General features: G+C 42.1%; 1 protein-coding gene across 2 annotated transcripts; it reads left to right on the top strand.

The window, feature by feature from the left end:
- Nucleotides 1–24,357: 24,357 nt before the first annotated feature.
- On the top strand, nt 24,358–39,128 carry dnajc24 (DnaJ (Hsp40) homolog, subfamily C, member 24). 2 transcript variants are annotated; one of them, XM_034534093.1, is made up of 5 exons: nt 24,358–24,471; nt 25,199–25,300; nt 33,674–33,809; nt 37,453–37,521; nt 38,217–39,128. In XM_034534093.1, the coding sequence occupies exons 2-5, from the start codon at nt 25,199–25,201 to the stop codon at nt 38,432–38,434; spliced, it is 525 nt and encodes a 174-aa protein (XP_034389984.1). In that variant the 5' UTR covers nt 24,358–24,471; the 3' UTR covers nt 38,435–39,128. The 2 variants fall into 2 exon arrangements, with proteins under 2 accessions (XP_034389984.1, XP_034389985.1); XM_034534094.1 differs by having other exon boundaries at nt 24,366–24,471; nt 25,183–25,300.
- Nucleotides 39,129–72,089: the final 32,961 nt, after the last annotated feature.

Here is a 72,089-nt window from a genome sequence, read left to right as displayed (position 1 = left end):
GTCCACCGACCCCCCGACAGACCCTGGCTCGGCTTCTTCTTGTGGCCGACCCGGCATCCAAGAAGAAGAGAGACAATGTCCTGCTTTAATCCAGGTTCTCACAGGCACTGGATCAAAATTGTCCAAAGAGCATCCAATTGGGTCCAAAAACAAGACTTAAAAACAGGCTCGCTTTGTGCAACCTGTTGAGGCTCTGGCTGGATGCGCCATCTATGGCGGAACATAGTTTCTCGCGCTCACCACACTGCTCCTTTAAAAGTTCATTGAACTTTTAAAATGATTTAAATTACAATCGGGACACAAATATCATAATCAAAATGCCAGAGTGCCTTAAAATGTGCTGTAATCCTTAATGTTTTAGATACCTTTCTTCAAGCACCATGTCCAGTCCAAAATGTCTTCATGGACTATCGAAATGTAATGACGTGATCGACATTCAATTTGTAACATTTTCGTTCTCCAGAGGATGAACCCTTTCCATTGGACCACTCCACCGGCGTTCAGCATCACTAACAGGAAAACACAAGGTATCTCATAATAGAACTTGGAAGTTAACCAGGAACCATGTCTTTGTATATTCATGCTCCCATCCTCCCCGGAGTCGTTGTGACTTCACGTCTCATAGGGTCCATTGGACCTGGAGGTGTCTGATGCCTGGTGAGCCGGCCTCCCGCGTTGGCCCTGCTGATGCCCCGCCCCCCCTCCTCTCTACCTCCTTCTGTTTCATGGATTGGAATTCCATTCATACATTGTCATATTCATGTAATGTGTTTATGTAACTTTGTAAATGCTGTTCATTCTGTACACATGACATCTATTGCTTCTGTCCATCCGGGGAGAGGGATCCTCCTCTGTTGCTCTCCTGAAGCTTTCTTCCCTTTTTTCCCTGTGAAAGGTTATTTTTGGGGAGTTTTTCCTGATTCGATGTGAGGTCAAAGGTCAGGGATGTCGTATGTGTACAGATTGTAAAGCCCTCTGAGGCAAATTCGTAATTTGTGATATTGGGCTATATAAAATAAACTGAATTGAATTGAATAACTCATGTGATTTAAATCAGCCCAATACATTTTTTCTAGAGCTCAAAGAACAATAACACACCCAGTATGTTGGATTGCTGGTTGTAATGGCACTGGATTCTGTGGGAGTCTTTGGACTTTTGTTCTTGTTTGATTATCACAGAGCCTGACTGCACACCACTGGTTTTACACTCACTGTCGCTAAAACTTTCTCATCTCCCAAGCTCATCGTGTCCGTGTCAACAGACATGGATTCACAGGTCATCTAATATCAGATATTTACGATGTGGCTTGTCACACAGATGACCAGTCATTACAGAGAAGGTCACAGACACAGCTCATGTTCGATACAGAGTCTGTTGTTCAGCGTGTGCTCATTAAACTTAAACATAAGTGTGCTGTAAAACACTTCAAGCTTCTCAAAAGAGGGGCCGAGCAGAGCTCTGCCGGGGGGCGGAGCCACCTCGAGGATGGAAGTCATGTGACCTGGCCTGTAATGTTACCTTTTCAGATCATCGAGAGCTGTCTAGACCCGGATCTTACTGGGACAGTGCCGACAGCCATATGCTTGTAGCTATACTAACATGCTATGCTCCATTCACTACATTGGAAACTACTGACGTATGTTTTAATCACCAACGCTCATTGAGGTCCAGCAAATATGTGCTGAGTGCATCTTTCTTCTAAAAGTTTGCACATCTTTTGCAATCTTCAAACTTCTTGGTGCATTACTGCATCAACCTAGCCTACCTAGCCAACGTTAGCTTATCATCTTGCTGCTGCTTTTTAAATATGACTGTCATATACTTTCAGTTCATTCATGTTGCTGTTTCACACTCCTCCATCTCCACCCAGTCTTCATCAGATCCATCAGCTCCATCATCCTATCAGCCTCATCAGCACCACCACCAGGTCTGGACTCCACGGGGGGATCCTTCTGGTTGCTCCTCAGGGCAGACGGCCCTCGATTACAAATCTCCCTGTAGAGTCCAAGCGCCAAAGACTCGGTCAAGACTTCCTCATCACAACTAACGTGTTAATAAGAAACAATGAATTGAACTGATAAAATGATGTCAGTTCGGACACACGTGGATGTCAAATGAAACTGGTTACATACAACCATGAGGCGGTAATTCTAGTTCTTGTCAACAAATCAGAGCCAAGTACATTGATTACCTTATCAAAATTCAATAAATCATTTAACATATCAGACTTTTTGACTGAGTTTGCTGACTAACCAACTACAAGACAAATATATACACACTGACTGTATCACAACCCCGTTGAGGCTTCATTCTGACTAAGCAATATGAAAGTTATTTATCTTCATATTTATGCTTTGTGTTTTGTGTGGGCTGATGGTGCTTGACTGGAGTGCCTGGATCTGAATAGTATATATAAATGAAGAATGAAAAAAGCTCATTAGCTAAAAGGCTCCTCTCTCACCCCCCGCTGTGACATGTCGACGCATGTGTGTGTGTGTGCATGAGTGTGTGTGTCCACAGGCTTTCATTCAAAAGGACAAAGAGCCTTGTAAGTCAACATGCAGCCAGTCAAGCAAACAGTATAGGTCACTCAAACACGCACACACACACACATACGCACACACACACACACACACACACACACACACACACACACACGCACACACGCACACACACACACAGGCTGCACTATATGTTTGGACGTGTTTATTGTGTGAGGGCGCCAATGCCGTTTCCAAGTCATTTAACTTCAGAAGGTGTTAGGCCGTCCAGTGATTATTCTGTCTGAAATACAAACAGACACAGACACAGAGATGTGTGTGTGTGTGTGTGTGTGTGTGTGTGTGTGTGTGTGTGGGGGGGGGGGGGAATAGCAAGTAAATCACAGTTACAGTTGACTGCCACCAGAGGCAGTAAACTGGACCAGAACAGGACAGTTATATAGTTATATCAGTAGAGTTTTAAAGCGGGATGTTTCACATTTTTAAGGAGAAAAGACATTGAATGTTTTCAGTGTGACTTTTGTGATGGGATGTGCCGGATGTCCACATGTGTGTCCAAACTTCAGGGCACCGTGGGGGATTGGATAGTGGTCGGATATATTTTGGGGTCTAAGGATGAACACATTTAATCTCCGATAAATTCTTCACAATAAAAGTTGTGTTTTGCTCACTCTGCCTTCCTGCAATTTTGAGTAACCATCCATTCCCTGTTGTATTAGTAAACTTATCTCACTTCTCACATTTTGGTGATAAACACATCACATTTTCTTTAAATTCTTCACAATAAAAGTCACCCCATAATTGTGCTACTTACTCTTCTTCAATGCAGTATTAGTAGACTTGTTTGATAAACAAATTGCCACTAACAAACCTCTGCTAATTTGGCGATAAACATGTTTTTTAAATAAACTCTTCACAATAAAGGTTTGCATTTATTCAAAAGCTTTTATTTTGAAGCAGCAAATTCAGGAAATGGAGGATACTGTGGTGGTAATTTATCATAGTGTTCTTCTCATTGTAACTTTTGATCATCTTGACCTCGCCTTAACAGCATCAGCGAAGAGGGACAATAACAGATCTTATTATTGTCTAGTCGTCTTTATTTTGTCTCTCTCTCTCTCTCTCTCTCTCTCACCTCTCAGGGATGCAGCCAAACAACATCTGTCAGGCAGACAGAACCTGTTTGCAGGACGCCACTTCAGTGGCTGAATCACTCTACTTCCACAGCTTTTCATAAAAACACTTGAGTAATTTCAATCTGCTTTAGGATAAAGTTAAGAGGACATAACCAGTGTTTCCTTTGCAGCTATAAATTAAAACAGTTAAATACATTCTCCCACATTGTATTGAGGTACAAAACTAAAATATTATTTATTTATACTTATTTATTTAATATTTTTGTAGGTTAGGGGAACCGGCCCTTTAATCAAGTTCATGTGTTCAACACCCTCATGCTCATTAGAATCAGTGTGTGTTATTTGTCCATTTTTGTCAGATGAATAGAGGACAAATATCTGCGTGAGAAAACACAAACACACACACCGCTATGATAATACACTTACAGATTTGGATGTGAAAATGAGAGCATCTCGTACCAGTTCTCACACGCACACACACGCACACACACGCACACACACGCACACACACGCACACACACGCACACACACGCACACACACGCACACACACACACACACACAGGCCTGCTGTTCCTGAAATGACCAGGAGGTGATGGTATGAGTCCAGCTATCCTCCACTCTCTTCTTCTCCAGAGTGGCCAATACGGAAGTAAATAAAATATATAAATAAAATAGCTTTAGCATATTTCTAATAAATTGCTCTGCATGTGTATTGCACTTTTTAGTGTGAACTATTTGACTTACATCTCAACTATTGATGAAAGGATTTACCTTATGAGTGCCAAACTTTTACAAAACCTATTGAAAATGAGTTTGTTTTTCTACAAAAGTCATGACTGAGATTAATGTTGGAAGACACTATAACACTAAACATCAGTCTTACACTTTGCACCCTGGCACATGTGGGTTTCTGATCTTGAAACACTGTTTTTCTTTTCGAGTAAATAGTTGACAACGACACATTTGATATTGTTGTGTAAAAAAAGTTTGCCCACTTTGAGCTAAAATAAAAATGCTGTTCTTTTTTTCTTTCTTTCTTTGCTGACAATGGCTCCTCTCTGCCCCGTCTCTTTCCTGGGAGCTGTCAGGTGGAATATTAACCTTGGTTACTGAAGCGGACAAATGACACCTTTTAAAGCTGTGAAGTGTGTGTGTGTGTGTGTGTTAAATGTATGTGCGGCAATGGTTTCATAAAGTGCAAATTCCATTTTTGTAGCGGTGGTCTGGAGAGAATATCATTTTCACTTCATTAGCTCTGTATGTGTTTGTGTGTGTTAAAAAAAAAGAGGAGACAATGCGTTTTGCAATTGGTGTGTGTGTGTGTCTGTGTGTCGGAGCACTTAGAGCTGTCAGAAAGTTTGTGTGCGTGATGGAAAGCAATGCTTTTGCTGGTTTGGTCCCTTCTTTTCTCTTCGCTAACATAATTGCAAAAACTAAACAACACTACAAACTGTGTGATGGCAACGTGGTTTCTCACCTTTTAGAATACATCAGGTCCACTGAGGTACGGCATTGGTATGGGATTTCAATTTAATTTACATATTTTTTAAATTATACTTCAAAGTAATTGCATATTAATTATTACCTACCTACCAAAAACTGCAGCCCTGGAAATAAAGCGTTTGTAATCATGCCGATCAATTGAGTTTGAATTATTTCCCCGTAAATATATTAAATAAATTACCAGTTATTTTGTACCCGCTTAATGAGAATCAGTGGAGTATAATTATCATATAATGTTGGGGTAATTATTATAAATGTTTGGGTAATTTAAAAAGAAAAGAAAGAAATTTAAAATAAGTTACTTGCTAATAATCACATACTCAAAATGTAAAATGTGTGTTACCTATTCAAGTTATTACTACACACCAAACTATTCTGTTTTAACAAGAAACGTTGTGTTATTACAACATATCACTTCATCACAATGTTAAAAACTACGCCTAGCATGAGATAAACTGTTTGATAGTTGGAAGGAGACATTAAGGTAACATTATAATTATAGTGTAAAAGCTTCATGTATTTGTCTGAAATATATTCATAACAACCAGTACAATCTCACGTTGTTACTGATTTGTTCTGTAAAGCGCATGCAGTTATTACAGAGATGTATTTCTTCATGTGTGGATGACACACTCATCCAGGACCGGGCTCCGTATCAAAGAGGCTTTCTCCACTGAGGGTTATATTCACTGCTCACTTGTTGTAATTTAACACTAAAAAATATGATTTTTCTACACAACAAACCAAGTCAAACAAGTGGGACATTTGGGCAGTGGGCCTCGGCGTCTTGATATCAACGTTCATGTCCTCCTTTAGCAACTTTAAGAGACACACCAGGCTTTTAATTCACAGCATTGTAAACCCATCCACATCAGTGATGTTACAGACATAGTCTACGTCACCGCCTCATACCTGCTTCTATTGTAATTAAGAATGGAGCTCCATGGTACGTGGGCTGGACTTGCGGGTCACATGTCAGCTGATTGAGGAATGTAAAATGAAAATTAGAAAGAAAAAATGAACTGGGTTTGTGAGAATTCAGATTCATGTCAGTGTGTCTTCACCAAATAAAAGTTGTTCCACAACATGTTGGGCTCTTTTAGGGTACGCAGTGCACTCAGTCAACCTTCATGAGCAGGCGGGTAGTGGACCTCGCCAGACGCACTCATTGGGGGCACCAGGATCGCAGTGCTCCTCTGCAAACATGTCAATGCATGGCCAAGGCCTTTATTAAGTAGACTTTAGACAGTTTAACTGTGGACAGCTCCTGGTGCTGAAACCAAGTTGTCCTTATACGTAGATCTTATTGACCGTTTTATGGTTCTAGGTGCTGGATGAGCCCTCATGGCAGACCTACTGTCAGTCACAGAGCTAATATATTATTTGAGTAGCTACATGTCAGTTCTGGGCTAACACAGGCTATTACTGCATTTATAAATTCCCAGTTCTATAAATCCAAAATGTTAATAACTGGAGCCTAGTACAAACATTCCTCAATACTTTATATTCACATATCATATAACAAATGCAATTGTGCAAACAGCATGTTTTATGAATATATTTTATTCCCAAATAAAAAATGGTAAAGGTAATAGTTTAGACACTCCAGGTAAAGGTTCCCTGGGATTCAGACCTCTCGTGGCACTGTGGCGCTCTGTTTGAGATACCATGATGTGCCTCTGCGATGCAGTGCACAAACAAAGGCAGGGAAGAAGAAGACTTCCTGCTCGTGAACATGTTTTTCATCATGTTTTCTCCACTGGAAGGCATCCTAAACAACACAGTATCATGTTTTCTCCATATTTTTCATCATGTTTTCTCCACTGGAAAGCATCCTAAACAACACAGTATCATGTTTTCTCCATGTTTTTCATCATGTTTTCTCCACTGGAAGGCATGTTAAACAACACAGTATCATGTTTTCTCCATGTTTTTCATCATGTTTTCTCCACTGGAAGGCATCTTAAACAACACAGTATCATGTTTTCTCCATGTTTTTCATCATGTTTTCTCCACTGGAAGGCATCCTAAACAACACAGTATCATGTTTTCTCCACTGGAATGGCATCCTAAACAACACAGTATCATGCTTTCTCCACTGGAAGGGCATCCTAAACAACACAGTATCATGTTTTCTCCATGTTTTTCATCATGTTTTCTCCACTGGAAGGCATCCTAAACAACACAGTATCATGCTTTCTCCACTGGAAGGGCATCCTAAACAACACAGTATCATGTTTTCTCCATGTTTTTCATCATGTTTTCTCCACTGGAAGGGAATCCTAAACAACACAGTATCATGTTTTCTCCATGTTTTTCATCATGTTTTCTCCACTGGAAGGGCATCTTAAACAACACAGTATAATGTTTTCTCCACTGGAAGGGCATCCTAAACAACACAGTATCATGCTTTCTCCACTGGAAGGGCATCCTAAACAACACAGTATCATGTTTTCTCCATGTTTTTCATCATGTTTTCTCCACTGGAATGGCATCTTAAACAACACAGTATCATGTTTTCTCCATGTTTTTCATCATGTTTTCTCCACTGGAAGGGCATCTTAAACAACACAGTATCATGTTTTCTCCATATTTTTCATCATGTTTTCTCCACTGGAAGGCATCCTAAACAACACAGTATCATGTTTTCTCCATGTTTTTCATCATGTTTTCTCCACTGGAAGGGCATCCTAAACAACACAGTATCATGTTTTCTCCATGTTTTTCATCATGTTTTCTCCACTGGAATGGCATCCTAAACAACACAGTATCATGTTTTCTCCACTGGAATGGCATCCTAAACAACACAGTATCATGTTTTCTCCACTGGAATGGCATCCTAAACAACACAGTATCATGCTTTCTCCACTGGAAGGGCATCCTAAACAACACAGTATCATGTTTTCTCCACTGGAATGGCATCCTAAACAACACAGTATCATGCTTTCTCCACTGGAAGGGCATCCTAAACAACACAGTATCATGTTTTCTCCATGTTTTTCATCATGTTTTCTCCACTGGAAGGGCATCCTAAACAACACAGTATCATGTTTTCTCCATGTTTTTCATCATGTTTTCTCCACTGGAAGGGCATCCTAAACAACACAGTATCATGTTTTCTCCATGTTTTTCATCATGTTTTCTCCACTGGAATGGCATCCTAAACAACACAGTATCATGTTTTCTCCACTGGAAGGCATCCTAAACAACACAGTATCATGTTTTCTCCATGTTTTTCATCATGTTTTCTCCACTGGAAGGGCATCCTAAACAACACAGTATCATGTTTTCTCCATGTTTTTCATCATGTTTTCTCCACTGGAATGGCATCCTAAACAACACAGTATCATGTTTTCTCCACTGGAATGGCATCCTAAACAACACAGTATCATGTTTTCTCCACTGGAATGGCATCCTAAACAACACAGTATCATGCTTTCTCCACTGGAAGGGCATCCTAAACAACACAGTATCATGTTTTCTCCACTGGAATGGCATCCTAAACAACACAGTATCATGCTTTCTCCACTGGAAGGGCATCCTAAACAACACAGTATCATGTTTTCTCCATGTTTTTCATCATGTTTTCTCCACTGGAAGGGCATCCTAAACAACACAGTATCATGTTTTCTCCATGTTTTTCATCATGTTTTCTCCACTGGAAGGGCATCCTAAACAACACAGTATCATGTTTTCTCCATGTTTTTCATCATGTTTTCTCCACTGGAATGGCATCCTAAACAACACAGTATCATGTTTTCTCCACTGGAAGGGCATCCTAAACAACACAGTATCATGTTTTCTCCACTGGAATGGCATCCTAAACAACACAGTATCATGCTTTCTCCACTGGAAGGGCATCCTAAACAACACAGTATCATGTTTTCTCCATGTTTTTCATCATGTTTTCTCCACTGGAAGGCATCCTAAACAGCACAGTATAATGTTTTCTCCATATTTTTAATCATGTTTGCTCCAATGGAAAGGAATCCTAGATGGCACTCAATCATGTTGTATCTATAGGGGCATCCAAGAGGGCATTGCATCATGTTTTCTCCACTGGAAAGGTATCCAAGTAAATATTTAATTCAATTCAATTCAGTTTATTTTGTATAGCTTTAATCATGTTCTCCATGCTTTAAATTGATCCCAGAGGGCATTTCATCAACACGTTATCATGTTTTATCTACCGTAGGGGCACCCAAGACGGCTCTCTTGCTGCATTTCTGAGTCCACCAGAAAAACCCCGCAAACTTACAATTTGAGATTAATGGGTTAGTTGAAGAATGGAAAGCATTTTTGCTTGATAGCTTTCAGTTAAGTAGGACATTAAGTCAAATAGGTAAGCTAAAATGAAGTTATTGGAGAATGGAGTTATTCTCTGATTCTCCATTTGCTCCTTTGTAATCTTTCTGAATCTTCTTTAAAAAAAAAATATATATATATATATATATATATACTGTATATATAAGTGTGTTTTTTTATTCTTAAGGCAACTTAAAAAAGAAGTAATGAATAGACACTGGAGGGCTTCTGATCCGCTTCACAGCACAAATTGATTAAACGTCAAATCGTCATTTTCCACGGCTCTGCACTCTGTGTTATTATGATGTGAAGGCAGGTCATTCACTCACAGTAACAATATTGAAGTCAGATAAATAATTAGAAAGTTGGACACAAACTTTGATTTACTGCAGCTTCTATCAGAGACAGATTCGTAATTAGAGAGAGACTCTGTAAAGCCACCTCAGTGAACACAGTGATGAGACAACCGAGCAGAAAATTGCCGGTCGCAGGAGCAAGACGCAATAATCTGCTGGTTGACAAGTGCTTCATTAGTCGGTTTGTAATCCAACAGACATTTTGAGTGGCTGCTGGATTTCAACGCTTGGAAGACTGGGCCTCATAACCATAATCAGTGTACAAGTGTGATAATTTGTTGTTTGGTTTGGGGGGGGAAATGTATTGGTGAGTTTTTTTTAGGTTGAGAGGAAATATAAATGCCACTACTTAATTTATTTAAAGCTGCAATAAGCAGTATTTCTATAATAAATCAAAGGAAGGAAACCAAAGTTTAATATCAAAAGGATGTCAAAAGGGAGGAATTTTATTGTATATATATTTGAAACCAAACTTTTTTGTTTTTGTTTTTCATGCTTTAAAATAATATAAAGGATAACATGCTCCATAATATTGTTGGGATTAGGAGTAGTTCATGTTATATGATATATGATATACCTTTAATGAGTGTCCTGTCAAGCACAGATGAATTGATTAGCTGAGCTCATTAAAGCATTAGTCTTTAGTCAAACCATCCTGAATACAAAGGTGGATTTCACTTGCTCTGGTTTCTTGGGCTTGAACATCTCAGCAGTGTGAGTAAGTGTGTGTTCACTGATGTTCACATAGTCACATTTATCACAGCTCATTTGGAGTTAATCTAGTCTGGCACCCTTAGATTTGCTCTGTTTTTGAGATGTTTACCCTGCTTGTAAAGTCATTGTTTCCTTTTATCACTATGACATATGTACAACTACACAACATTTAAAAATGACAAATAGGACTTTTCTTATGTGTCTTTTTTTACGTTTCAATATGTAGATCTATCTGTGTGTCTCTGTTTCTTTATCTCTCACAAAAACACAATTGGATTTCTGCCACACTTGTTAGTGATAATAGGATAATATATTACCTTGCATGGCGGCTGGATTCTCGCAATATTACGAGACCACATGAGAACCGCGGAATCGCATATTACACGAAAACAATACGGTCAGGCGTTAGTGTCTGGCCAGCCTGTTGCTGGACCATTCACGTGCTGTGAGGAGCTTCTGGCAGCTACCAGCGAGGTTTAGGTGACGCAACGACTTGGAGAGGCTTGTTCTAAACAAGAATAATGGCTTCTGATGGCACCACTGAGCTCCGAGACCCACTATTTCCAATGGATCCCTTCCCAACCAAATCAGATTAAAAATCATTTGAATATCATTTGGCCTAATTCAAGTCCCAGGTAGTATTAATTTGTGCCGCTACAGTTTCTTTGGGTTTAGTAGTGCTTTGACACGCTGCCATCCAAGTAGGTATAATGCAGCCAGTGGCCCATTTTTTTTCTGACAGCTTATTATTCCAAAACCCATTTCGCGATTTCTTTTCCTACTAAAGAAATGACCCACATTCTGCCACTTATTACTCAATGCCTTCATTGGTTGGGTTGGTTAGTTTGGTGAGGTTTGGGCACGAGGGGTGAGATTAGTTTAGTGTTAGAATATCAGGGTAAACAAACCAGAGACAGAGTAAAGCGGTCCTATGATGTCATTCTGTATAACGATTAGCCATTTGTGGAGAGTTTGTAATTTATGAACAATCGACCTTTTGAACAGTGGGAATTTGTTTTTTACAAAGATGGCGCTCCATCCACCAGGTGGGTGTTGCCATGACCACAAGAAACCATCCTCTGAGGAACATTCACGTCCACAGTTCATGTTGTGGTCGTCTGTCCAGGAGATGTCAAGGTCTCTTGCTCTGGACAAGTGTTATTCAGACAGACGATGTGACATCACCAGGCTGTGGATTCGAAGGAGAGGTTCATCAAATATTGGATTTTACCTTATCAAAGTGCTTTTGAAAACTACTCCCATTCATGCACATCTTTTAATTGTCATGCAGTAGTTGGACATGAAGAGTTGAGTCTCAAAGTTGTTCCTACTTGTTTGAGTTTGTATGAACTTCTGCTCCATTCGAATTCTCACACACGTACGATTAATGCAGGGAATACGCTTCAACACACACACACTCTGAATTAATTCCCTGCATGCATGAACACATACACATGCTCCACACTTATGCTTCAGCACACCCACTGACACATCCATAACACCGAAATCCTCTGTGAAAGAACGCACGCATGCCGGCACACACAAAAGGACAAGCACACACACTTAAGTACGCACACACAGTGACATAAATATCCTCGCCAACGATACAGGGCCAAAAATACAGCAGGGCCTCATTTGCAGAGGAAAAGATATACCAGCAGAGTTCAAGCCATGATGGTTGGGGTTGTTTTTTCATTAATTCATTTTGCATACAATTAGACTCCATATTACACATCCAAGACATACTTGATCTTACTGAAAGCACTACAGTTTACAGCAGTGATTCTCAAAATGAGGTCCGGGGATTCCTGGGGATCCGTGACAGATGGAGGCCGTTTACACCAATAAAACAGGCATATTGTGCCATTAATTATACCCACACTAGCTTGTGGCCCAAATAAATTCTGATACGATTGTGACACGCAACAATAAGTTAATTCTTTTACAGCTGAAGCACTTTCATACATTAGAATGTATTACAGTATTCTTTTCTTGCATTTTCTGAAAGCTTTGAAGATCAATTACAAATGTTGTAATTTGTAATTGATCTTCAACCTATTACTCATCAGTAATAGAGAAAAATAAGAACAACCCCAGTGTTCTCTTTAGCACTGTAGCCAGGCTGACAGAGAGTCACAGCTCTGTGGAGCTGTGTATTCCTATAGACCTCAGTAGTAATGACTTCATGAACTTCTTCAATGAAAAGATTTGAACTATTAGAGGCAAGATTGACGATCTCTTGCCCTCAACTACTGCCGATCTGTCCTCAAGAGGAGTGGCCTTGGAAACGGCTGTATGCCCTGGTGTATATTTGGATGGCTTTTCTCCCATTAACCTAGACCAATTGTCCTCAACGGTTTCTACTTCTAAACCGTCTACCTGTCTCTTAGACCCCATCCCAACGAGGCTGCTTAAAGAAGTTTTACCTTTAACTGGCACCTCTCTGGGCTGCACGGTGGTGTAGTGGCTAGCACTGTCGCCTCACAGCAAGAGGGCCGCGGGTTCAATTCCCGGTCGGAGCGGTCCTTCTGTGTGGAGTTTGCATGTTCTCCCTGTGGCAGCGTGGGTTCTCTCCGGGCTCTCCGGCTTCCTCCCACAGTCCAAAGACATGCTGCAGGTTAATTGATCTCTAAATTGCCCATAGGTGTGAATGTGAGAGTGAATGGTTGTATGTCCCTACATGTGCCCTCGATGGACTGGCGGCCTGTCCAGGGTGTCCCCTGCCTTCGCCCTATGTCAGCTGGGATAGGCTCCACCGCCCCCGCGACCCTAATGAGGATAAGCGGTATTGAAAATGGATGGATGGATGGATGGCACCTCTCTGTTAGATATTGTTAATGTGTCTTTGCTAACAGGCCATGTACCACATTCCTTCAAAGTAGCTGTAATTAAACCTCTCCTGAAAAAGCCCACTCTTAATCCAGAGGTGTTGGCTAACTACAGACCAATCTCTAACCTTCCCTTCCTCTCTAAGATCCTTGAGAAAGTAGTCGCAAATCATCTCTGTACTTGTTTTGTTAGACCTTAGTGCTGATAAAGGACTCATCTCTGTACTTGTTTTGTTAGACCTTAGTGCTGATAAAGGACTCATCTCTGTACTGGTCTTGTTAGACCTTAGTGCTGATAAAGGACTCATCTTTGTACTTGTTTTGTTAGACCTTAGAGCTGCGTTCGACACCATTGATCATGACATCCTATCAATCAGTTGATTGGCATTTCAGGTACCGCACTAAGTTGGTTTGAATCCTATTCATCAGATCGATCTATTTGTAAATGATGAAGCCTCGATGACCACCAACGTTAATCACAGAGTTCCACAAGGTTCTGTGCTTGGACAAATTGATATGCTTCCAGCTGCAATAATATCAGGAAACACTCCATAAACTGTTATGTTATGCAGATGATACTCAATTATATCTATCAATCAAGCCTGAAGAGACCAACCAGCTCGCTAAACTTCAAGCATGTCTTAAAGACATAAAAACTTGGATGGCCTTCAGCTCCTCTTTTATGGAACCACCTCCCACTTTCAGTCCGGGAGGCAGACACAGTCACCTCATTTAAGAATAGACTTAAGACTTTCCTCTTTAATAGCGCTTATAGATAGGGCTGAATCAGGTTTGCCCCTATTGATGACAGAGTAGAAAGTGGACTAATATTGATATCAGTCAGTCCATCAGCCAGTCAGATGGTCACTCAGCAGACCTGTAGGCAGCAAGGTGGGTGAGTCAACTGTCAAGCACCTCCACAGGTCTCCCCTCTCCTGACTCCTTCAGCAATTTATCAACTAATGTCATTTTTTTAATTGAGTTTATTATTATGAACTAGACGCTGATGTAACAATGAACCTCTAAAATTACAGGCTGAGGAAACACATCGTAAACGTTCTAATCAGTACACACACAGCAGCTTGGGGAATGACAACTCTAACAGTTTTTTCCAGAGGACTTACATTCATACACTGTAGACAGGGGAGAAAATCGGGGTTAAGTGTCTTGCTCAAGGACTCATCGACTAGGGTGGGGATCGAACCACTGATTTGCTGATTGAAAGACAGACCTGCTAACCACCGACCTACAGTCGACCCCGCGAGTGGTTGGTTGCTAGTTAATGAGGGAGACTCCTTCCAGATTCCACTGATCCCCCCCACATACAGTTGAGGCTCAAACGAGCTGATTGAATCCACCAGCACAGCATGAAATGGCAAAGAGCCAAAGTGAAGGAATGGAGCCAGTTGGGGCGTTTCTTCTCAGGACGAGGTGGATCAAACTAGAGTAATTAATCAATTCCTGAATCCTCTATTCATTGTAAATGTCGTACAATAGATTCTAGATGTCATTATCACCAGCTTCACAAGACAGCAGCACGAGATGGAGTGTGCACAACGAGAAGAATAAGTGTAAATAGTTGGGCGGGCTTTTGAACTGTACCGAGGCTTTTTATTTGGGAAGCAGCTGCTTGGGAACTTGTGTTGACCAGCTGTGTTTCTCTGGCTCAGACTGTGACACACACGCGCACGCAAGCACACACACACACACGCACACACGCACACACACACACACACAAATGCACAGACAGACTCTTGCTGGTCCAGCAGTTTAAGTCATTGAAGTGTTTCAGAGCACAGCAAGATGCGACCCGTCATCAATCACACACACACACGCACACACGCACACACACACACACGCACACACACACACACACACACACACACACACACACACACGCACACACACACACACACACACACTCCTTGACAACTGAGTGTGTCACTAGGCCAAGAGAGGAAAGCAGGTGGTGGGCAGACAGGCTGTGTGTGTGTAGGGTGGGTGGGGGGGAGTGGGAACAGAGCTGTGGTGAGGATGAGGTGGGGTCTTTTTACACCCCAGTGTGTTTACATGCACGAGTAGTTTTCAGTGGCCTGTATTTACAGTAGGTGTGTGTGTGTGTGTGTGTGTGAGACGGGTTGTGTGAGGCATGGTGGGGCCGGCGATGGAAGGCATGGTTAGCAGCCGATGTGAGCTTGGAGATGAGAGAATATTAAAGTGTGACAGTAAGATCAGAACAAGGGTGTAAGTTTGGCCTCAGCATTGGTAGGGACACTGCCATCCAGCCCCCCTCCACCCCCCTGCCATATAAAAAAAACATAGTTGATATTATGTTGAACAGGCAAACTTTATTAAAATATATTAACATTTGTGTAACGTGTAACTGATTTAAACATAATAGCAGGAATACAACCTTCTGCACCAAACAAATAATAATAATAAATAATTAAATAAATGAATAAGAATGCCAATATACAGTAACACTATATTCTATATCCAATATATATAAACAACTTTTACCAGTTGTATAGTGAAAAAAGACAAAAGAAATTAGAAAACAGTGCCTTGCCTCCTGCTGTGTTTTAGCCATTGCACGTCGTAGTTTGGTGTGAACTGGTGTTTTCTCCAATGCATTTGTTGTTTAGTATTTGCTTTACTCGCTTGATGGCCATTAAAGCTTTCAATGGCATTTTCCCAATTACTAAAACCATTTAATCAGAAGGCTGGATCATTCTTTTCTTCCAGAGTTGTCTTTTTGATGGTTATGCTTTGACACACTCAAAACAAAGTACCTTTTTCAATGTAGGGCTACAATGCAGCCACAGACACTGACTCTACCACTTTGCCTGAAACCGTAACTTTATGTGCTGAAGTTGCTGGACTCTGATGAGTTTAAGATCAGGATGATACGGTTCACTCCTCATGTCCTGGACTCTGCTACACTCACTTCATCACGGTCACTGTCTAAAGAGCAACGAGAACTTAGCCTATAGTCTGCACATGTTTTAACATAATAATAATTCACATAAAACAGTCAGCCATGATAATACACCTCAACACAGAATCAATGTAAGACCTCACCTGAAGCCCTGATGGTCCAGCTGCTGCTTACTCAACCTGATTTGTGAGTTTCCTGAATGCATTTCAAAATAATGCTTTAATGAATAAATGTAGACCTTATATGAATGGTATATGTATTTTTTAAATTTTTTTTAAAGCAACTTTAGGTAATAGGTTCAGGTTTTATGGAACAGCATTGTTTTTGTTTTTTTTATTCAACATCACATAATTCACAATCCAAAAGTGCTGACATGAGGTCAGATTCCCCAAACGTCCTTCAGTTTCCTTGCTAATGCATGATAAAATGGTAATTCTTAACAAAATGGCATGTGTAAGACCTCACCTGGAGCCCTGGTGGTCCAGCTGCTGCTTCCTCAACCTGCACTACATCTGCACTGAGTTTCCTGAATGCATTTCAAAATGATGCAGGTTTGCACTGTGTGGGGAGTTAGCCTGCTACTAGCTAACTAACAACGACCCTCTGGGTGGTGAACAAACTTTGGATATCTCTTTTCTTTTTTGGTGTCATTTTCCTAACTACAAAGCACAGCAGGGTCAACAATATCAATGCTGAGACCAAAGGAAATACTGATATGAGGCTTTATTATTTCCTGGCGTATTTAGTAGCTTAACGTCACTACTGCCAGCTCTCTTTCTGCAAGTTACGATTCACGGAGTGTTTCTGACTCTTCAACCAATTAAATGACAGCATCTTGTCTTGAGGGCGCATTGGAAAACTTGGAAATCTTCTGGACAATGAACATAGTATAGAATCTAAATTATATTAGTATCTATACTATAGATAATAATACGAATGAGTTTGCAAATATATTGTGCACAATTATTTTTTCTAACAGGCAATTCAAATTAACAAAATATTGGTGGGGACAATTGTGTCTTTCCCAAAACTTTGGTTGTGACTAGTCCCTATGGACCATATGCAAACCTACGCCCTTGGATCAGAAGCTTCCCGAAAAGCATCCAGCTGGAACAACTGGGATTGTAAGAGAGGATTCGGATTGTATCGATACTAGAGAGACAGAGACACAAAGAGACAAATAGACAGAGAGAGGAGGTCTGAGACGAGGAAGTAACTCTAAAGTACTGATAGCAGAACCGGTAACAGACCTCATTAATATTCTGGGTTTTACTCATTTAGAACCGGTTCCTGTTTAGAAGCAGGTTTTTGGAGGGCCTCCTCTGAGAGGATCATTTAGTTTAGGTTACAATTGACCCTAAGTATATTGACATTAGTTCCCACCGCTCATATGCAGACTGGCCAATCAGAGCGTAGCTTTGGGCAGCACAGTGATGCGTTGGACCTGTTGAGTGACTCCCACTAATTTAATGTTTGACAGGCAGAGATATTCCCCTGCCTCTAGTTTTTGTGCTAAGCTAGGCTACACACCTCCTGAAAACTGATATGCAGGTGAGTGAATTGACCCTTTGCTATGTCCCACCCCTCACACGCAGAGTGGCCAATCATAGCTCAGCATCTACCTGCTCCAACCAGGGTCTGACGACTCTCCAGCTCTGCTCCACAGACTCTCATGTCATGGCTTCAGATGTTCTTCATGTTCAGGCTGCTTTAGTGGATTTGGAGCTAGTCATGGTGAAACGTTTATCCAATTCCATTCAATTCAGTTTATTTTGTATAGCCCAAAAATCACAAATTCCAAATTTGCCTCAGAGGGCTTTACAATCTGTACATATACGACATCCCTGACCTTTGACCTCACATCGGATCAGGAAAAACTCCCCCAAAAAAACATTTAAAACCCTTTCACGGGGGAAAAAAGGGAAGAAACTTTCAGGAGAGCAACAGAGGAGGATCCCTCTCCCCGGATGGACAGAAGAATAGATGTCAGATGAACAGCATTACAGAGTTACAACACATTCAATGAATTATGAATATTTAGTAGGCATGGACCACGATCCAGATTTCCACAATCCATGAAACAGAAGGAGAAAGAGAGGAGAGGGGGGGCGGGGCCACGGAGGCAGGAGGCATCATGGAAGAGGCCGGACCAATGAGGCACAGAGAAGGATTCAGGGCCATTGGGAAGGAGGCCAGGTCCAGGCCAGGGGCTGGATGCAGGAAGCAGGGCCAAGGGGTCAGGAGCCAGGACCAGCTTCAGACACAGACAGGTCCAAAGGACCCTATGAGACGAGAAGGCACAAAGACTCCGGGGAGGAAGGAGAGTTTCCATAATGTAATCAGACTCTTTTAGTGACTCAACATTTACATTTACGCTTTTTCAATTGCCGTCATTTTGTTGTAGCGTTCTTCCTCAATACTGGACCAAAAACATGGTGAAACAGGGTCCTGGTTGAAAGAGACCAACGTTACCATTTAAAGTCTAGTTTCAGCTATGAATGTTTCTGCTACTTTCACATCATTGGTTACATTACATTACCCAGAGAGGTTGGAAGGAGATATACAGTGTTTTACAATTGCTCCTGCAAATACTTAATACGCAATCAACAGCTGTACACCCTTTGCACACACATCAATGAGGCTATATTATAAACAATAAGGTCACTCATACAACTTCACTACGCAGTAACTACACTCTGCAACAGAACACGCACAGCACACTCGCCTTCTCGCTAACCGACACACATGCCCGCGCTTCAACCCGACACACAGACTTCCTCTCATTGCCGTCCTGGTGTCCAAGAAGAGGAGAGATGATGTGCTGCTTTCATCCAGCTTTTCACGAAAGGCACTTGATCAAATTTGCCCAAAGGGGGTCTATTTAGGTCCACTGACAGACGTGAAGACAGGCTTGCTCCAGTGCAACGTGACTCTCATTTACAGTGGAAAATCCCTTCTTTCTATCACTATTTGTTCATACAATGTTGTGCAATATGGTCATTTGCAAGCTTTATTCTGTCTAAAATGAACTTCTTCTTTTCAGACTTTTTCCTCCAAGACTAAAATGCAGGGGCAGAGAAGTTCTTTTTGTTTTTCTTTTTGGATGTGGGCGTTAGGTGTGAGGTTTGACTATTAGAGACAATAACAGCAACAGAGGATTCAGATAATGAGAGAGCTCTTTATGTAGTTGTTGTTTTTTCATTGTTGATGATTATTATTTTAGTTAACACATTTCTAATTAACATCTGTTCTCCATTTGCTTTGCTTGTGTGTGTGTTTGTGTGTGTGTGTGTGTGTGTGTGTGGAGTGTGTGTCTGTGCCTATTTGTGTAATCAGATGCAGAGGAGGAATGTGACGCGTGGGTCACTGATTCTGTCTGAATGACATGTTGTAGCTGCTTGTATCATTCTGCATGTTTATCATGTTTTTTATTGTCTTTTGTAATCAACAACAGCTTTACGATCACAGGCAGGTAGACGGGCCTGTGTGTGTGTTTTTTAAGTGTGTGTGTGTGTGTGTGTGTGTGTGTGTGTGTGTGTGTGTGTGTGTGTGTGTGTGTAAGTGTGTGTGCATCGTCTCTGGCTGGTTGTCCTTTTCTGTCTTTAATGAGCCGGAGATTGCTGTTTTTGTCTTCTGTGTTGTTTCTTCAGCTCACACATTTCTAATGAACAGCTGCTCTATGTCTGAGAGTGCTAGCCAGCACACACACACACACACTCACACACACACACACACACACACACACACACACACACACACACACACACACACACACACACCATACACATTTGACTAGGCTTTGTGTGCCCTGGGGCAGTGGTGGGGGCCTTTTCGGACTTAAATGACCCTTACAGTTTTTAGGTGTGTTATTTACTACAAAACACATAATTGCCATGGTCTTAACTATTTTTCAAACTAAAACTAAAATGATAGCCTCCTTTTTAATTGTTGCCACTCTCCCCCCTCTTTCTGTAATACATCCATCCTCACCATGAAGACGAATCAACAAGACCTGAAGACAAATAGTCAGAAATGAGCACAGGATTGACATTTGAATGTTGAGCAATGATGACATTTTCTTTTTATCCATCTCAACAGTTGTGTTCAGCTGTTCCCGAAATCCACTTACAAAGTTGATCTGATTTTCACCTCTGTCAAATAATCCTGCAGAACCGCTGACGGGTCGGACTGATAACAAGACCTGCTTTCTTGCATGACCTCCTGATAACTCTCCAGAGGCTTTGGAGGGAGGCCAGAAGGGATGCAGACTTATGCTGCTATAACACTTTCATTGGGGAGAGTTGGCAACATTGGACAGTTTTTTTCGGTTGGATAAATTGTTAAGTGTACCAACCCTGCCTTTAAGTGAATAACAGTTCTTCAAAAACAGGCATAGTTACAAGGTTGCTATCTGATTTTCTGAAGTCTGGGTTTGTTTTACCCCACTAATATATGTATTTGTGGGAGGACTATGGATGGATTCCTGAACAGGTGGCGCGACTTCAACATCAAAGAGACACATACCAAAAAGAGTAAAAATGTAAAAATGATCAGAAACATAAAATGACTAAAAAGACACAAAACTATAACAAATATACCATTTCTTTCCATAGAATAGGTAATGTATGTCACGTATGTGTAGAACCTATTTAGTCTTGCTGATTGACATAACACCGCAGTGAAAAAGCAGAGGGGAGGCCAACAGTACCTCTGCCTCAAGGAAGGGGACGTGCGAGAGCCCGCGGGTTTATGCTTTATTGCTCTTCTTCTACACTTTTAAAACTAGAAGAAGATAAGGAGGACTTTTACAACAGTCACATAGATTTTTGTCCAGAAGGATAGACAAATGGACTTCATTTACAAGTAAAGGTAAGACCATGCATACACTGCAGTATGCAGTCTAGTACAAAGAGAAACAAAGCAACTACAAAGAGACTCAACGTGACTATAAGGAGACACAAAACAACTATAAAGAGACTCAACGTGACTATAAGGAGACACAAAACAACTACAAAGAGACTCAACGTGACTATAAGGAGACACAAAACAACTATAAAGAGACTCAACGTGACTATAAGGAGACACAAAACAACTTCAAAGAGACTCTAAATGACTACAATATGGGGCAAAATAACCACAGACAAAAAACTACAAAAAGAAAAAAACTAGGGCTGGGCACGTTAACGCGTTATAAATACGTTAACGTAGCAAACATTAACTGCGACAATGATTTTATCATAACAGCATTTTTTATTTATTTTTCGCATTGGGAGTCACTGCTGCACACATTGACCGAGAACATGGAGAAAGGTACTTTTAAAATGGACATTTTAATTTTAAATCTCTACCAGACGGCCTAGTTGATAAAAGCAAAGCTATTTGTAACCACTCAAACTGGAGTTATCTCATCACCGGAGGACCACGAGCATGTCTTAAAGGCGTCACACAGCATTGATGCCAGCCAATAGCTACCCAAACAAATGCCTCGGCCAAGTGGATAGCAACGGACTGCAGGCCGATTCCTGTCGTGGAAGATGTCGGTCTGAGGAGCGTCCTTAGAACTGCAACAAATGATGGCACGTATCAAGACGCACCGCCGTAAGGAGAACACACAACTTGTATGAAATGGAGCGGACTACACATGTGACGGCATGTTGCAACTCATTGGAGACTACTGGACATCGCTGGGTACCCACAGTGGGTATCTTGGAGTTACAGTTCATTATATTGATGATATGTGGGTGCTGCATTCCAATAAAGTCAGCACACCGAGCACAGTGCATGAAATATGATGCTGCTGCGAGACATCTGCCGTGTGAACACGTGCCCTGCGTCGCGCACACCTCCTGCAGGAGGCTGACCGCTCTCTGGTCCAGCGCTCGGTCACAGTGTCTGCACAACAGAAGGTTTGACAAAGTCCTGAACAAATGCAGAAACGTTGTTCACACTTCAAACACAGTCCAGCAAGTGCACATTGAACATGGACAAAGGAATGGATAAAAAAGTGGATGTTAAAAGTTAATGTTGTCATTGTGTAACTGCTCAACCTGCATCACTGAAAGGGTTTCTTTCTTTGACTGAGATTCTCAAAGGAAATCCAGAGGCTTTACACACTAAAACGTCCCCTGCACAGTAAATTCCAGTTGTGTACTTTCTTTTATGCTATACCACTTTAGCTCACTAACAGGGACCCTTACTACTGAACAGGGACTATTAATGCTGTTCCCTCATAAAAGACAAATGTTCCTTCTGGTACCTGTTCAGAAAAAAAGGAAAAGGAACCAGATTTATATACTGTATGTTAACTTGCTGTTACTCTGAGAGTGCCTGTTATACTGTTCTAATAACATTACTTTAAAATAAAAGCGTGTAATACACTAGTTTTTAATTCATTGTTGAATTATGCGCGTAATGCGATTAATCTCTGTTAATCACAGAAAAATCATGCAATTAATCGATTAAATTTGTTCATCTTTTCCCGGCATTAAAAAAACAATTACAAATTGACAAAAAAAACTACAAAGACACACAAAGATATACCCAAACAAGAGGCTACACAACTATAAAGTCTGTGTGTCTTGCTTCTGTGTAGGAAAAGTGGTGGGGCCTTTGTATGTCTGTGCCGGGGGCCGATGTGTCATAAACCGCCCATGGGGAGGACAACGCATGGGAAACATCTGTTAGTGTGATACCAAACCGCCAGCCAAGCTCCACAAAGAGCGGGTTTATAGCAGGCCAGTTGTGTTGGACTGCATGAGACGATACAGTCCTGTGCATGTAATAAAGTGGTAACCACAGCTCCCACTTTGACGGTGAATATTTTGCCACTTGACTAATTGACCCTTAATCTGCCCAAAATGAAGAAATAATTAACTGCACAGCAATGTCCGTTAATTGAGTCTCTGCTCCCCCCCTCTGTGGTCTCGTTAAAGAGCCATAAATGAGTGACAGACAGGAAGTCAGATTGTTAAGGTGTCATTGTGTCACCTCATCTCCTCTGATCCCATTTCAATTAACAGATTGCTTCTGATCTGTATTTTCGGGACATATCTCCCTGCATGTGGTCTCGTGCTGCTCTTTCCTGGCTGCGGTTTCCCAGGTCTGGCAGTCAAATTCAACACTATGATTTTGGCTCTCATGCCTATCATTTTCACATATATTCAAATTAGATTATCCATCTTTTGTTCTATGTTCTGGAATACAAAGGGGCTCAGAAGTAGAGCGAGTTGTCCTTCAATCAGAATATCGGAGGATTGATCCATGGCTATTGCTGTCGATGTGTCCTTGGGCGAGACCCTCAACCCCACGTTGCCCCTGTAAGCTGAAGGGTGTGTGAATGTTAGTTAGTCCTGATGCGCAGGTGGCACCTTTGCATGGTAAACCCTGCCATCAGTCTATGTAAAATGACATATCGTGTTAAAGCGCTTTAAGTGGCGCTGTACAAGTAAAAGTCCATTTCCCATTTCCAATGGTGGTCACTGCCTGGGCACTGTTAGAACATCTTTGTCCGGAACTATCAGGTTTTGGTTTTGATTTCTGAAACCAACAACCAAAGGATACCCATCACGATGAGTTTATTGTTGCAACGTTTCTGTCGCAGCATCATCGTGTTGAGGCTCAAACAGCAGGTGGAGAGTCATGTTGTTATGCTGCTAATTCACAACTTGAAGGGATGTGTAAACTTGATAATATTGTCAATTTAAACAGTTTACAAGAGGAAGAAGAATATGATTCTGATAGACTATCCGGTAACAGTTGATTGAAAACAATGAGCTGTATATCAATCAATGTATAGAGCATCGATTAATATCAAAGAACATTAATTAATCCATATATACATATCCTCATGTCCATTAAAGTTATTTTAATCTATAATAATGTGTTTGCCATCAGACTATACATAAGTTCTCTTCGTGCAAATTTGGAATTGTAGATTGTTAAACTATGTATTCGGTTCATGTGTCCATAATTAGCCGTATATACAAATGCGTATTTGCATGTTGTCATTGAGTTGTAACGGTAACGCTTTTATTCTCGAAAAAAAGAAAAAGACCGGAAGTCGTCGTTCTCTCCGGCGGAAGTCAGGCTGCCGGCGGACCAAAAATAGAAACAGCCTTTTCTTCAGGGGGACACATAACATGGTGGGACACTAACATGTCGTCTCTCAGGTGACAGCCTCGTTTTGAAGGTAGGCTCGATGCTTCGCACACACACTAACACTCCACACCGGAATGCGCCGGTTTCAGTGCGCGTGAGGAAAATAACCACACTTCCGGTTTCATCAAAACGAGTTTCGCTCGGAGAGCACTGGTTCCTGTAACGTTAGTTCCGTACTGTAAAGTCTGTGTCATGCTCCATAACACACGGGAGATAATGTGACAGTATGGGCGAAGACGCACGTGAACGAGCGTGCACGTTAATGACACTGCATTGATTACTGCGCTGCTTGCTAAAATAAACTAACATTAATCATAATTAGTGTGGTTAAGAGCCCACAAAAAAGGTATCGAGAGGTATTTTCCACTACTTAGTTAAGTGTTTTATGTACTGTGTATATATAACATATATTTGGCTGCTAATAACAAAATAAGCATATTCATTATTGATTAATCTGTTGATTGACTTGTGTATTACAAGGTGGTGTCTTCAGATGCCTAATCTGTGTTGAGACATAATCTTATTCTATAGTTCTGTTCTCTCACATAAGCACAGCTGATGGACTTCCATCTTTACTTTAATAAGCAGTTTAAAGGAGTGTGTTTACCTATCTCGCTGCAACAGCAGGTTTTAAAAGTTACGGATTTTGCCATGAGTCCTCTGGTGCTTCTCTAAGAAGGCCAGTGGGCAGAGCATTAGGTCTTCCAGTGGAGGCGTTATTGATGCGTCAGTCTGATGTCAGCGTTGTGTTGGAGCAGATGTGTGAAGCAGCGGAGAAGGACCTGTACGCTGTCCTAGGATCCAGCCCCTCAGACTCAGTCCAGCAGCTCAGACACAGGTACCAGCAGCTGGCCTTGCAGGTAAACCCACATCTGTGCCGGTGTAACGGACGTGAACAGGGCATGGAAGAAGTCGACTCAGAAGTTGATCTTTCTTGTATTTATTTCTGCAGAAGACAATAAAAACACACACATTGCCTTCTGGTCTGTCTTGCTGCACATCAGCTTCCACGAATAGTATTAAAACTTTTGTGCTGGAAAAACTGGACTACATTAAACAAAAGAAAACACATACCTGCAGAAGACAATAAAAACACACACATTGCCTTCTGGTCTGTCTTGCTGCACATCAGCTTCCTAGACACGTAAAAACAGGATTTATAAAAGGTAAAGTATACATCAGAGCGACCGGATGTAGCTCATACAAACGGCGCCAAATGAAACATAAACTTCTACCGTCTAAAATAATGACACAACAGCTGAACACCGTGATCGTACTAACGACCATTACCGCGTGTAGCAAACGGTTACATTTTTAAAAGAATATAACAAAATAGTGCGACATCATTTCCCCCACAACTTACCACGAATAGTATTAAAACTTTTGTGAAGGAAAGACGGGACTACGGAAGCCTAGGAGGCAAAGAAGAGGTGAAACGCAATTTCCACAGGAAACAGATTTAACTCTTCAAAATAAAATTCACACAAACACACACTTCAACAGGATCGTTGAATAATAAACAAAAATAAGATATAATACATCAAAAATAAGAAATAACAGAGTGTATTTCTAACTCCGTTACATTCACCCCCACTGAATTTTATCAAACATGAGCACTAACTACAAAGTGCACGCCAAAGAAAACATTACAATTTGACAACTTACAAAGGGCCAACTTCAAGAAAACCAACATAAAATGTATCCCATAAGGATGAAGTGGTACGAGAGCAGCGCTAGCCTCTCAACCCAACAACTGGCAACAGGGTGCCTTGTACACCCCACAAGACCCAAACACAAAGTGCAGTGCAGCACAGGCTGATGACACAAGAGAAACAGAACAGTGGGACATCATACTAATACAACACTTTCCAGACTCGTAAAGACATAAGCTACCGACTTATGGTTTTAAAAAGTACAAATCTGGAACATGGAGTTGCAAACAGCCTCAACATTGAGCTACTCCTGGACAACATCCTGCCTGGACATGGTCTGTATGAGCCTGTTCACAGGCTTGATTAAGCGACCAAACCTTGACCTGGCCTGTGCATTAAAACGACCACAGTGTGTGGGTGAAACCTGAACCACAGTATGCAACGTGTCAGATGTGTTATCCGTCTGTGTCATGGTGTCAAGCGCAAAATCTGACTGTCTCACATCTGTTGAGACATCCGCAGCAGTCAAAGGGCAAGAATCACAAGTCACAGACTGATCGTTTGTGTGGTCCTCAAGTGAGACAGCGGTGTTCTGGAGGTCAGAAGTAACACTCGACATGTCAGCAGTGCCCGCCTCGGCCAGACTTGGCACAGACAACTGAGTAATCCATTCAATGGTTCTCCTTTCCGAATCCACAGATACCGCATCAGTCAAGGGTCCATCTCTCACAGTCACAGGAGGTTCTCCGCCACTTTCAGTGTCAAGGCTTTCACTGGCCACATTACGAGGCTCATCCCCTCTCCCAGACGAGATCTCTTCGGCCTCACCACCATCATCTCCTGAAGCTGAGGATCCTGTAACTAGCAAGGATGAGGCCAGGTCAGACATTTCACCTGTGTCCCCCACAGGGAGAAAATTAACCAGCAACAGCAAGTTTCTGTGGATCACCTTCTCCCGTCCAGTGATTGTGTCGCGGACTCTGTACGTGTGCGTCTCTGTATTCACGTCCACCACGGTGTAGACGGTCGAGTCCCACCTGTCAGCAAGCTTTCTTTTACCCCTTTCCTTTCTGTTGGCCAAGAGCACCCTGTCACCGATCTTGATATTGGATCCCTTTACTCTCCTGTTGTACAGCTGGGTATGTCGATTCTGCTCTTTTGTAGCATGGACCTGAGCAATAACCATTGCTTCTTTCAGATCATTGGCGAGACTCGCCACGTACTTCTCATAGCTCATTACAGCAGAGTCATGAAGAACAGCACGAAAGAGGACATCAACGGGTAGGCGGGGGATCCGGCCAAACATGAGGTAGAAGGGGGAATAACCTGTCGTCTCATGTTCCGTGCAATTGTACATGAACGTCAGAGTCTGCAAGCGTCGCGGCCAGTCAGCCTTCTCTTCAGGGGGCAATACTCGAATCATGCCACCCAAGGTCCGGTTGAAACGTTCCACACTCCCATTCCCCATTGGGTGGTAAGGAGTTGTGTGCGACTTCTTGACACCTGAGACCCTGAGAAGCTCACTAATCAGCAGACTCTCAAAGTTAGCACCTTGATCACTATGGATCCTTTCCGGGAATCCGAAGACACAGAAGTACCGGTCCCATAGAACCCTAGCCACCTGCTTAGCTGTCTGGTCTTTACATGAAAACGCTTGAGCCATCCTCGTGAAATGGTCAGTTATCACCAAAACATCGACAGATCTGTTTTTGGAGTTCTCAGCCGACCAAAAGTCAATGCAGACCAACTCCAATGGACGGGTTGTCGTTATGCTCTCCAGGGGGGCCCGTCCTTCAGGCTCGACTGTCTTGCTAACGATGCATCGCTGACAATGACGAACATAGTCTCTTACATCCCTGTCGAGGTTTGGCCAGAAAAACCTTTGTCTTGCCAAACTGAGGCTCCTGGACTGAGCTTGATGCCCGGCCCTATCGTGAATCCCCTGCAGAACCTCAGTCTTCAGGGAGTCAGGGACAACGTATTGAAAACGCTTTTCTTTGGTCTTCTGGTCTCTTGAAATCCTGTACAGTACACCCTCCTTCACAGTCAGCCTATCCCAGTGCTTCAGGTATCTTGTGACCAGGACAGACTCATTGAATCGTTCCCTTCTAGAAGGCCTCCGATGTCTCTCAACATAGGACAGAACACAAGAGAGGGTTCTATCTTCCAACTGCTTATCACAGAGGTCCTTCACAGTGTAAGCAGGTAAGACGTCTTGTCCAGGCGGAACCAACTGAGGTAAGTGCTGCAACATCTCAACAGCACGGGCCCTCGGACCAGCATCCCACTCAATGTGTGACTGTAGTACAGCGGACACGTCCTCCTTTGCAACAGACTGAGTTTGCATGCGCAGTGGACTGCATGCAGACTGGACATTGTTACTCAAAGGGGAGGGCTCTCTGTCATGACTGGATGACCGAAAGGCATTTTGGACAGAGAACCTCGACATGTCTTTGACTTCTGTGAGGAGACCCGCATAGGGTTCAGTGAGCAGCCTGTGACCAACACTTGCTTTGACAAACGGCACACGGCTCAGGGCATCAGCCACAATGTTCTGTGGGCCCGGAACATACTTGATATCAAAGTCGTAACTCGCCAACTTGGCAACCCAGCGTTGCTCACAACAATCTAGCTTCGGCTTTGTCAGGATGTGAGTCAACGGGTTGTTATCTGTCCAGACAGTGAATTTGTGGCCTTTCAGCCAGTGACTGAACTTTTCGCAGACTGACCATTTCAAGGCTAGAAACTCCAACCGATGAGCTGGGTAGTTCTTTTGGGACCGAGATAACGACTTGCCGGCAAAAGCAATGGGCCTGGCTCGTGCCTCACCCTCCTGAATTTGGGACAGAACCGCACCTATGCCATCCAAGGACGCATCAGTTGACAGCATAAAGGGACGATTGAAATCGGGGTGAGCCAAGACAACACTATGGACCAGTGAAGCTTTCAGACTTTCAAAAGCCTGTCCCTGCTCCGGTGTCCAATCAGCCGCATACAGCTTCCTGCTCGACAGTTTGTTTTTGTGTTGTTTACCTCTTCTCTTCGCACCTTTCAACAGGTCAAACAGCGGCTTGGCCATTGCAGAGTAACCGGGCATGAAGTGTTGATAGTAATTTACCATCCCTAAGAAGGACCGTATGCGCTTCGGGGACGGAGTCACGCCATCAGGCTCCATGAGATCAGTGCTCGCCATGTTGGTGATGCTCTCAACCTTGCTGGGGTCTGTTGAAACACCATTCTCATCAACAATGTGGCCAAGAAACTTTACAGACCTCCTGAGGAAGAAGCACTTTTTGGGGGCTAACTTCAAGTTGTGTCTACGCAGCCTCTTAAACACCGTCTCCAAGCGCAGTAAGGCAGTCTCCTCATCAGGTGCAAACACCAGCAAGTCATCCAAGTAGCATAAGAGACTCAAATAGTTTTGGTCACCGAAAATGCTTGTCATCATGCGCATAAAGCTCCCGGGACTGTTGCAGAGGCCCTGTGGCAGACGGTTGTACTCATACAGGCCCATGGGAGTGGTGAAGGCAGAGTACTTCCTGTCGTCCTCGTGGAGTGGCATATTGTAAAACCCGGAGGTCAGATCCATTGTGCTGAAAAGGCAGTTCCCCCCCAGCGCTGCCAAACAATCTGCCTGGTGGGGAAGAGGATGAGCATCCTTCAGTGTCCTTTTATTCAACCAGCGAAAATCCGTACAGATGCGGAGATCTCCGTTTTTCTTCCACACAAGCACCAATGGCGAAGCATATTCACTGGTTGATTTTCTGATGATCTCCTTTTCCTCCATCTCGCTCAGTACCTGGCGCAGCTTTTGGTACTGGCCAGGGGGCACTCTCCTGTATGGGAGTCTGAATGGTCTTTTATCTGACAGGTGTATGCGATGTACAAAGTCCTTTGCCTCTCCACAATCAAGATGGTGGCGCGAAAAGATGTCCTCATACTGCATCACAAGGTCAGCCATCCTCTTCTTACAGTTCACAGACACTTCACACGACTCAACGTCAACAGTACTAAGCCCAATTGAGCCAAGCATTTCCTTGGAAGAATCTGCGTCAGCAGTAGGAGGCACGGCTGATTGAGTGCAGCCAGCCAGGAGAACCTCTGTCTGTTCAGCAACATCCATGTCTTCAAGCGCTGCACACGTATAAACATCAGCCAACTTTGCATTTCTCCTCAAGAGCACAGGTCTGTCAGATGTATTGATGAGCTTCAGCGGAACCTGCCGGTCTCCCCAAAGCGTAGTTACAATCTTTGCGACCAGAACACCTCTGGGAGCCGAGCGGGATGAAGTGGGCTCTGTCATGACGGTGCTACCTGGAGAAATAGCAGTATTCCTGGGTAGTTTTCCCCAGATGAGGTATTCACGGCCAGGCTCGAGACAGGTGGCTGAGTTACATCTGACTGTACCAACTTTGTCAGGAACATCACTACCTCTCCATGGATTCAGACCTGAGAGCATAGACAGGAAACGTTCAGTGTCTGGGTCTCTGTCTGGGCAAGGGCCAGACACTGTCTTCCAATAGGACTCGCAGAACTTAGACTGATGCAGGATGTGTTTTATAACATTCGTCCCTATAATCAACTCATCATGCTGTCCCGGGACAACAAGTGTTGGAACAAACATCTTACAGCCATACACTTCCATCTCCATCCCGAAAGCACACTTGGGCCTCACACGAAGTCCACCACATCCAACAAGGACTACATTGACATCAATTTGTTTTTGGTCGGTTATCACTCCAGCATCTCTCAGTTTCATCTCAGCTGTTTCGCTAATGCTACACGCCATGGAGCCACTGTCCAACATGCCACCTATTGTAACTGTCCCACCCACTACCGCAGGTGTGTAGAAAAGACTGTCACTACTGCCAACTCTGTGAATATTCTGAAAAACAACAACCTCAGATTCATCACACGAGTCTCTCACAGATGTGTACACAGTCTCAGCATCAGACATGTCGTCTGTTTGGGAGTTTGTTGTGCGACCTGTACTGTCTCCCTCTGAATACAAGTCGGCTAGTTTCCCTCCGTCTGGTATCGGGTTGAGTTTTTGGCAGGGCAGTTCAGTTTGGTGTGGCCAGGGGCGTGGCAGGCAAAACAAAGTCTTTCGGACATACAGTGTGAAATGGTGGTGTGGCTTGAGTTGTTACAGACCTTACAAACTGCCTCTCTGGAACGCTTTTCACGAGCGGCACGCTGGAACCGCCCACCTAGCGTTGGATGCAAAGTGTCGCGCGACTGCATTTTCTCCATCATCTCCTGAAACATGTCGACCATACGGGTGAGAAGTCTCTCCTCTGACTGTTGGAGATTTTGTGCCACGACTGGTACAGAGGGACGACTCGGAGCATGACAGGGTTCGCCTTGAACTGGGACAGATGTTGGAGAAGGGCAAAGAGGATGACACACATGATGCTGGGCTTGGAGAGAGGAAGGTGAGGGACTCTGAGTAAGGCACTGCACAGGCACCGCCTCGCCAGTCGATGGCTGACTGGGCTGCTCAGAGGCGACTGCGGTGATGTAGTTTTTCAGTTGTAGAGTACCAGCGGCACCGCCACTGGCTCTCAACTCACGCTGATAATCATCAATCCTCAGCTGAACATCACGTGAGGTCCATTCGTGAAGTGGTTTAAACTTCAGAGTGCAGGACAGTTCTGGGTCAGGGCAATGTTTGACAAACATAAGAGCCACTTCATCACTCATGTTCTCCGTCCGCTTCCCTTGTCTGTGCAAGCCCTCAAGAGCTAGGTCGGCAGCTTTGTTCAGTCTTATCCAGTAGTCAACTGGGTTTTCTCTATGCTTGGGCAAAGTAGCATAGAAGTCTGCGAGAGGAAGACATGAGGGAGCGACACTGAAGTAGTGGAGGAGAACATTGTATATCCGTTCAGGTTCCTGTTTGGCATCAAACCCAGGATCACTACGCAAGGCAATCTTCACCACATCTCTGGCCTTGCCCATTAAATGGCTCATAACCTCCTCCGCTTGGTCACAAACAGGAATCTGTCTTTTCCTGAGATGTGTTTTCGTCATGTCAATCCAGTCCTGGACTGGGTATTTGTCGGTACTGTCACCTCTGAATGTCTGAAGTCCTTTATCAGAGTTCACATGGACTGTCACCTGTGGAGGACGGTCATGTCGGTCAACATTGGCGTGTGTGGTCTGGGTGGTAGTCGTCTGGTGGTCACTGGTCATGTTTACAACACCAGCTGACATTAACTTCTCGACAATGGACTCACCAATTTGAGCACCTAACTGCCCTACCATGTCAGTGAGATGGTGCATGACATCAACATCACTGTCAGGAGTAGACGTAAGAGGACCCCTCATTAACCCACCAACAGGAGTACAATCCGGGCTCTGACCTAGCCCTGTATCACGGTTATCCAGTGTCAGTTTAGAGTATCCCACATCCCTACTGCCAGCAATATGACTGAGCCAAACACCCCTCCCCTTTGGCAGACTAGGGCTAGCAAACTCATCCATAGTTACTCTAGAGGCCGTTTATAACCAATAAATGTACTTGCGTTGTGTATCTAGAACCAAAACCCAACAAAAACAAAAGATAGTAATAATAATATATATGTGCATTAATAATCAAAAGTCATCGACATACTGAGGATAAACAATTTAAATCACTATGCCCTAATCCACAATCTTTTAAACACCTGATATGACCACAATAGTCTTCAGGATCAGGACTGAGTCAGCACAGCATCCACAGCGACGAGCATCAAGCTGGTCTGAAGATCCGAAGGTCACGGCACCAGTGTAACGGACGTGAACAGGGCATGGAAGAAGTCGACTCAGAAGTTGATCTTTCTTGTATTTATTTCTGCAGAAGACAATAAAAACACACACATTGCCTTCTGGTCTGTCTTGCTGCACATCAGCTTCCACGAATAGTATTAAAACTTTTGTGCTGGAAAAACTGGACTACATTAAACAAAAGAAAACACATACCTGCAGAAGACAATAAAAACACACACATTGCCTTCTGGTCTGTCTTGCTGCACATCAGCTTCCTAGACACGTAAAAACAGGATTTATAAAAGGTAAAGTATACATCAGAGCGACCGGATGTAGCTCATACAAACGGCGCCAAATGAAACATAAACTTCTACCGTCTAAAATAATGACACAACAGCTGAACACCGTGATCGTACTAACGACCATTACCGCGTGTAGCAAACGGTTACATTTTTAAAAGAATATAACAAAATAGTGCGACATCATTTCCCCCACAACTTACCACGAATAGTATTAAAACTTTTGTGAAGGAAAGACGGGACTACGGAAGCCTAGGAGGCAAAGAAGAGGTGAAACGCAATTTCCACAGGAAACAGATTTAACTCTTCAAAATAAAATTCACACAAACACACACTTCAACAGGATCGTTGAATAATAAACAAAAATAAGATATAATACATAAAAAATAAGAAATAACAGAGTGTATTTCTAACTCCGTTACACCGGGGGGGCTGACGATATTGTGTCTTCCTAGTCTGAGTTTATCATTGTGTGTGTGTGTGTGTGTGTGTGTGTGTGTGTGTGTGTGTGTGTGTGTGTCCGCGTGCCTCACAGTACCACCCAGACCGTCTTGGAGGTGGCAGTTCTTCAGAAGCAGAGTTTGGCGTGAAGAAGTTTCTAGAAGTGGATGCCGCGTGGAGGATCCTGAGTGACCAGAGCACCAGGAGACAGTATGACCTGGAGAGGAGAGGTAGGCTTCACTTCACCTACTTTAGTTCTTGTTTAGTTTCTGAAGACGCACTTCAGTTCTTCATATTGTTTGTGCTATTGTTACCGGGTTACTGGGCATTCACCCGAGTGCTCATTCACACTCACGCAGCCACGGCGCAGCCTTCGAGTCGTTTGGGGTTCGGTATTTTGGCCAAATACCGGTCTGGAGTAGCCGGGGATCGAACTGACGACTCGCTACAACCCCTGAGCCACAGCCTTTATGATTCATGCTGGACTAGATCTCGTGATTTAGTCCTTTGTCATAAGAGTTGTCTTTTCCTTGTTTTAAAGGCTGCATCACATAACTGCACACCCACACACCTCGTCATTAAACTCACTGTTGATTAGTTATCAGAAATCTGCATGTGTGAATATTTTGGGAAAGCACCAATAGTCAAACCCTACAATATCGCCAAAATATTGTAATCAATTTATTTGGTATTTAATCAAGATATATAGTTACATTGTAATTCATTGTCTATTTTATGGCAATGCTCAGGATTTGCATTATAGCAACAGTGACGCCACGTCTCCTTCACCCAATACCACGTCTCCTTCACCCAATACCATGTCTCCTTCACTTGATGCCACGTCTCCTTCACTCAATACCATGTCTCCTTCACTCAATACCACGTCTCCTTCACTTGATGCCACGTCTCCTGCACTTGACGCCACAACTCCTTCACTCAATACCACGTCTCCTTCACTTGATGCCACGTCTCCTTCACTTGATGCCACGTCTCCTTCACTTGATGCCACGTCTCCTTCACTTGATGCCATGTCTCCTGCACTTGATGCCACAACTCCTTCACTCAATACCACGTCTCCTTCACTTGATGCCATGTCTCCTGCACTTGACGCCACGTCTCCTTAACTCAATACCACGTCTCCTGCACTTGATGCCACATCTCCTTCACTCAATACCACATCTCCTTCACTCAATACCACGTCTCCTTCACTTGATGCCATGTCTCCTGCACTTGACGCCTCGTCTCCTGCACTTGACGCCTCGTCTCCTGCACTTGACGCCACGTCTCCTTCACTCAATACTATGTCTCCTCCACTTGATGCGACGTCTCCTGCACTTGACGCCACGTCTCCTTCACTCAATACCTCGTCTCCTTCACTTGATGCCACGTCTCCTTCACTTGATGCCATGTCTCCTGCACTTGATGCCACAACTCCTTCACTCAATACCACGTCTCCTTCACTTGATGCCATGTCTCCTGCACTTGACGCCACGTCTCCTTAACTCAATACCACGTCTCCTGCACTTGATGCCACATCTCCTTCACTCAATACCACATCTCCTTCACTCAATACCACGTCTCCTTCACTTGATGCCATGTCTCCTGCACTTGACGCCTCGTCTCCTGCACTTGACGCCTCGTCTCCTGCACTTGACGCCACGTCTCCTTCACTCAATACTATGTCTCCTTCACTCGATGCCACGTCTCCTTCACTTGATGCCACGTCTCCTTCACTTGATGCCACGTCTCCTTCACTTGATGCCATGTCTCCTGCACTTGATGCCACAACTCCTTCACTCAATACCACGTCTCCTTCACTTGATGCCATGTCTCCTGCACTTGACGCCACGTCTCCTTAACTCAATACCACGTCTCCTGCACTTGATGCCACATCTCCTTCACTCAATACCACATCTCCTTCACTCAATACCACGTCTCCTTCACTTGATGCCATGTCTCCTGCACTTGACGCCTCGTCTCCTGCACTTGACGCCTCGTCTCCTGCACTTGACGCCACGTCTCCTTCACTCAATACTATGTCTCCTCCACTTGATGCGACGTCTCCTGCACTTGACGCCACGTCTCCTTCACTCAATACCTCGTCTCCTTCACTTGATGCCACGTCTCCTGCACTTGACGCCACGTCTCCTTCACTCAATACTATGTCTCCTCCACTTGATGCGACGTCTCCTGCACTTGACGCCTCGTCTCCTGCACTTGACGCCACGTCTCCTTCACTCAGTACCTCGTCTCCTTCACTTGATGCCACGTCTCCTGCACTTGACGCCACGTCTCCTTCACTCAATACCTCGTCTCCTTCACTTGATGCCACGTCTCCTGCACTTGACGCCTCGTCTCCTGCACTTGATGCCACGTCTCCTGCACTTGACGCCACGTCTCCTTCACTCAATACCATGTCTCCTGCACTTGACGCCTTGTCTCCTGCACTTGACGCCTCGTCTCCTGCACTTGACGTCTCGTCTCCTGCACTTGAGGCCTCGTCTCCTGCACTTGACGCCACGTCTCCTGCACTTGACGCCTCGTCTCCTGCACTTGACGCCACGTCTCCTTCACTCAATACCTCGTCTCCTTCACTTGATGCCACGTCTCCTGCACTTGACGCCACGTCTCCTTCACTCAATACCATGTCTCTATTCTCTATACATTTGGTTGGCATGAATATTAATATTCTTTGGCCTTGGTCGTACTGTGAGGAGGAAACTAGTTCTTATAGATTGAGAAGAATCTCCTCAACTTCCTGTGATGACGAGGAAGACTGAGACATACACTCAGTCCAGGCTTGAGCTGCATTGATACAAAGTGATACAGAAAGGTTCCAGACCGAGCCGGGACAAGGACTTCAAATTAACGACGGCTAACAATACGATATCTTTTTTTTAATTATTCCTCACACCGTGTAACACTAATTAAAACCCAAGCAAAGTTTAGCACTAATTATTCAGGGTTCATTAAGTCATTATCACTGTCAAACTGTACAACATGATAATGACTGTTTCTTCAAGAGTGAGCTGTTAAAAAAAAAAGAAAAAGGGTGTGTGAAATCCATCTGTTCACCCGCCGATCTGTTTATCCGTCCTTCCATCACTTTTTTTTTTTTTTTTTTTGGAGAAAGTTGTAATTGTAGCAACCAAAGCAGAGCCTGGTTTCCCCAAAGCATTGTCACTGCAGACACTCCGATTGTAGACGAGTGTGGGCTTCTCAGAGCTTCTCAAGAAGTTTGAGTTCACTTTTACATCAACTGATGTTCTTTTACTGGCGTTTGATATGGGAATTAGAAAACGAGCAAATTAAACTCACAGATTAATTCACTATCTGTTGTGTATATTGTCATTTTCATTTATTTGTTCATGGTGCATATATTGTGTATATGTATGTATGTATGTATGTGTATATATATATATATATATATATATATATATATATATATATATATATATATATATATAAACATAAACACAACAGATGAGGTGAATATTTCTATATGTATATTTCTATACTTATAGGAACCATCAGTGCTTTATTGAAGGTTTACTATGAGTTTAAGAGTAACGTCTGCTTTCATTTCTTTTCACTCAGTAACATGAATTTAAAGTGCCTAAAATGATAGCCACTTACAAGCATACCATCTCAATCACAAAGCACATTGGGAAAGTCTAATATATAACAGCAAAAATTATTCATGATTAAAAGAATAATATTTTGGGAAAAACACTGAAATGTGACACTGTTCCAGTTCCGCCTCATTTGGACTCTCAATACAGACGTAACACTATTCATAGCAAATGTAACATCAGCTGTTTGACTTCTTTCTACAACTTCTACAATAATAATGATGCATTAATGCTTCTCCAGAACAGGAACTGAAACAGGATTGGCCGGTGGATTCTACAGTCCATCTGGAGGACATGACCTGGGACCAGGGTAACTACACAACCATGTACACTCGAACACACACACACACACACACACCTGGACAGAGGTCTCTGGACAACCATCACAGTGTTAAAGGTTCTAGCAAAGTTGAATTTAATTAAATGCCATTCAAATGATTTTTAAAAAGATTCCAACTTTTGTTACATTTCTTTTAGTTTTTTTATGGAGAGTGTTTCATAACCTCCCTCATTCGATCTGAACGTGTTGGTGCAGTTCTCAGTTTGTAATTGAGAAAGATCCATTTTTGTGCCAGCAGGCTAACAAATGAAATCATATTGTCTTCTGCACCATGTTTTATTATGTAAATTCCTAGAACCTTCATCAAGGGATCTAAGTCAATAAGTCTGAAAGATATTGCTCCCATAGTTTGATAGCCTCGGTTAGCTCCAGAACATATGACCTGTTGATGCTGCACACGCCTGCATCGTAAACTGCTGAAGTGCTATGAATCTGTTCTCAGGCCGCCTCCCACTGCTCCTCTGCAGTCTCTTTACCGAGGGCGTCCCTCCAAGCTGACTTCAAGTGTTCCATTGATGTTGTACTTTTCTCATATATATTTGTGTCTGTCACTTTCAACCAGCGTTATGTGTCATGGTCATATTGTCTGTAAATGCTCCCTGTATCTGATGAAGGCAGGTAGATCTTTAGTTCTCCATCTAAAGTGTGCGCACGTGTTGTTTCAGATGAGCGAGTGTACACGTACTGCTGTCGCTGCGGGGGAGGATTCAACGTCTCGGAGGAGGAGGTGGAGGAGGAGGAGATGCAGAGGAGGCGGCAGGGCGATGAAGAGGAGGAAGAGCACAGAGAAGTGGTGGTCTGCTGTGACACGTGCTCCCTCAGTGTGTGCGTCACATGGCCCTTACACAGAAAGACTCGAGCGTTAGAAAGAAAGCAAAGGTGAAATAATACCATGACCCTTGTGCACATCCTGCCCCATCGCTACTGCACATGTGCAAACTGCTATTACACACGTGTGCTTAAACACTCCTTTTCCCGGAGAACGCTACATTGTGAACAACAAACCGGCAGGAGGAGAGCTAGTTAGCGTTAGCTGCTAGTGGGCGCCAGAGCCCTGCTCGGCTAAATAACGGCTAACGTTGGGAGGTTGCATTGGGTTACATTATGATGCGTTCAAGCTCTATTTAGTAAAAATGTGTATATGGCCAAGATTGGCTATGAAACTATCATTATGTATTCAAATGTATTGTTAAGAAACTCCAGTTAAAAGGAGATGTTTTCAAAGACATATAAAATGGATATTTGAGAGGAATTATGACTTGTTTAACTTTTTTTAATTGAATTTAGTATTGTCCAGTTCAGGCTTGTTCAGGTATCGGAAAGTTAAAAGAAATGGAACATCTCTTTGAACACACATTTCACTTATTGATCTTGAATTAAGTGCACGTGGATAACGGTGATCATTTGATACTTTTAGTTAAATTTATATCTTTTGCAGTATACAAAAGTTAATTAGAATTGTGTTGTTTTATGTTATGGTATTATTTCATTGTATAATTTCTAATGTTTGGGCATTTAAATCATAAAATTAGGTTGTGATAAATACAATATCAATAAAATATATTTTTATATTGGTGGCTCTGAAATAAGTTGTGTGTGTATCGAGTAAATATTGAAGAGTGTTGGTCATGATCCAGTTCTCTGGGAGTAAGATATGTTCAAGACAACTTGAGATGACACAACAAATGCCACATCATGGTCAATCCAATCAACTGACTGATTTAAAAAACAGGGCTTGAAACACAACTCTGACAATCAATCTGTCCAATTTCTCCAAATGCGTACAAATGACAGTAATTCCAAAATGAAGTGAAGAGTCTCACCATCTGTATGCTCGTGTCTGTGCAGGCACATTCACTCACTGCTGGTCTAACAGGTGTCAGGTTCTTCCAATCGGTAGCGAGGTGACGCCCTCTTGTTGTCGTGGGAACACAGCAACATGGACGCGCTTCGAATGTTAAACTAAACTTAAAGTGTGACTGCTTAGCTGTACGGACGAAATTGAATTAGTTTTGTGGAACAGACTTTTATTTCCTTTACAGTCCTCGAGCTCTCAGTGGAGATAATACGTTTACAGCTGTGTGCATGGAGGTTGTCAGGAGGACCGGTAATGCCGTGATGGGTGTAATGTGATGCTGAAGCAGACTGATGGACTGCTCCCCGGAGGGTCTACCTGTGAGGTTTCACTCGGCTAGGATGAGGGGCCTTCTGTACACTCTGGGGTCTTCGCTACATGCCTGGACCTGCCTGGTGGGCACGATGCTGCTCGGCATACCTGATGCTCATCAACCGCGTCACACCCAAAACCAGGAGCAGAGAGAACAGTTAGAAGCCATATGGAGACATATCTACTCTGCTTATTTCTTTCACTGTACTTCTTTTCTTGATTACAAATCACCCTAAAAATAAAATGAAATATTTTATCATGAAAGATCTTCCGTGTCTGGTAACGTAAAAACATGACTAGGTTCCCGAGAGCCAGTGTTTGGTTTGTCCATTCTGGGCTTCTGTAGAAACATGATGGACTCCGTGAAGAGGACTAGCTCCCAATGTAGACATGAGGGGCTCATTCTAGAGCCAAGGAAAAACACAACCATTCTTTGTTTCAGGTGATTTTACAGATGAAAACCACCGCTTGCTAATAGATCCCCCAAATGCTAAACACTAACTACATTTAAATCTAACTGGCATTAGTAGTACTCAGGTTATGGAACAAAAGTAAAGTCAACTAAGTCAACATCAACTTAGTTCCACGTTGGACACGAACAGCAGTCAAGTCCGTGTTTGTCAGACTCAGCCAAGGTTGACACTGGAGGTACAATGTAGTGAGACCTGGTGCGTCTCATTCAGATGCTTAAAGGTGCCTCTGTCTGACCCCGAGGGGCACTGACCCAGCTTGGCGAGTTGGGTGTGAGAATGGGCTGCACTGTAATAACTGTTCCTTTTAGCCAAGACAATTATAAGAAGAAGAAAATAATATTTGAACAGTTAAATTGAATTTCTTTTTCATGATGTTTCATGTGATTAATTATCACAGGCAGTGGAGCGAAAAACAACAGGGAACAAAAATAGAGGAAAATCGGGAGAGGAAAAAAAGCAAATTAGTATGGCAAAACTATATCTTATGACCCTGATAAATTATCCTGTGATCGCCAAGGTGTCCTGATGCCCAGGTTGGGAACCGGTGCCCTAAATGACAGAGCTATTCTCTTCTCAGCGGGGCTGTGACAGACACACAAAGGAATAGAGGCTGGTAATGACTCTGCTCTCACTCTGGTCACTCAGCCTGCAAAGGTCACAGCTGACAGGAGCACCGACTGATGATCATCTCTCATCTATTATCCCCTCTAATCCATTCATCCATCCATCCATCCATCCATCCATCCATATCTGAGAGGAGGTGAAGAAGAAGGGTGGAGGACAGAGAAAGTTAGGGGCTGACAGAAAGGTAGGAGGGAGGGGGGGGGGGGGGGGGGGGGGACAGCATCGTCAGAATCAGCCAAAGTGTTCAACAGTGAGAGACTGCTGGCAAACTGAGAGGGGAGTGGGGGTGGAGGTGGAGGCTGCTGTGTGCATTGGAGGAGGGGGTAGACAGCTTCAAATGAGGGGTTGGTCGAATATTGATGTGACAGACACAGAGACGTGCCGGGATGTGCTGGGACACAAAATCACTTTCACCAACACACCACCTACAATTAAGGCCCTTTAGATCACTTTCTACCCCACAGAATCTCACCACTCCCCTTTTTATACACTGTAAAATCAATTTAAATAAATCAACTCCTCTTCTATCAGTAACTCATTTTAATTAGTCAAAGTTTGTACCCTAGATGACATTTCATCACATTTTGAAGTGCCACTGGAAGGGGCATCCTGGAGTGCACTTAATCACATCTTCTCCACTGGAAGGGTAACCTAGAGGGCATTTCATCACTGTCTCCACTGGAAGGGTAACCTAGAGGGCATTTCATCACATCTTCTCCACTGGAAGGGTAACCTAGAGGGCATTTCATCACATTTTACCCATGGAAGTGTAACCTAGAGGGCATTTCATCACATTTTACCCATGGAAGGGTAACCTAGAGGGCATTTCATCACATCTTCTCCACTGGAATGGTAACCTAGAGGGCATTTCATCACATCTTCTCCACTGGAAGGGTAACCTAGAGGGCATTTCATCACTGTCTCCACTGGAAGGGTAACCTAGAGGGCATTTCATCACATCTTCTCCACTGGAAGGGTAACCTAGAGGGCATTTCATCACATTTTACCCATGGAAGTGTAACCTAGAGGGCATTTCATCACATTTTACCCATGGAAGGGTAACCTAGAGGGCATTTCATCACATCTTCTCCACTGGAATGGTAACCTAGAGGGCATTTCATCACATCTTCTCCACTGGAAGGGTAACCTAGAGGGCATTTCATCACATCTTCTCCACTGGAAGGGTAACCTAGAGGGCATTTCATCACATTTTACCCACTGGAAGGGTAACCTAGAGGGCATTTCATCACATCTTCTCCACTGGAAGGGTAATCTAAAGGGCATTTCATCACATTTTACCCACTAGAAAGGTGACCTACAGGGCATTTCATCACATTGTCTCCACTGGAAAGGTAACCTAGAGGGCACTTCATCATATTTTCTTCATCCACCATAGATGCATCCAATAGGGCATTTTTCCTGTATTGGTTTGAACATGGTTGCTGGTCGCAACTTCATGTTTTTTTTTTTACAGTGTATCCTGCCCCTCTCTATCAAAGCCCCATCCCACTCTGTATCATGCAATTAGAGCCTTTAGATCACTTTATGTCTCTAACCTCCTCTCCTTTCCTTTTCTCTTCCTCTTTTCCTTTGACCGCTTGCAAATAGACCTGTTTAGTCCAAGCTCTCTCTCTGCTAATGCCCACCTTAGTCTATGTGTCTCTATCTTTGTCTGTGTTTCTGTTTCGGTGGCTGACAGTAGGGTAAGGTTGATAGAGGGGGGATGGGGTGGGGGGTGGAGGTGTTGATGGATGTGCTGAATAACTGTCAGGGTAATAACTGTGAAATGGTGGCATTGCCCTTTAATAACTGGAGCCCCTGGAAGGCTCTAGTGAATGTGGATTATACAGTGGACTCAGAAAGTATTTAGACCCCTCCCGTTTTTCACAATGTGTTATGTTGGAACCTTATATTAAATCAATCGACACCCAATACCCCATAATAAACCAGGTACCACTCATCATTTTATTTTTTCTTTGGCAAATTACATTTCTGTGGGTTTCGATAATTCAGAGCATAAATAAATGGGAAATTGACACTATATAGACACACTCTATACTGCAAGACATTGCAAAACAATCAAATACAAATATTTCCAGCATGACTAATGTCTAAATCCTTGCATCCTTGTTTTGTTCCATATTCGATTGCACCAAATGAGCGGACAGCATGCGCCCTCCAGCAGCCACCTTGTTAATATGAAGGGATGTCCCATTGGGCCCTAACTAATTGGCTGAAGCCGACAGGGCCTCAGAGACACTAAGACCTTGTCAACTCATTAGCATGTTGTTAGCTTGTTATTAGCGTGAAGCTAGTTTAGCTCCTCAACTTGATGAATGACCAAGAAGACAATCAGTCGACCACTCAACCCCCTGTGTCTGTGTGTGTGTGTGTGTGTGTGTGTGTGTGTGTGTGTGTGTGTGTGTGTGTTTGTGTGTTTATCTGTATATCTGTCAATGGCTAATCTTGCATGCTACTGGACCCATCAGTTTAATATTTGATATTCATAACTGTATGCTCAAGGACCCCTCATGGTGGCAGTTATTCACACTCTTTGAAAAACATTCTATTGATTGTTTTGCATCATCATTGACTGCAAACCAACGGGTGATCAACTTCAGTTTGGACTCTTGTTTCTGCTGATTACAAATGGTTCCTCTCTTGGGTTATACGCCTGGGTAAGACAATTATATGTATGTATGTATGTTTGTATAACTATAGTTTAGCAAATGACAAACTGAAGCGAGCGCTGACTACAGAGCTAGTTAGCTGTTAGCACACAAAGGGTGACCAGACATCCCAAAGTGCAAAGTATGAGCAATATAACTGAAATAATACCACAAGGACAGGAAGTCAAACAACCACAGGCCAAACTCATGAAAACCAAGACTGTGACATATGTAATATCCTATATGAATTGTAACTGTTGTAGTTTCTGTTGTGGTTTCTGTTAGCCATTTACAGTACTGCCGATAAACAACCATGCATAGCAGTGCCACATACCACCGTTGCATAGTTATGACATTCTTGAAGTGAAACATTTATGGTGGAAAATGAAACTATCCATCACTGACATAGAGCCCAGTGTCCCCGGACCTGGTGGACAAGAAGCCAAACAGCAAAACGTCACTGCAGGTGCTGGGCGGAGTGGGGAGGGATGATTGCTGCTTTATGAGATCCAAAGACAGCGGTTTGCAAAGTCTGCAGGAAAGAATACTACTATCACTGTCTCACTATATAGTTTGTTGACACCATGTGTATAAAGGAAGTGGGTGACGTCATCGTGACGTCACCCACTGGTGTGTGGACTGCCATTATGAAGCCTTGAGTTTGGCGATTTAGCCGACGACATCTTGGAATAAGACGATTGCCATGTCATGCCAGGAGTGACGCAGTATACGGCTCTGGGAGCAGCAGCAACCTGTCAATCACAGTATCCCCTGCATACAAAGATTCATTTTGATAATCATTTAAATAAATGAAGGCAGTAACACTAATGTGATTGAGCCTATATGGCCTACTGATGAAAGTATTGCAATATTTATATATTTGCAGTATTATGAACTGGGTGACTGCTTATAAGAAGTGGACGTCACTGGTTTGTGGACTGCTGTTATGAAGCCTCATGTCGGTGTTTTGTCCGTTGCCATCGTGTTTAGATTATATGTACTTTATCCATCCCCAGGGGGGAATTTCTTTGAAGAAGCAGCTATTTATACAATAAAATAAAATAGTAGGGCAGGACATATTACATTTAAGAATTTAAATACTAAAGGAAATGGAAATGGAAAATTTAAAATAAAATAAAAAATGAAAGTGTATAAAAAAGTGAAAGCGGTGCGAGGGTTATTGATGTTGTTCAATTTGAGGAGGATCTGGCAAGAGGTCTTATGAGTCTTATTGCAGTGGTCAGGAATGTTTTCCTGTATCTGGAATGTTCTCCTGTATCATGAATGTGTATCTGGAATGTTTTCCTCTATCTGGAATGTTCTCCTGTATCATGAATGTGTATCAGGAATGTTTTCCTGTATCAGGAATGTTCTCTTATATCAGGAATGTGTATCAGGAATGTTCTCCTGTATCATGAATGTGTATCAGGAATGTTCTCCTGTATCTGTCCTTGTGAAGCAGAGCTGAAGCAGTCTGTTGGAGAACGTGCTCCACTGTCCCTGCAGTAGATGGTGGAGAGGGTGGTCTGGGTTCTCCAATATAGACAATCATTTCTTCAGTGTCCTCCTCTCCACCACCTGTTCCTATAAGGAGCCTCTGGTCTCAGGTGCTCTCTCTCTCTCTCGCCGTCCTGAGACCCCGTGTGGCTGCTTGTAGGAGAGTATGGTTTGACCAGACACTATACAACATCTCACACACACTTCACACACATGCACTCACCTCCACCACTGAAACTACTGACTCCACACGCCACTGTTTATGCTACCTAAGTTAAATAAAACCCTTTCTGTTAGCTACCTGCTTGTGTGTATCACCCTTCGTTGTAATGGCCGTGTGGCCCGGTTTGTGACAAATGTTTACTGAGGAAATAACTCAAGAGAGAAGTAGAGTCATTTTCTCATAGACTTCTATATAATCAAGGAGAATGCAGGTGTTATGATTGGCTCCACTTAGCAGAACCGGAGGAGGCTGACTGGTTGACACTGAATGTAATGTACTAGAGGCCACGCCCACCCCCAACTCCCCTGTCACTCACCCATTCTTGTCTGGTCACCCCACTAAAAGAGCTAACGGCTAATGAGGCTAACAGAGCTAACAGCTGGACCGACAGTTTCTGTTCAAAGGAAGCGTTTAACAGTCACCTGCAGTATAGCTGCAGACAGCTGCAAAGATTCAAATGAGAGCGCATCTGTTCTGCTAGACGTGCAAGGGAAAATATGTTGGATATACTTTCAGTCAACGGGGGGCAGTTGGGATTTGTATTTATTCAATCCCACAGTGGTCTTGGCAAACACACCTGGTCACGATCTGCACTCCACTTCTGTTTTGTCGCTGTTTCGTTATGAACACACCTCTCACCTCAGACAGATATATATATATATATATATATATATATATATATATATATATATATATATATATCTGTCTGAGGTGAGAGTTGTATATATATATATATATATATATATATATATATATATATATATATATATATATATATATATATACGTACATGCAGAGAAACATGTCTTTGGAGTGCACATATTTTGATCATTGGAATCAATCACCTCTTTAGAGCTGCATGTAAAGAATTGTCTCCTTCACTGTTACACATTTCCTGCAACTGTCTCACCTGTGTCATACTTCAAGGTACAATCTTTTTTTAGTGAGAAAGATGTTTAATACACGGTAGCAGTAACAGATAATATACTATAAATCATAAGCAATGAAAAAGAAACACTGTAGGAAGATGCATCTGTGTTGCAATATGACAATCTGAATAACTACACAGAAGGGTTTATCAATTTTCAGTACGTAAGGGACATAAAGCCCCAGATGACCCCCACCCAACATGCTGTCTGGTTTAATCACATGACATGTCTGACTATCTCAGCAGAACAAAGTAGAATCAAAAGTGAGTCAAAGTTTCCCAAGACCATCTTCATTTTTCTCTTCGGAGCTCTTTGTCTTTGTTATCACCTCTCTGTTAGTGATTCACAGCGCAGGTCCCACCCCCCTCTCTCCATTCATCTTCACCCATACGGATTGAAGCGTCCCTTTCTTTCTGTTGGTGTGTGGGGTTCAGTGCATAAAAGGCAGATATATAACATGAGAGGGGAATTTGGAGGAATGTTACACTGCAGGCACAAGGATCATGACATCAAATTAGGGTTCATTTTGGACATTTAAAAAATGTATTTAAATATCCAATGTGGTGAGTAGTGTTGGCGTGGATCAGCCACTAGAGGGATTTCAGTGTCATTCAAAAAGCAGTCCATTCCCTCAGGCTTTGTTCCGTTCTTATCCTCCTGAGAGCAGATGACACCATATTGGTACGTCAGGGTCAGACGATGAGTGTCGGGTCACCATAGTCCGTGTCACCTGTAAAGGTTGCTGATCATTCTGAGATGTTCACCACTTCACTGTCTAAAGTGTCACAATTCTTAATTTATTTATGTGGCTCAGTGGTGAACAGGGTCGTTCTTCAATCAGAGGATCCATGGTTCGATCCCCGGCTCCACTAGCCCATGTCGATGTGCCCTTGGGCAAGACACTTAACCCCAAAATGCTCCCGTAAGCAGGTGTATGAATGTTAGTTACTCCTGATGGACAGGTGGGACCTTAGCTTCTCCCATCAGTGTATGAATGTGTGAATGATGTCATGTAATGTTAAAGTACTTTGAGTGGTCGGAAGACTAGAAAAGAGATAAACAAGTACAGGTCAAATTTACCATTTATCAGATTTCTGAGTTTAGAATGACATGTTCAAGAAGCTTTTTTAATATCATTCTGTTGTTTTATGTATTCAGTACATTTTACAGGTCCCATTGATTATAACAGTGGTATAAATTGACTTTGCACATTTATTTACTCAAGTACCTTACTGTACTGAATTTTGTGGTATGTACTTGCTCTGGTACAATGATTTGTTTTTAGGGGATTTCTTTTCCACTATTACCAGCTGCAAACAAGGCCTTACACATGAGAACTGTGCTGGTTGTGAACTTTAGGAGGGATGCAGGTTATAAAGCGCGCACACACACACACACACACACACACACCATCGTTTCGTCGGATGATCAAATAGAGACTCGACCTTGGACAAAATCATCATTAATATGATATATATATTCAGTTTATTTTATTGATACAAGAAAATAAGAAATCATTCTTTTAATTGTATATGTTTTTTATAGTTCATTAATAGTTTATGTAGAATAAACATATAATTTTGTGATAGATAGATTGACAATGTCGGAGAAGTGTTTGCCTTTTCGAGGGACACATTTTCCAAGCGTCGCTAAATCTAGTGAGAAAGTCCCCTGGTCAGCATCATTGACAGCCCCCCCCCCCCCTTCAGGCCTCCCTCCTCCAGAGCCACTGGAGAGTTATCAGCTGGGGAGGTCGTGTTTTTCGGTCTCTGCAGCTCATTAAGCATACGTTACCTCCTCAAATGTCAGTCGTGTCCCTTTGATAACAAGTGTTCACCCAACACCTTCTGATATTGCTGCGTCATCAGTATTGCACTTCATCCAGCCCTCCCTTAGTTTTAAATGATGGTATAGTTACATATGTTTGAAGCCAGAGAATGGAGGCAGCGTGGCGCCTCATTCTGCTGCCTCCCCACACACGATGCCTTTCTACATGTCTAGAGTCTTTGTGAGCCTAAAAATGAGAGTTTGTCCTGAGTGGGGCCCTAGAGGAGATGTCATGGGGTCATTAAAATGATCATTAAGTGCATTTCATGGAAATGTTTCCATAAGAAGACAAAGTCCTTGAGTTAAAGTTGTATTTTTTATCCGGTTGGCAGCACAAAATCGCCAAGGACTAAACAGCAAATCTGAATAAAACCCATATATCAAGTTATAGAACACGGCACTATGGACCGAAGTATTAAATAGAAACACTGAGCAAGTATAACATTGACATCCTTAGATTCTTAAGAGAAAAAAGAGGGTCCCCCCCACCACATTGGGGGTGTTCAGAGGGAGGGCTGCCCACTGAATAGAGCAGAATAGAATAGAGAGCAGTGTGTCCTAGCCAGAGCTAAGCTGCTTCAGTCCAGGTTAAGCGTGAGTAATCTGTGTTGGCTCACAGCCCCCCAATAGGCCCCAGGGCCCCCACTCCCGGCCCTGTCCTCTATGCTTAATCTGCCCCTCGCTACCTGCCCCCCTGCCCTGTCCGGCTCTCCCTACCCTCACCTCCCGCCACACCATTGTCTCTGTATTATGAGCGAGAGCCCCAGAGGCCGGCGGGCTCAGAGAACACTTTCATTCTCACTGGGGAGAAAAGAAGAAATACTGGACCATTCTCTTTTTGTCAGATACATCTCTGCAGATCGAGATGCAATGACATGAATGGTTGACTGTCTCTTTGCTTTGATGTTGTATGAAATAAGCAGCATAATTCTCCTTTCTATCAATAATATAACTGGTAAGAAAATCGATGGGGGGGTTTCACTCGTGAGAATTAGGGGTGACTGACCCATACAATTACAGCGGTCTTTCGGAGGCTTTGGTGGCCTCCGTTTTCAGAGCTGGAGTGAGGCTAGTGTTCTCATGTGAAACTTATCAATCAATTAGTACCGACGATGTCATGTAGCTTGTAGAGGAAGGTCTGAATAGCGCTCCAAACGTAAGCTATATGGTGACGTAAAACTGGAATGGCGATTTTTCATCGAGGGTCCCATGACCTCTCCGCTCATGATATGTGTATGAAACTAACTTCACAGCATTCAGGGTGTATACAGCTTTCAAAGGTATATAAGTCTCAGAACAAATGCTCTTTTTACAGAAAACTCCTTTATATACCAAATCACAGCATCAATCAGACTCCATAGTGTTCCTTCAGGTCTCGGCATCTTAATGTGGTATTTTGGGAGGATTCATGATAATTTTGATCAATTCTCTAGTGGTACTTTTCTTTTTTCTTTTTCACCAAGTCTGTGTAATATATAATGTCAACCCTTAAAATGGCTGCAACAACTTGTGAAACATAATAGAACAATGGAAAGGCCATCACATTCTTCCAACATAAAGTTGCAAGTCTTTTTACATTTTCCCAATATGTTTTAATTAAATAATTAATTAATATTTATGATTCATGACAAAAAAAACCCACTGCTGAGCCACATCTAAAAGACCAAAATGAAGATGGGTGAAAGTCTCAATAGAGAAATACCATCTGTGGATCAGTTAAATAGTGAAAGCTAAATAGTCTACAAGCATTGCTTTATTCTGAAAGGGCAACTTTAAAGGTACACGTACTTTGTGTGTATCAGACCTGATAGCTCTTCTTCTTCTGCTCCCTTAAAAACACATTAAGGAGCCTCATTGTTGCAAAGGGAGACATGTGCGGCATGGCCATGGCCCCTGCTGATCGCCCCGCCCCCCCTCCTCTCTACCTCCTTCTGTTTCATGGATTGTGGAGGTCTATTCATACAATGTCATATTCATGTAATGTGTTTATGTAACTTTGTAAATGCTGTTCATTCTGTACACATGACATCTATTCTTCTGTCCATCCGGGGAGAGGGATCCTCCTCTGTTGCTCTCCTGAAGGTTTCTTCCCTTTTTTCCCTGTAAAAGGTTATTTTTAGGGAGTTTTTCCTGATTCGATGTGAGGTCAAAGGTCAGGGATGTCGTATGTGTACAGATTGTAAAGCCCTGTGAGGCAAATTTGTCATTTGTGATATTGGGCTATATAAAATAAACTGAATTGAATTGAATGTTCCTTCATCACAATGAACACACACACACACACACACACACACCCACACACACACACACACACACACAGTCCTGCGGCCACACATACTTACCAGAGCACCAAATGTGGATTATTCCGCTGATGAAAATAGTCCCCAACAAATGCAGCAGTTCCTCCTGTTTGAGTAACATTTGATAAAAACTACAGTGACTGTTTTAGAAAATGAGTGAACTTTTTAAATATACAGTATTTGTGATCTACGCTGAAAATAGTCCCCAACAAATGCATTATATTTGCTCCTGTTTTTCAAATGAAACAATCTATTTGTGAGCTGTTTTTAAAGGTTGTTATCTTCAGTAGGAACCAACTGCGGTATTGGAGTTGATAGCCACACACAGAGTAGGAAAGTCAGAGAATAATAAGAAATAGGCAAACACATAGGGATTGTTTGCATGTGATGTGTGGACAAATCAAAAGGTACAGAGTAATGCTTGGTGTTTGACTCTGAGGTGTCAGCACATTGCTGTCGCAGATTGCACAACTGAAACTACGGAGGCCTTGAGAGGCAAGTGAGGGAATATTCTAGTTATCTATTTCGGAAGTCTGATCTGAATAGTTTTCTCTCCTGCCTAAGAACCGGTAGGGATAATCTTTCTAAGTTCCTTAGTTTGAGTTTTTCTTTCATAAAACGGGTAAAAATTGCTTTTGGCAGGTCAAATTTCTCTAACCACTCTAAACACAAGGCACATATTAATAGTGTGCGTTAGCAAGTTATATGAATAAAAATGTACCTGGAAGAGAATATAAATGCTTTTAGTCCTATTTAAAACATGAGGTAGTGGTGCACTTAAAAACACACTTGAAATGATGCTGCAATCTTTTGATTTTGTTAATTTTTAATTTCCCTTTTAAAACTTGCTCACAAATCAAATAACTGATTTAAGGAACTCTTTTTTTTCTCAATTTACCGGTTTTAAAGTCATAAAACTCGGAGAGATCGGACTTAGAGAAAATGGATCACCAGATTTCTTTTCTTAATTTGCATCTTGGGCTTCCGTAGTTGCTCAAACATGCAACAAAATAAATAATATAGTCCTCAAATAAGTGTGACGTGCCGAGGAGCTGTGTGGTCAGCCGCCGGAGCAGAGCGAGTCCTCCTCTGACGTGTGAACGTATCAAAGCTTTGACAGGAGCAGCTTGTCAGATGTGACCTGATGACAGAGAGCACACGTTCTGTCATCAGCTGTTCTTCTTCTACATGTGCTGTCATAATGGAGTGAAGCCCCCCCCCCCCTCCCACAGGCCCAGAGAGTAGATGAGTGCAGGATCTGTCAGAGGAGAGATGATTTTATCCATCTTCTATAATTGTTCAATAGCTTTTTTTTCTTTATGCTTTATAGTCACTTTGTTGTCACATTATTGTTTTTAGAACTATGTGTCTTATAATTTTGGAAAGATTGTTTTGGGTTTGGGCCACAAAAATGTATCTTTAGACAACAGTTTAAGAACTGATATATTTTTTCCTTTACTTTAACATTTGTATAATAATAATAATGCATTTAATTTATATAGCGCTTTTCATAATACTCAAAGACACTTCACATAATTAAAACATCCTAAAAGCTAAAAATAAATAAATAAGAATAGCTAAAATACAGGTAAAACAAATAAAACAAATAAATAGGGACTTTGAGTCGCTCGGACCCTGATAAGAAAACAAAAACAAAAAAACGAACAATCACACATTAAAAGCAGTTCTGAACAGGTGGGTTTTGATTTGCGATTCGAATAAGGAAAGATCAGTGCAGTCTCGGATGAGTTTGGGGAGAGAGTTCCAGAGGGAGGGGGCAGATATAGAGAAGGCTCTGTCCCCCCATAGTTTTTGGTCTGGTAAAAAATACAATCTGTAAAGAGTCAAATGGGTAATAAGACTGTGAATCTATACTTAAACAATATGCTTCAATAAGAAATGTTAAGGTTTGTATTTTCTCAATGATATTAGATGATAGAAATGACAAAACAAATGCAAATACTTAATGATTTCGATTAATAATTCCTGCCCCCAAATGATGCACTGCTGTTGAAATACCTCCCCATTCTAACTCTGACTCCATCTGGGAACAGCCTGATGCTAACGTGTGAATGGCCTCACTGCTCCTCCCGTTTCCGTCCCGACACACGTCCGTCTCTTGAATCAAGCGCTCTCCAAATAGAACCAGAGTCGGAGCGCCGGCCCCACCAGGCTGAGTAAATGTGCAGGAGTGGTGCACACAAAGACTCTGTTTACACTTCATTTCTCCACTCTGCTTACTGGCTCAGCATAATCACTTGTTGTGGAAATCACTTAACACTTCACTTCCATGTAGAGAGTGTGTGTGTGTGTGTGTGTGGCTGCACATTGCTCTTCACGTGTGCATTGTTTCTGTGTGAACCACAACACACAATGAAACGAAGCCGATTGTTTTGAAGCACATGGCCTGAGGTATGAGGGGCTCCTCAGGGCCCTTCATCCACCAGGTGGGGGGGGGGGTTAGGAGGCTAGAATCTGACTCCACGCGGTGTAGTGTGAGCAGCAGCAGCTAAGTCCTACACAGCGCTGCGTGTAGCTCACGCGCCTTATGACTTTAAGTGTTGAAATACACTCTGGGGTTATGAGGGAAATGTGAGCCATAAGTATGTTTCTAATCAACTCTGTTAATCTGATAAGCAAAAACACAGACTGTATAAAAGTGGACCTAGTTCACAAACTTCAGCCATTGTTTGTGGACTGAGATCCTGAAGCCTGAAGTTTGAGAAGCTAGAGATTGAGACCATAAACTGATGTTTACAATATTTACTGAGGGAATAAATCAAGAGAAAAGTTGTCATTTTCTATAGACTTCTAAACAACCAGAGGAATCGCTCCCTGGTGGTCAGGAGAGAGAATGCAGCTTTAAAACATGAATCAGAGACTTCTATACAACCAGATGAGTCATCCCTGATGGTCAGGAGAGAGAATACAGCTTTAACACACGAAGCATAGACTTCTATACAACCAGAGGAGTCGCCCCCTGGTGGTCAGTAGAGAGAATGCAGCTTTAACACATGAAGTATATACTTCTATACAACCAGAGGAGTCTCCACCTGGTGATCAGGAGAAAGAATGCAGCTTTAACACATGAAGTATATACTTCTATACAACCAGAGGAGTCTCCACCTGGTGGCCAGTAGAGAGAATGCAGCTTTAACACATGAAGCATAGACTTCTATACAACCGGATGAGTCGCCCCTGGTGGTCAGGAGAGAGAATGCAGCTTTAACACATGAAGCATAGACTTCTATACAACCAGAGGAGTCGCCCCCTGGTGGCGAGTAGAGAGAATGCAGCTTTAACACATGAAGCATACACTTCTATACAACCAGAGAAGTCGCCCCCTGGTGGCGAGTAGAGTGAAAGCAGCTTTTAAGACACTTCAGCATTGGCTTCACTTTTCAGAACCAGAGGTTGCCATCGCATTTGATGGGTGGGTCAAACACCCAGGAGATAACCCTTCGTTTCCCGTGCAAAATCAAAATTCAGCGGTTACTTATTTAAACTTACTTATTGTCTGTAATGTAACAAATGTACTTATTTTAGGCTAAACCATTTTGTTTTATTAAACCTAACCAAGTAGTAGTTTTGTTGAGATTTTGTTTTGTTTTGTTTCAATTCACAACGTTCAACGTTTTTGAGAATCCTGTTTCGCTGTTTGGGAACGTATATTTCTTTAGACAGGGTTGCAACATTACACCCAGCAAAGTGAAATTATATCAAAACCATTTGAAATGAAATACAAAACCCCTTATAGTTTGTTTAAGTTTAGCTTTCCACAGTTTTGTAGTCAATATTTGTTCCAACGGTCTCAGATGACGTGGTAAAGTATTTGTACATCAACCTAACTATTTTTTTTCTCATTTTACCATTAATATATTTCCTGGGAAACAGGAAATACTGTTTTGTGGGATTAAACCCTAATTCACACCATATAGAGCACATCTGCATCTGTCTTCATTCACTAAAGGCGAAATAATCTAATATTTAAGCTTTCATTCATTATTTTAAGCACTGTTGACCAGTGTGGCTCATTCCCATGATATTTGTCTAAATATAAGCGTGTTCATGCTCCCATAAATGACAGCTATAATCAAACATTTGTTTAATAGAGCTTTAAAACATATTTTAAAGACAATAAAGGGGAATCCAAGAAGCAGGTGAAATTCTCCAAAATGTGTAAATGTCTTCTGTTGAGGAGAACCGAGTATTTCAAAAGTGAATTATCACTTTGTTTTTCCTTCCTCTTCAATAAGATAAAGTCAAGCCATTACCATTGACAAGATAATGATAATGGTGATCGTGTGTGTGTGTCTAGCTTGGTGACGCCACTGGAGGGAACTGTTATGACATGCCTGTTGCTATAGGAACCCCAGGGAGGGGGTGTCTGACAAGAACCATTTCTACTCTCTGAGGGAAACACACACAAAATCACACACACACACACACACACACACACCTACACAGAGTTGTTTACCAGTGTGTGTGTATGTATGTGTGTGTGTGTATTTGGCAGGCTGAAACATGGCGGAGCCTCTTGGGTTCTCTTTGTGTGTCAGTTTGGTCCCTAGGGGCTCGCAGGAAAACAACTGTAGTCACCAGCTAAATGATGACAAACACTGTCTGGGAGTGTGTGTGTGTGCGTGTGCGTGCGTGTGCGTGTGTCTGTGTGTGTGTGTGTATGTGCATGCGTTCTTGCTTTCTAATAGGTGAGCAAAAGATTTCTGCAGCTGGCCTTGCCAGTCCTCCCCATTAGTTATCAGTGTTTGGCCCTGTGGGACCAATTTTCTGAAGTTCTGAAATCTCGATACTAATTTGATCCACTCTGTAAAACAATGATTTGAATGCCAAATTCTAGTGAGCGTTGTTCAATACCAGTATCAGAGACAGCCTAAAATCCTGGATCAGGTATCAGCAAGTACACAAGTGAATGCACCGATCCGATGGCACTTTATCATTTATCAGCTCATTTAAGCTAAACAGGAACAATAATAACGTGTCACCTGATCCGTACACTCATTGTTTGTCACCTGTAGGCTGTTAGCTCAGCCGCTGTGAGTGCTAACAATAGCTATGTTCGTCGTTTACGTTTATGATGATCATTTTGGGGCTTTGGAGGCCAACTTGGCGACTTTCTCACAAGAATTTGCTACTTTTGGGGCCAAAAGCTGCTTTTATTGGAAAAGAGTTTTACAGTTAGATACTTACAGCTAGATCTAGCATACTCCTGCTAGTTTCTCAACATTACCGACCCAGGCTTTAAACCAGCAAGACCTACCCAAAACCTACAGCATTCAAATAAAAGTTCAAATAAATGTATGAATTACAATAATACAATATATAAAAATATAACACTATTGACGTCATTCTGTCATTTACTTTGATTTACTTAAAAATACATTTTGCTGCTGATACTGTCGTTTCTTTCTATTAGTACAATGTAATCATTATTATTGTATTTCTACAGCATTGCACTATTACTTTTTCTGAATCAAAGTTTATACATTTTTGTTCCACCACTGCCAAAAAAGACATTGGTGGAGTGGGCAAATTCCATTCATCCTTTAGTCTTTGAAAGGAGACAGAAATCTCAGAGACAAATTAAACGAACACTATCTCTGTGAAAAAGAAAAGTGTTCTTTGTAGTTTGGGTGACTTATACCTTTTAATATGTTCCACTACAGTTAATTCTCCACTTGCTACCTATGTTCAAATGTGTCCCTCACAGACTCCTCAGATTCCCGGGGCAGCGAGAGCAGGGACGGCCTCAGTAATTATCACCAATCACTTGAGGTCATCAGGTTACACCGGTCCTGTGTGTGAAGGCTTTATTGAGATACTTGCTCCAGCCTTTTGTTGAAGGTCAGTCTTTTAAGTATCCAGGGTGGGCTGGACGTCTTCATCACCTCTCTGTATCTAGCTGTCTATTGTCCCGAGGTCTTGTATTTAGTGAAAGCCTCTTACAGGACCTCCCTCCCTCATTTTAGCCAGTTAAGGTTAGTCACAATCGGCACAACAGTTGTATTGGACTCTCCATGCTCTCTACAGTTGTTTATTGTTTGGCTTCCATACAACCAGCGAGCAGCCAAAGCCTCTTATGCTGCCAAAGGAGCCTGTGAGTACGAGTACCTCTAGGGGACCGCCCTCTCTACACATCAGTAAAGCCTCTTATTGGAGCTCCTCTTCAGCTTTAACTCAAAATGAGCAAAGTAATTGATACTTCAACTCTCAAAAAGCTGCTCATTTGACGTCAATATATGTTTAAGAGTATTGATGACAATGTTTTTTTTTCTCATGTGGTTGTGATGGTATGGCAGGCATTAGCTTTATGAATCCAAACAATATATTTATTGTTAAGCATGTTAAACAATATATTTATTGTTAACCATGTGTTTTCTTCAGGTAAAGTTACAATTATTACTCCATTTATTTCATTCATAATTGCATTTCATGGAGACACCAACAGACTCGGTGAGGAAGGCCCGCTCCATCATTGGCTGCAAACAGGAGAACATTCCTGATACAAGAGAACATTCCTGATACAGGAGAACGTATATATGGGAGAACATTCATGATACAGGAAAACATTCTTGATACAGGAGAACATTGCTGATACAGGAGAACATTGCTGATACAGGAGAACATTGCTGATATAGGAAAACATTCATGATACAGGAGAAAATTGCTGATACAGGAAAACATTCCCGATACAGGAGAACATTCCTGATACAGGAGAACATTCTTGATAAAGGAGAACATTCCTGATACAGGAGAACGTTTATGATATGGGAGAACATTCCTGATACAGGAGAACATTCTTGATAAAGGAGAACATTCCTGATACAGGAGAACGTTCATGATATGGGAGAACATTATTGATAGAGGAGAACATTCCTGATACAGGAGAACATTCCTGATACAGGAGAACACTTATGATATGGGAGAACATTCTTGATACAGGAGAACATTATTGATACAGGAGAACATTCCTGATATAGGAGAACATTTATGATATGGGAGAACATTCTTGATACAGGAGAACATTATTGATACAGGAGAACATTCCTGATACAGGAGAACGTTTATGATATGGGAGAACATTCTTGATACAGGAGAACATTCTTGATACAGGAGAACATTCCTGATACAGGAGAACATTATTGATACAGGAGAACATTCCTGATACAGGAGAACGTTTATAATATGGGAGAACATTCTTGATACAGGAGAACATTATTGATACAGGAGAACATTCCTGATACAGGAGAACGTTTATGATATGGGAGAACATTCTTGATACAGGAGAACATTCTTGATACAGGAGAACATTCCTGATACAGGAGAACATTATTGATACAGGAGAACATTCCTGATACAGGAGAACGTTTATGATATGGGAGAACATTCTTGATACAGGAGAACATTATTGATACAGGAGAACATTCCTGATACAGGAGAACATTATTGATACAGGAGAACATTCCTGATACAGGAGAACATTCTTGATAAAGGAGAAAATTCCTGATACAGGAGAACGTTTATGATATGGGAGAACATTCTTGATACAGGAGAACATTATTGATACAGGAGAACATTCCTGATACAGGAGAACGTTCATGATATGGGAGAACATTGCTGATACAGGAAAACATTCATGATACAGGAGAACATTGCTGATACAGCAGAACATTCATGATGCAGGAAAACATTCATGATACAGGAGAACATTCATGATACAGGAAAACATTCCTGATACAGGAGAACATTTATGATATGGGAGAACATTCTTGATACAGGAGAACATTATTGATACAGGAGAACATTCCTGATACAGGAGAACATTTTTGATAAAGGAGAAAATTCCTGATACAGGAGAACGTTTATGATATGGGAGAACATTCTTGATACAGGAGAACATTATTGATACAGGAGAACATTCCTGATACAGGAGAACGTTTATGATATGGGAGAACATTCTTGATACAGGAGAACATTATTGATACAGGAGAACATTCCTGATACAGGAGAACGTTTATGATATGGGAGAACATTCTTGATACAGGAGAACATTCTTGATACAGGAGAACATTCCTGATACAGGAGAACATTCTTGATAAAGGAGAAAATTCCCGATACAGGAGAACGTTTATGATATGGGAGAACATTCTTGATACAGGAGAACATTCCTGACCACTGCAATAATTTGCAGTGGTCAGTTATTGCAATTATTCTGTACACATGACATCTATTGCTTCTGTCCATCCTCATAGAGGGATCCTCCTCTGTTGCTCTCCTGAAGGGTTCTTCACTTTTTTCCCCTGAAAGGGTTTTTTCTATTTCTTGGGAGTTTTTCCTGATCCGATGTGAGGTCAAAGGTCAGGGATGTCGTATGTGTACAGATTGTAAAGCCCTCTGAGGATAATTAGTAATTTGTGATTCTGGGCTTTACAAAATAAACTGAATTGAATAAGACTCATAAGACCTCTTGCCAGATCCTCCTCAAATTGAACAACATCAATAACTCTCGCACCGCTTTCACTTTATATACGTTATACACACTTATATACACTGTATCTACTTTATATACAGTGTACATCTTTTAATTTTCTTTACTATTTAATTTTCTTAAATGTAATATGTCCTGCTCTGATCGATCTATCTATCTATCTATCTATCTATCTATCTATCTATCTATCTATCTATCTATCTATCTATCTATCTATCTATCTATCTATCTATCTATCTATCTATCTATCTATCTATTTCATTTGGAATCTGTTATGGAGGCCAAGTTTATTATCTTTATTCATAGCTATACTTTCAAAACGTAGTGCAACAATTCAATCATAATAACCCATGTAATCAATGTGTTTGCAATTTACGCAAACGTAAACTGGGACAGTTGACTTGATATAAGGAGCGACAAATGGACTAAATTTAACTTATTTTAAACCAATCCACTAATCCCTCGTGTTGCTGGACATTTGTAGAAAAGAAAACAGAGTATATATATATATATTGTGTTGAGATATAATACAAATTGTTGAATGAGGGTACCTTGTTCAAACACTGAAGAAATCCAAAGGGCAAATAAATAAATTAGAACAATAGTCAACAAAAAAAAAAAAGTCCACAAATTCTATTTATTTTTGTCCACAAATTCCACTTGCAGAGCCCAACTCACTGTGCAAGTGGAGAGGAACCTCTGTCCCCAAACACAACTCTGTGTCAGGCCCATTGGTTCACAGCATTCTTTAATACTGTATATTTAAAAAGTTCACTCATTTCCCCAAAACAGTTTTTATCAAATGTTACTCAAACAGGAGGAACTGCTGCATTTGTGAGGGACTATTTTCAGCGGCGGATTAATCCACAATTGGTGCTCTGCTGAGTATGTGTGGCAGCAGGGCGGTGTGTGTGGGACGGAGACAAACAAGTGTGTGTTCATGGTAATGAGGGAACGTGTGTTTTTAACAAAGAAGATGCTGTTCCAGACTTTGATACACACTAAATACGTGTTAAACAATCAGTGATGGTGTGGATCTGCACATGGTTGTATTAATACAAAATTATTGATAATACTCAATTCATTAAAATTACACATTGCCGTAATGTGTGGCAATGGCAATAAAGGTTTTAAAATAAATTCAAGCAGGATGACTATCATTCTATTTCTTCAGCTTTCTGGATGTCCACAGCCCTCAGTTATTATTCAGTGCTTTGTTAATATTTGGGTAAATAAATAATTGATAATAAAACATACAAAACGTATTATGAAATGGGAAGTGAATCTGGGATTATGTTGCTGAAGTTAAACCTTCTAACTGCACTCAACCTCTGACCCTAACACCACTTTAGCACACTTGCATATCAACGTAGAGTTTCCTTACAGCAGAAAGGGTTCATGTTAACGTTAATGAGTTAACGTCTATATTTTGCAACATTTTACATTTGCACTCCTTTCAATAGGATGAAATGTTTTTTTTGGTCAAATTTAAGATTAAGTCATTTTAATGGAACGGATACAAAATGGGCAACTATGGCTTTTTTAATGCATTAAAAATCTTCATATAAAGCTAAATGCTGTCCTGCCTGGAGATTCATGAGGAAAGTATATTTCATTATATCAAGTTGATCAGTGAAAATAATTGACATTAACACAAGTCAACTATTAATACGCTGATGATAGCCCGTTTTTCAACCCATCCCTGCTGAACGCACCAGTAACATGCTGTTCATGTTGTCTCCTCCTGTAACAGGTAGTCCCAAAAACTGCCAAGGATTTGGTGGTTTATAATCTTTATTGCACCTCCTCTCCTCCTCAATAAATCCCCTCCATTTTGTTAATGAAGTCCCCATCACAGTAATGACGCCTTAAGTGTAATTGTCACACATCTGACTGTGTGTGTGTGTGTGTGTGTTTGTGTGTGTGTCTTGTACTTGCTACATAGTGAGGACCAAACATTTTACCAAAGAATGAGGACATTTTTGGAAAGTGAGGACATTTTGGATGGTCCTCACTTCTTTAATGGCCTGTTTGAGGGTAAATACTTGGTTTTAAGGTTCAGATTGGAATTAGGTTTAGGTGTGGGTTAGGGTTGGGGTCTGGCATGTAGTTGTGAAAGTTACGGTCAATGTAAGGGGCTAGGGAATGCATTATAGAGTCCTCACCAAGATGTATAGGGGTTTGTGTGTGTGTGTGTGTGTGCGTGTGTGATGGGATGCAGATCTGGATGTCTATCTGGGTGAGAATTAATGTGACAAAGTGAATAAGTCTCTGTTTCCTGTGTGTTAGTGGTTGTTCATGCATTAGTAACCCATTCATCTACCTGCTTTTGGAACTCTCTGTTTTTCACAGCAGGGCATTTTTACACACATGTCATGAGACTTTTATTTGAACTTTATCTTGAAAGAAATACCTGATCAAGAAAGGGTTGATTCATTGCCTCTTAAATTTTAACATATAACAAATACAAGTTTCATAAGCCTCTTCATCACACATTAGACGCCATTGACTGACTTATTTAATGTTTGCACTGACTCAGTCGTTTATCATTTGCAGGTCTGTCTGTTGGCTATGTATTGATTGAAGTGGATTGCAGCTGGGTGCAGCAACATTTTCTTTTGGGGACAATAAATGATGTCCTATCATGCGTAATAGGGATGCAATAAAACACTATTATCAGTCTATTTCACACAAATAGATGTTGTCTGATTTTGTACTGACAAGAACCAGACTTTGATGGAAAGCTACTTGACTGCTTTATCTAGTGTCATTTAAATTGATCAGATTTGCTCACAATATCTGTTATATACAATAATTATATAATTAATATATATATATAATATATATAATATAATTATGCACCTGATTTAAATTTGAAAACCCAATCACAAATAGAGAAAAAATACCAAAAACATTGGTCCAAATAGCTGTGAATGGACTGTGTGGAGGTTTTTACCAGTGGGAACGTGACAATTGTATTGGACCTTATTGCATCGATGACAACTTTAGGTTGCGTGTCTAAAAGCAGGATGCTCGTAATGTGAAGTAAAGTAAATGTAAAGGCATGTAAAGGTGTTCTGAAGTGCCTGTGATAAAACAGATATTGAATAAAGGGGCCATAATAGGTCATTGCACCATTGTGCATCCTATTTTTTCTTTACAGAATTTTGCACATGCAATATGAGGAGGTTGAGATGAAAATGAAGTCTGTTTAAAGTGATGAGGAGCAATTTTCCAAGGCGCTGGCTGAATATTGATCTACCTCGTTTGTTCACAATTTGGCAAATGTGGATGGATATCCTGCTGCTTAGCGGGTCACGGTTCACGTTGCTGAACAGATAACAATCACCTGGATCACGCAGAGACTGAATGTGAGACTGAACTAATAATGTGAAAAGTCCATTTTTACATCGTTCCTAAAATACATCTCTGGATGTTTATTCCTGTCATCGTTGGCAACAATGTGTCAAGACTCCTGTCTTCATCTCCTCTGTAAAGCTGTTAACTGTTAGGATGCAAACACACTATAAAACAACACAAAGGGCTCAACTAAATAGATTTCCCTTATTATCTCCACCAGGAGATCATGTATTCGGCCATGTGTGTGTGTGTGTGTGTGTGTGTGTGTGTGTGTGTGTGTGTGTGTGCGCATGTATAAGAGTGAGTCCACTGCTTATCTCGCATAGTGCTGGACCCAGCAGCCTAATATTTGTTTGTGTTTGCAGGGATTGACGTTTCTTAAAATCTGATTGCCCACATTTGTTACTACTTGTTATGTACCGTGACTCGGTGACTCCTCACTGCAAAGGGCTCCGAGAGCTGAGGACAATGTCATGTCAGCCGAGGAGTTAGCAGCCAGTGTCCAGCAGGGTGTGCAGATAACAGCTGACTGAAGTGAGAGCTTATCTGTTCCCGGAGACTTGAGAGTGAAAGAAAGTGACGCATCTTGCTGTCTAGACGGGGGTGCAGGTGTGTTGACATTCATTCAATCAAACATTACAGCAGTGGCCATTGCCTATACAACTCCTTTGGATATTTAATATTAGTTTTTCAGATAATAACATTGGAAATCTTCTTTAAACTGTGGGAGGTCATTTAGTTTAGAGTATTGACCCATGTGGAATACAGGCATGGCGTAATATATCAAATGGTTAAAAGCAAGCCACTCTTCCTTTAAATGAGTCCCACCTGATAGTTACAAGCTTAGTCAAAGTGTTTATTCTTCCATTCAGAGCTCAGGAGAGGACAGTAAACACTGGCACACATTATTTGGGGTAAATGTTGATCCAAGGCGGCGTTAGCCATTCTTAGGAGGTCCAGAGCCGGCCAACATACTTCAGTTAGCGGTGCTGACACCCATTCAGTTTGTTAAGTCAGCGTTAAGCTCCCGTCGTTATGAGTCAAGCTGAACTCTTGACTGAGCATCCCGACTGGAATTCTCTCCATTCTGTCACTCATTCTTCCACAGCAGCAACAAACGGAGGCCAGCCCGGCGAGGGCTTCAGGTAGAGAATCTGAGCTGCTGAATGGGCTCATAGAGCAGCTCTGAGGACGCATTTAGATGTGCTGCCGCTGCATTGAGATGTACTGAGCCGTATTAAGATGTAGGGACGGAGTATTGAAGCTGCATTGAGAAGCACTGAGGTTGAATTGAGATGTTTTGAGCCATATTTAAATTATGCTGAAGCCGTATTGGAGCTGTATTGAGATGTATCAGAGCACAGCTAATTGAAGCTGAGCAGCAGAGAATGTTGTGCTTTGTAGCCGTACGGGATTGTCCATGCTGCAGCAGCACGGCATTGTGGTCTAAAGGGATCCTCCATGCTATTGTGGTGTAAGGAGATTGTCCACAGTGGAAGGTAAGAAAAGGAGAAAAGCCATGAAGAGAAGGAGCACTCGAGCTGCCAGAGGTGATGTAAGTCTGCTGGGCTGTGTGTTGTCCGTCTGAGCTCTCTGTCCCAATAGGAGAGCCAGGGCTCAGATTAAATGTGTCCAGTGTGTGGCCCGGTACAGCCTCGCTGTGTGATGTGTGGCCCGGGCCAGCCCCTCCATTTAATACGTGGATCAGTTTGACCTCCACATTTGATGTGCAGAGCAGCCTAACCCTTCTTTTGTGCCGAAGAAAAGCCCCTAATACTGAGAGCAAAGACCTTTACAAGGCTCCGCTCAGGAGTTAGTGTGACACACCAAAACTCTGCCTGATGTTCACACTGAATGGCCATTTGGTTATCACTCCATTAGGCAGTCGAACATTTCAATCAGTCTGGCCTTTGAAACCTTCAACGGCAGCACAACACACTGTCAACAAGAAATCATGAAGAAGTTCATTGTTGAGTTTAGGAATAGTAGTTTAACAACACAATGTGTTAACAAGCTTTTTTCAGAGCTTTCAACAACATCACACTGTCTTCATCCGTCCTAAAAGCACTACTGTTGAAGTCATGAGGTCTTTGATCATACAATCATACATGAGCACAAAATATATGAGGCTGATGAGTCCAGCAGAAAGCAAGATTAACCGTGGACAAACAGACAGACAGCACACACACACGTCTAGATACATAATCTCCTGGCGAAGGTAAAAGAAGATAAGACGACGTGCTGCTTACAGAAGTTAAAATCAGAATGACTACTAGGTGGGAAAATACCACAGAGAAGTATTACCAAATATACAATGAACTAGCTGCGGTAAACTCTATTGAAATGTGTCTGATGAAGAACAGAAGATACTCTCCTTCTTGAATACTTTTTTTTCATGGCTGGGCTGTGCGGCAACCAGAAGGCTCCGTCAGATACAGTAGACAGAAAGGATTACGTTAGCATTAGTATTCCAGCACATTAGGTGGACGGGTATTTTGGACTCCAGGCAGCATTTATGATGCAGCTGTTTGAAAGTTTTTGTTTTGGAATTTGTCTTATACCCACTAACGATTGGCTGCTTGTTTACAGTGAGCTAGAGTTGATTGCCACTGTTTACAGCTCACTTGTATATGATACTAAATTTACCTGCAGAAATAAGTCTTTGCAGAAGCCATATATACCATATCTGCATTGGGTTCAAACAGGAAAGAGATAAAAACTGAAGTTGGAAGCGAATAGCACTCGATGTATAGTCCCAGGATGGGGGCCCTTCCAGTACTTTCCCCTATCTGGTATATGTGGGGCACAAAAGCAGAACATTCCAAGAGGAACACCAGATATTGGACCCCTGCTGAATTGATGTCCACATGTGACCTGAAAAATATGAAATTCCACATGTTCAACAAATCTTTTCTGACCCAAATATGGCCGCTTGGTCAATGGCCCTTGGCGTGTGATAACAGATTGGGTCTAATCCGTACGGGACGCCCGGAGCCTTCGACTGACTTTGAATTTAAACCCATACAACTGCATCTTAAAAATATATATGTATATATATATATTAATTAACTTTACTCACTTTACTATTCATTGGGGAGCATTATAACTACACATCGCCAATCAAATTTAAATGGTTGCAGTTGTGTAGGCACCTCCAATTGGCTCCCTTTCCAGCAGCGTGGCCTGATGTCGACCACCCATCCTTGAAGCACGGACCCCGTCTCCTGGAACATGCTTTGTGGTGATTGAGGGTGGGAATCTCTAGGCACCACACGATTCCATTCCATTCCCATTCAGAGGGCTATGATTCGATTATTAAACCATTACAGATTCTTCTTGATGCATCAACAGTTTTCCGATACATGATTAATTTTTTTCTCACTGTGACTAAGTGCTATTTTTAAAACACTGCGTATTTGTAATGATTTATAATTAAAAAACGGATGAATTTACTTCCATTATCTTTTATTAATTAAATATCAGGTACAAAAAGAAGGAGTGTTATATTCCCAAAGAGAACCAACAGGAAAATAAATAAATTGGGAATGTAGCAGCATCCTCAAAATAAAAACACAGAATTCAGTATGTTCTGAATCATGTGACATAACAAGCTGCCCTTTTTCAAGAATAAATAATATCAACATTTTCTTCAAACAAATCCTCTTGTTATAGACACTGAGCATATAAACCTACATGTGGAAGTTTATTCAGAAAATAGACTGCATGCATATAATGAGCTTAAACGACATTTGAAGTAGTTAATCTTTTTATTTAGAAGTTAATTTTTTAAAAGACGACCTTCAGCTGACCTGCCGCCCCTGACAGGTTCAATACTGACAGCAGAGGGTTCCTAGAGCGTCACATTTGAAGGTCGGGGCCGTTGAGCAAGCGGCGATAATTGAGGAGTTTTGCATTCAAACGTATTGTTTATTTACACGTGCATAATATGGTGATGTGTGCCAAATGTGGAAGCAAAAATCATTGAAATCATTATGTGGCGCTGTGAGAATACTCAGCTTTCAATGGTATCAGCTAAGTGAAATGATTTGTATTTATTTCACGGTAAAGAGCTCAGTGAAGGGAGATTGAGTGAATAATTGCTTTGATAGGATTCCTCCATTGATGAAATAATTCTCCATTGACAGTTGACAAGCTTCCATTGTGATCACAGCCCCCAGGTCTTTTATTTGGTGGTTATCAGAGGCTGCAGGACAGCAGCTCTCATCACAATAAGAGTTTATTTATTAAGGCCTGTGTGTACAGTGGTCTCTGAGGGAAAAAAAAAAACCTCCCCCTGATTGAAATAAAGATGTCAAAGTGAATCAGACAATGAGCCGATTCCCATCTGCTGTGTGCGGTTTCATTTCAGTTTGCCTTTATCTCTCTGTCTGTCTGCTCTGTTCGTCTGTGTCTTCATTTGTCTGTGAAGAGGCAGAATGCTTCCCTGTCACAATAACGCCCCGCTGTGATTACCATGCAAATGTATTCCATTAGGATGTAAATGATCAACATAATGATGATTTTTAATTAGAATGTAAATGATGATTATTTGTATGAAGATATCAGCAGCTGTGAGAGAGAACTGTGACAGCGAGCTGTTGTCTCTGACTGACTGACTGACTGATTGACTGACTGGATGGATGGATGCAATAGATATAGCAACGGGGACGCTGGCGATCTTAACGCCGCTCCGTCTGGGACCGTTTTTTTGTTTGATTCTACCGTATTTACAATTTAACATACATTTTATTTATTTGTATTTTATTTAACAGTGTAGTTAAGTTCAATAGCCCTTCTACTTCGTCTTGGATTATTATTTTTCTGTTTACCTGTTGCGCCTGCTCTCCACCGCTACAGTCTACTCCCTGGACAACGAGCTGGCTAGCTGGCAGTCTCTCGCTAGCCGGCTTCCTGCTGGATACTCCTGTCCATGCTCCATGCTACTGCTCTGAGGCGAGTTGCCTGATAGCCTCTCGGTCAGTCTGAATGCTGCTTCGTCAGGTAGCTGTTAGCTTGCCGCCGTCCAGTCAGCGTGTAGCTAACGTTGGCAGTTGACTGAACTGCCTCCTCCGTTTCTTCGCGTTATCTTCGCCTTATCCATCACCACCTTTTCACTCAACTCCGATCGCCTGTGGATTATCCTGACGTGCCTGTCACTTCTCCAACTCCAACAAGACCTCAGGCTTATCGTTACATCCTCCCCGACTGGCATGGTCCTGCAATACTCCACCTCTCAATTCCTCAAACTCAACAACTTCTCTGCTCCTCTGTTCATCTGAGCCATCAAAACACTTGGACTCCTCCGTCGGCCCCGTTACATCCACAAAGCCTCCCACAGAAAGTTTATTTACTCCTGGCCTGATCGCTCTTTCCATCCCCTCCCTCTGGTCAGCCGAGCGCATCGCTGCAGCTCGTCATCACAACAACAATCTTCACGAGCCAGTTGCCTGGCTCCGCCCCCTTACCAAAGCACCCCAGCCTGTCCAAGTTCATCCACATCTCAAAATTGAGATCCCTAAACAACAAGGGCCTCTTACTCAATGAATTCATAACTGACAATAATCTGGACTTTCTCTGTTTAACCGAAACATGGCAAAACCAACAGGACTACTTTTCATTAAACCAAAACACCCCCCCTGGATATTCATACATGGACAAGCCACCATCTTCTTTGGCTCTCCCAACAAAATCCTCAATAAACTTCAATATATTCAGAACTCTGCCGCTGAAGCATGTTCCGAACATACTTCACCTTTCTTTGTCTGAAATAACTGTCCCTCTATAAAAAGGCCCCTTGACCCTTGACCCCTTGGGCCTGTGGCCGGCAGACCCGAGCATCAATAGGACTTCTGCTAGAAAACTGAGACTGTCCTCCCATGAAGAACCACGGCATCAGTTATTTAATTAGGAGCCCCAGAACGACAATATGTTGGCCGGAGTATTTATGACGGCAGGAAGTCAAGAGTGAACAAAGTTCACGTATAGGGAGGAGGTAGCAGGGAACGGGTGGGTCAATCACACCACTATAGTCACTCCAGTATTTAAACTAGCAACACTAGCACATTCTGGCTCTTTTCTCATCACAAAAAAAAAGGTGTAGAAAAACTACTACATTTAGTCCTTTTCTACACACCAAGTCAAATCAGTCATTTACATTCATTATATTTTGGTTTATTTATTTTCAACATAGAAGCCCACAGTTATTTTTATTGGGGGTGGATGTCGAGTGGGGCAGCATGACCATTCCTCGGGAAAAAAAAATTGGAAATGCATATGAACATAAGTTAGTCAGGTTGCAATGGAAATAAAGTTACCATGAATACCAATTTCTATTCAGTTCAAATTCTACTCTCTAGGTGTGGGCAACGTCTAGCTCAAATATTATAATGAAGAAGAAGAAGAAGAAAGAAAGAAATGTACACTTTTATTGCTCCCTGTGGGTAAATCCTTATCTGCATTGACACATCTTTAGTTATTAAGGAGCAGAGGCCTGCAGTGAAGCGCCTGGGGAGCAACTGTGGGTTCAGTGTCTTGCTCAAGGACACTTCAACATGGGGAGAGCGGGGATGGAACCGGCTACCTTGAGGTTACGGGACGACCACTCTCCCCATGAGATACAGCCGACCAATCAATGCGAGCTGATAGAGAAGTAAGAGAAGCTGCTTTGGAACTCTTTCTCTCTGCATGCTACAAACACACACACACACACACACACACACACACACACACACACACACACACACACACACACACACACACACACACACACACACACACACACACACACACAATCATATTCCTGTCATGACCAGAATAACCTAATGATCTCGTCATCGGTCTTGTTTCGGTGGTGGAAGGTAGGAAGCCATCATTGATCACTCTCCAAATGCTCTTTGATGATTAGACTTCCTATTATGCTGTTTGATGCGGACAGTAATTGATAGGTGCTGACATGATGTGGATTGTGTGAGATGTAATGGAATGAAACTTTTCAGAGCGAAGCTGCAGGTCATCTGTCTTGGATCCCCTCTCTCTTTCTCTCCGTGACAGCCGTCAGCTCCTCTTTCTCTCTCTTTTTTTCCAGTCTTTTGTTAGGTAAATGAGGAGAGGTTGACCCCATTCTCATTTTGCAGCCACCCGCTGGCCGATGGAAGACAGAAAGAAATGACGGGCTGAATGAATGAATGAAACAGAGGGAGAGAGCCAATGAATAGTTTTTTTCTTCTATTCAACAGTGCCTCACTTCTGAATTTGCAGTGTATGAAATGTGGGTGTACGTTTGTGTGTGTGTGTGTGTGTGTGTGTGTTTTTTATAATATTGCTGTACTCTGAATCCCATTTGCAGTTCATCACCAGCCCAAGCCCAATACAGACCAAACAGAACCTCACAAAATCCCTGTCATTTTTAGACATGATGGAGTATGGCTGAAAGTTGGGGGTAAATAAACTGAGTAAATAAAAGAGCCAAATTCAATTTGCAGTAAATATATTTATTTGCATTTACATGTTGACCTTTAATCAGACGTGTGTCTCCTTTGAATATTACGAGGATGCAGTTGTCATGTGTTACTGTAACACATGACAACAGCCACACAGTTTTATGTGGATCATGTTATGGAACAACTTGAGGATCGACCTCTGGACCTTTGAGTGTGTCGAGACCAACGGCGATACGTTTAGGAAGAAGGGAAGTTGTTTCCACCAACTTGTTTGAAGGAAATGTAATCGATAAAACCCGTTTTGCTTTCACCTATGAGTGGTGTGGACGTGAGCCATGTGCACCAGAACCACGTCAACTTAAGGTTCACGCTCTGCTACAAGCTTTGGAGGCTACACACACATTATGTGACAAATGAAGGAAAACCCAACATCAACTGAGTTAGTATGCTGTTGATCCACCATGAGTCTCCAACCAAAAATTTAACAATTGATTTCCCAATGTCGCTGACTGGATTATGTTCATGTCTGTTTGAGTAAATGAAGCACATTATTTGTCGAATGCATCTTACTGCAAATCATCAACCTTATTGGATTGTACAATATAAATAAAATAAAGAAAGTTCAATTGAATAATATCTCAACAATATTTATCGTCAGTTTTCAAATTTAACTGGATGAATTGTGAATAATAAATATATTGAAAAATATTCATCTTAAAATAAAGGACCTTATTTTACAAAAATGAATTCTCATCTTCTAATACAAGAAACATTGTGTCTAGGGACGTTATTTGTGGTTATTAAAACCATTGTTTCAGCTCTATTGTCCTCTCTGTTAACATCAGTGTTGGACAGTGATGGACCGCAGCCTCCTGCCAGATGAAGGGACTCAAACAGTTTGTGTACAGGGTGAGAGCGGTCGGCCACAATCTTACTTGCTCTTCAGGGTCCTTGAAGCGAACAAGTCCTGAAGGGACGGCAGATTGCAGCCAATCGTCCTCTCAGCAGAGCGAATGATATGCTGCAGTCTGCCCTGGTCCTTGTTAGTGGCTGCAGCGTACCAGATGGTGATGGAGGAGCAGAGGATGGACTCTGGTCAATGTATAGTGCAAGATAACAGTGACAACTGACAGCTGTCCCATATGAATATGTCTAATGGTAGTGCAATGTGCACCATTAGATCGGCTTCATAAGCCAAAAGTCCTACATGTCTCAATTCTCACTGCACTGCGTTTTCATAAATTACGATAACCTGGTCACGGGTTACATTTTTCGTGCCTGTGTGCACATGCTACCTTGCTTCCGATTCCACCTGGCACATTTCATGCTTGAGTAGTGGGCAGTGTTCCAGCATTGCTGTGGCGGCTCTGACAGAGGCAGAGGCCACTGGTGATCAGGTTTCCTGCCTGTTGAATTGTAAAACTTTCTAACAGTGCCCGTTTTGTGTAAAACTACTAATGTTGTGCAGCATTTAGTAGGACATCATGTTCAAGACTTCCACGGTCCCTAATTGGTACAATGGTTCAGGTCACTGAAGACTGAACGTGGTCATGTGAGGCAGCTGATGTTGATGCTGGCTGCCTGAATGCACCATTAAACAATAGATTTTGGGCCACTTAGGAGCACTAATAATTCACCGGTACATGAAAAAGAAGGCTGCATTTGGAGGAACCAATGAACGGGACAACATTTTCACCAGATCAGAACTACTGTTAACATGCCGGCACAGCGCTGCCAATTTCAAACTTTAAGACTATAATTATCAAGAACGTCTTATCTTGTTGTCCAATGAGTAAATGTGTTGTGAAGGCTTGTGACATTTCTGAACCAATTGGTAAATGCTAATCCCAAAAGGGAAGTTAAGCTTGGGCTTGTTGAAGAATTGTCCTACGGTTTAACACAGTCTCACTCCCAACTCATCAACTACTGACGTTTGGTCAGTGGCCCTACATTTCAAACTCTGATGCTCTAGGTACCTGGCTAGTGTCCGATTTGGCCGTGTCAAGGACAGCATGTCAGTTTGTTATATGCATAGTATATTTTCAAAATAAACCTCCAACTTAGTTTTCACTCATGTTTACTGGGGAAAATAAGTACTTGATTAGGATTTAAGAAACACAACTACTTGTTAAGGCTTCGGGAAAAGATTGTGGTTTGGGTTGAACTAAGTACGTTTGTTACATAACTGGTATAAGTTAAGTATGTTCGTTTTGTAACAAAACTACCGTGAAATAAGTCAACTTGGTTTCACACTTGGTGTTTGTTTGACTGTACATCCTCCAGACATACAGACCATACAGCCTCCAGACAGCTTCAGTGCTTCTTGTCACAGATTCACAAGGAAGGTTCAACAAATAAAAGATGAATGCTATGTATAAATCCATAACAATACCATAGACTGTAACAAGTCATATAATTGAAATAACTTTATTGTGGAAACCCTCCCAGATCACTGGAGAAGACAAATACTTTACACTTTAAAATTAGAAACAGATTTACATCCCAGACACATTCTAATTTTCAC

Source organism: Cyclopterus lumpus, chromosome 6 (genome assembly GCF_009769545.1).
Source record: "Cyclopterus lumpus isolate fCycLum1 chromosome 6, fCycLum1.pri, whole genome shotgun sequence".
Classification (NCBI taxonomy): domain Eukaryota; kingdom Metazoa; phylum Chordata; class Actinopteri; order Perciformes; family Cyclopteridae; genus Cyclopterus; species Cyclopterus lumpus.
Note: the sequence above shows the minus strand (reverse complement) of the source record. Positions and strands in the feature narration are given on the sequence as shown.

Excerpts from the sequence above, each read along its gene's own strand:
- dnajc24 (XM_034534093.1), top strand. The coding sequence starts at position 25,199 with ATGTGTGAAGCAGCGGAGAAGGACCTGTACGCTGTCCTAGGATCCAGC. Across the intron at positions 25,301-33,673 it reads ACCAGCAGCTGGCCTTGCAG|TACCACCCAGACCGTCTTGG; the intron begins GTAAACCCACAT and ends CGTGCCTCACAG. Across the intron at positions 37,522-38,216 it reads GGACATGACCTGGGACCAGG|ATGAGCGAGTGTACACGTAC; the intron begins GTAACTACACAA and ends GTGTTGTTTCAG.